Source organism: Gouania willdenowi, chromosome 10 (assembly GCF_900634775.1).
Source record: "Gouania willdenowi chromosome 10, fGouWil2.1, whole genome shotgun sequence".
In the NCBI taxonomy this organism is placed as follows: domain Eukaryota; kingdom Metazoa; phylum Chordata; class Actinopteri; order Blenniiformes; family Gobiesocidae; genus Gouania; species Gouania willdenowi.
In genome coordinates, this window is record NC_041053.1 from 12,481,264 (window position 1) to 12,540,720 (window position 59,457).

At 39.0% G+C, this 59,457-nt stretch overlaps 2 protein-coding genes across 5 annotated transcripts; both read right to left on the reverse strand.

Annotated features, from left to right (window-relative positions):
- Window positions 1-897: 897 nt before the first annotated feature.
- ankrd13d (ankyrin repeat domain 13 family, member D) lies at window positions 898-24,710 on the reverse strand. Its single transcript, XM_028459655.1, has 16 exons — window positions 23,995-24,710; window positions 23,772-23,913; window positions 21,251-21,375; window positions 19,903-19,948; window positions 15,918-16,061; window positions 13,491-13,680; window positions 13,346-13,412; window positions 10,664-10,745; window positions 10,514-10,575; window positions 9,527-9,657; window positions 9,274-9,431; window positions 6,600-6,713; window positions 6,332-6,504; window positions 4,626-4,705; window positions 4,193-4,429; window positions 898-1,354 (listed from the first exon to the last, which is right to left on the reverse strand). Exons 1-16 carry the CDS (start codon window positions 24,076-24,078, stop codon window positions 1,291-1,293), a joined length of 1,899 nt encoding a protein of 632 aa, XP_028315456.1. The 5' UTR covers window positions 24,079-24,710; the 3' UTR covers window positions 898-1,290.
- Window positions 24,711-26,137: 1,427 nt separating this feature from the next.
- On the reverse strand, window positions 26,138-53,052 carry kdm2ab (lysine (K)-specific demethylase 2Ab). 4 transcript variants are annotated; one of them, XM_028459750.1, is made up of 23 exons: window positions 52,820-53,052; window positions 52,403-52,443; window positions 46,934-47,072; window positions 46,738-46,816; window positions 46,552-46,598; window positions 44,023-44,201; window positions 43,460-43,566; window positions 43,231-43,324; window positions 41,926-42,079; window positions 41,709-41,824; window positions 40,857-40,983; window positions 40,492-40,757; window positions 39,054-39,131; window positions 38,636-38,893; window positions 38,423-38,551; window positions 37,658-37,744; window positions 37,313-37,534; window positions 36,793-36,822; window positions 32,103-33,139; window positions 30,079-30,242; window positions 29,042-29,188; window positions 28,456-28,671; window positions 26,138-27,159 (listed from the first exon to the last, which is right to left on the reverse strand). In XM_028459750.1, exons 2-23 carry the CDS (start codon window positions 52,436-52,438, stop codon window positions 26,978-26,980), a joined length of 3,894 nt encoding a protein of 1,297 aa, XP_028315551.1. In that variant the 5' UTR covers window positions 52,439-52,443; window positions 52,820-53,052; the 3' UTR covers window positions 26,138-26,977. The 4 variants fall into 4 exon arrangements, with proteins under 4 accessions (XP_028315551.1, XP_028315552.1, XP_028315554.1 ...); XM_028459751.1 differs by having other exon boundaries at window positions 52,403-52,460; XM_028459753.1 differs by lacking the exon at window positions 52,820-53,052 and adding an exon at window positions 52,548-52,809.
- Window positions 53,053-59,457: the final 6,405 nt, after the last annotated feature.

A 59,457-nucleotide genomic window follows, 5' to 3' on the forward strand; every position in this document is an offset into this window, starting at 1 on the left:
ATCGTTCCTGTTTTCTCTGTTATTTTTACTTTCTCCTGTGTTCCAAATCGGATGTCCCAAAGGGCCGGATTTGGCCCCCGGGCCATGAGTTTAACACATGTGGCTTAAATTGTAAGTACACCTCTAGGTTTTTGCTGACCTGCCACTAAGAGCAAATTAAAAAATGCCTTGATCATGGGCGTCGCTCCCAGAGTAGTCACAGTAGCTCCACCCCCACAGTGCTGCACATTTCTGCATGGAGCTGTCAATCTATGTGAGGGGAGGAAACCTAGTCCCTCCTCCCATCTTTTACAGGAGGGGCGGGGCCAACAGTGACGGTTAGTGATGTCACTGATCTATTCTCAGCTAATAACAAAATTCAGTCGCAATAGTTGCAGCTCAACCCATTGGGGGCCTTTTACAACTAAAATGCTAAATTTAAATACTCAGACTAAAATCTGAGGAGTGGGATTAGAATCAATAAACTACATTACTTCATACCTAATCATTTATGTATTCAGCAGAAAAAAAAGTGGTTTTAGGATGTACTTACACTTTCAAGAAAGCTATGATATCTGGTTTTAACTGCTGTTATTAAAGATAGGTGAGGGGTGGTTGAGTTTGTCATTAGATCAGAGATGTTCAGCGGCCTCAGACACAGAAAATAATACATTTGTTACAGTAGTTAAAATCCCTGGCATTAATACTGATTTAAATTATAGTAACAATGCTTTTCTTGCTCAAGTATTCTTTTTATTTTTTCTACTGTTATCGCCCAGTTTTAATGGTCTAAAGCTGTCCAGTGTAAGTTTGAGCGACTCTGCAAAAATCAGGAACATCAGGAATACCAACAGAGCATCACTGAGGATGACCATAGCTTTTATTTTTTCCACACATAAGTCATAAACATTTCACCTGTTTATTATATCTTTTATATGTTGTTCCATTAACATTGTATTTTGATCATTTCACATATCATTATGAATCATGTGACAGATTTGAAGTTTAAAGATGAGTCATCACTCAGTACAGCAATGCTGTGGAAAATCTTTTCAAAATAAAAGTTTAAAAACAAGAACTCCCGCTCCCTTGGTCTGCTCCTTACATCATTGTGTTTTAAGTACCTTCTTCAATGCGTTCTGCCATTTAAACTCTGCTGTAGCTGCTTTTGTGTAACAAAGACAAATAATATATCTGTAATAACTTAAGGTCTCGGGAATTAAACAAAAAAAAATGCAATAAATTAGGCCCATTTATTTTCCCCCGGATGCAGCGCTGGCCACTCTTCTTCTGCTGATGAAGATGATGATGTTACTTCTCAGTGAGCGACAACTGCAGGATTCTTTCCAACTCCTCCTCTTCCTCTTTCCGTTTCCTACACAAAACACAAAGTGAAGATGATGCTGGAAATTCCTAAACCTTGAACTTACTTTACTGAAGACGAAACCATTAATAAATAGAGAATTAACACCTCCACCAAACATCATCCACACACATTGGGAGCCAACAAATGAACAGAGGTTCTCAAAGTGAGAGCAGTTTCCTGGCCTTTAATCACACAAATTCCTCACAACTGTTAAAATGTACTGATATAAACGTCCTAACAAGTGCCGTCATAATAAAGAGTCAGTGAAAACAACACTAGATTAATGGGTACGAGAGATACAAACGAGAGGTTTGTGGAATGGCCCAGTGCTACAGGCCAGTTATTTATCTAGATAAATTAAGTGTTTGAGATGAAAGGCAGATAGAAGAAGAACAAAGGACTAGTGATACATGATATTAATTCATTATCAGACACGGGCCATTCCACCAATAAAAGAAAACGATATAATAACAGGCTTTGCTTCCTTGACGAATCAATAGACATCGGCTGTGTTGGAAATGGCATCCTGCGTACGACACACTACAAACTCAATGAGTATAGACTGTCTACTATATACTATAAGTATGATCAGGATGATGAGCGTTCCCACTGAAGAATACTTCCTATTTTCCCAAGATGCATTTGGAACCTACGACAATAACCTGAAGCACACTGAGGCTAAATATCTCAGTTCTGAAAACATTTTAAGTGAGAAAGTGACAAAGTATTTGATCCATAAAAACTCACGTATACACATTTCATTCCGAAATTTGAGAGATTTTCGGGGACCCTTCATTATGCTACTGACAAAACTTCCAGGTAACTTCAAAACAAGAGCCCTATTTACAAAATAATGGAAGACAAGAAGAGACGCTTTTGTTTTAAAAAAAGGTAATGTTTGATTTTTAGCTTGAAGCCGGTCCCGGGACCAATTTACAATCCACTCGCTGCTCGCAATGCATCATGGGACGGTTGAGTGTGACTAGTGTGCCCACCGTGCATACTTTATTCAGGTATTTCTCCCTTACTCAATCTTTCCATACTATCTAATGTGAACGCACTATATACTCTTTTTGACGTCACACTTAGTATGAGTAGTACGTTAGTGTGACATTTACAACACACTCATCATTTACATAAACACATCGCCCGTGGAGAAGCCTGTGTCTGGAAATCACTGGAGGTAAAATACAACAATCTCACAGTTGAAATTATTTACTGAATCTACCCATCTTTCTTCTTCATGTTAGATATCTATGACATCATGCTCGGATCTGGTGAAAATGCTGTTTTTAACGACTCAAATACAAAATGTAAGTAGGTTAGTAGGTAGATATAATAGTGTTTTTAGTAGGAAAGGCTGCACGTATCTTTATTGTGTGGTTTAAAGGGATCCTCTCTTTTTACAAATGTGGCCAAAAACCTTTGAAATGTACTTATTAGGAAATCTATGGCTAAAAGAAGCACATTATTTATCACCATATTTGTTTAATTTACTTTGAAAAATGGGACTACATTACAGCTTTAGAGCCTGTGTTCCACCATCTTGAAATCATGTGACTGATGAGGTCACACAGCCAATGCCTGTAAACATCTCATTTGTTCCTTTCAGTTTGTGTGTCTTCAACAGTCTGCGATTACTCACTAACTTCAGCCATCAGAGAGTCGTCCCACGCACTCTTTAAACGGGGCGTGAAGGTCCCCTAGGAGAGCTCTTCTTCTCTGCTTCATTGTCTACTATGAACCACAGAGTTGGAACTGTCGCTCCCTATATTCACAGATTTTTTGTCAGGTCACAATTGTTTTTATCCTCTTTTGGTAAACCAAAGGAAAGTTACAGTATATCAACATCTTACAATTTCCTGTCTTTTTAGGGCGACCACAAGTAGCACAAGTTGGCATTTGACTGAAAAAGCTGCTAAATTATCTACAAATCAGGCTGAATGCTTTACTACAACAGAAAACAATAGGATAATTACAGGTAGTGGGGAGATTAAACTGTAAAGTCCCATTTTTAAAAGTGAATTAAACAAATACGGTGCAAAAACATATGTTTTGTTAAGGCAGAGATAGTCTAATAAGTACATTCAAAGGTTTAGTCTAGGATGTCCCGATACGATACCAAACTGCAGCCTTGAGTACTGGTTGATATCGATATCGATCCGATACAATATCAGCATGAATCATGTATACTTTTATTACTTATTTTGTAGTGTGTAATGTTAGAAAAGGTCTGATCAAGTGATGTCACTCAAACAAAGAACAATAATCAGTAACCAATTGGTTTCATACAGTTTAACCTTCAACATTATATCTACAGTATTCTACAATTGATTAAATATAATATCATATATCGGAGATTTTAGATGCAGTCCGATAAAATCCAATATTCGTTTTCTGGCTGATATCTGACCAATATCAGATATCAATATTGGATCAGGACACAACTATTTTAGGCCCCAATTGTAAAAACAATGGAGGATCCTTTTAAAAACAATGATCATTAGTAAATATGACATGTTTTACAGAACAGAAGTTTAAGTATTTTTCTTATCTGGCACAATAAGTGATTACTGATGTTACATCATTTTTAGCTTTGTTTTATGTCTGCATTTTCCAGCAGGTGGACATGATAAAGAGTCTACAGGAAGTAGATGATCTCTGCAATTAGTGTGTGTGTTTGGGGGGGATATAGGTATTGGCCAAATGAGTAAAATATTGGCATTTCGGATATCAGCCAAGATCCAATATCGTGTATCCCTAATAGACATCTTACTACTGCTGCATTTAAAACCCACTCAGAACCACTAAAGCACATATTTATCCTAGAGATGGCTCTGTGCTCACCTGTCCATCTCCTCCTGCTCCCTACAGGACAGCTCCATGGCCAGACGCAGCTGCTCATCAAAGCTGTTCTCCACTGCTAAGTGTCCCACCCTCCGTGCGTCTGTCCCAGCTGTGCTGTAGGGCTGTGGGGGGGTGACGGGGATGTCCAGAGGGGAGACCGACGTCGGCTGGCCCGGAGCAGCAATGTCCTCTCCCTCTCTGTTGGACAGTGAAATAGAGAGAGACTCCTGGATGGCCATGAAGGAAAAAACCATGTTAAGATTTCACCATGAGTGATTGGAAGAGTTTATAATGAGCCTGGGATTAATTACAGGATTAATCACACTAACGCTCCTCCAGAGAAGGTCAAAAGGCACAAATTAATTACAAATGCCGATTAAAAAGACTTGTCAGTGTGTCCTAGAAAGAGGACGGTCTCTGAAGGCCTTCTCACCTCTCCAGCTGGGAATCCTCCTCGTACAGAGGAGACTGGTTCATGGGGCGACTGTTGGTCAGAGCCTCCCAGATCGTCACCTGAGGACCAGTGCAAAGCAGAACCTCAGAGACCAGAGCTTTTCTCACACTTCTTAAAGATTCTTTAAAAAAAAATAATAAATAACTCCTGTTCATTAACTCCCTCTGCATTATTATTCAATGTTAATGTTTAACCACCAATTAAACACCTGTGTGAGTTTATTACAGGAAAGTCACACTCACACATATTTAAAGGAGCATAGGACAGGATCATGGAATAAAACTCCATAGTGGCACGACGGCCGTAGCGTAACTCTTCATAACATAGCAGATGATATTGTAACACAGTTATTTATTGACTGGCCATTCACGTGACTGGTTTCTGTAAGTAGAGGAAGGACACCTGACCGAAGCCCAATGGGTCGGGTTCGGGACAATATTTAGAACTGGTGGTGGGGTTCGGTCACATAGTGTCCTCGCACGCAGCGTTCTTGGCATTCCTGCAGCAGCAGAAGCTGCTTCAGCGCTGCTCAGAGGAGAACAGCCTTGAAGCCTCCACTGGTGAATTCATTATTTTTCTGCACAATGGATTATGTTGTAAATAGATCCACTGGGTCTCTTGCGTTTAGTGTTTGACGTTCGCTTGTTTCCCTGTGCGCTGATCTGATGTGAACATTAAAAGTTGTGTATTAATAAAAGTGAGTTGACTACTAAAAATAAATACATGAGGTTTTAAGTTCTGTTTCGGGTCGGGCTCGGATACAAAGATCTGCATTAGACCCGCAGTCTAATTGCAAGACCTCCACGCATGCCTCCACGGAACTAAACACTTTTCTTCTTCCAGTCTCCAAGCCGTCTTCGTCTTCTACTACTTTATTTCCAGCAGTGGGACGCCTCTCCAAGCAGTTATTTAACGTCACGTCTGCAGAACTACGCGGGGAAATTTGTGCCTGTAATTGCAGTACAAAATGCATCACACAGTCTATTCAAGGCAAAGGGAGAAATGCGTGTGAACTGATTCTCTTTGGTTTAGAACGCTTCATCACCCATTAGCATTCAAAGACTTAAAACTAATGTCTGTTTTTCTCAAATAATGCCCTATGCTCCTTTAGATGCTTTAATGATGTCAAATATCTGACTTTGTCCAACATTAGCAATCAAGAATAAAGAAGCACAGGCACAAATCAACAGTAACCGTTAGATCACTAGTGTAAAACTCAAGGCCCGGGGGCCAAATCCAGCCCTTTACAGCATCCAATTCGGGCCATGGCAGAAAAAACAGTCACAGAACCATGAATCACTGTGTAAATTGCCAACTAATTAAGTTGTAGATATCTCAAAATTAATACACAATTTCAATGAAAATCCACAATATTAGCGAAGCTCACATTTTTTTAATACTTATATACCACATGATGACAGTCATTTTTAATCTGAAATTATTAAAATAACAAAAATGTTTCAAAATCCTGCAATTTTTTTTTAAATTATTCAACAAAATTTCCCTAAATTACATAAAAATGGGTCACAAAATCAAATAACATTGAAAGTGATTATGACTGAAATCTGTCACTTTATATTACGGCACTGATATTATCATTAGATTGAATTATTTAACCTGAAATTCGGTGGTGAAGGAACACACGGGCGTTAAAATGTGACACAGTAATCCAGCCCCTCTTTCACCTGGTCGCTCTCAGTGCCAGCATCCAACAGGCTCTGTTGGATGGCGAACTGCAGCAGGTTGTCATCCTCGTCTCTCATTGGCTCGCTGCGGTCCGGTCCCAGCGTGGTGTAGTCAGCAGGAGGCTCAAACACTGAGGGGTCCACCTCACAGGTGAAAGGCGGAGAGGCCTGACCTGAGGAGGAGGAGGAGGGTGGGGGGGATGGGATCATGAGGAGGAGGAGCAGATGTTGATGTTCTTCTGTTGGAGCTGCTGCCGTCAGTGCTCACCTGCTTCACCGCAGCTCTCTGGTCCATTAACCGTCACCGAGCTGACAGGCTCATCACAGCCACAGAGGTTACTGAAGGTCACTCTGGCATTTAACACGTGGAACAGAGGAATCTCTGGGGGGGGAGAGCAATCAGACAGGATCTGATTATTGAAACAGTGGCTCATTAGGCCTGGGAAATATATTGAGAATCAAGATACGGATTATTTTAGATCTTATTTTGTATTCATATACTTGTTATAGGAGTTGCTGCTTTTGCTTCTTCTCAGAACAGCATGAAAAGCAGTTAGATGGATTTCTGAGTGCATCCTAACCTAGACCTTCCCCTAAACAAACTACAGAACTCACTCACACATGCTGTCCATTAGAGGAGAAAAAACCAATAGTGGCACATATTGTTAATAAATGAGCCTGTGTGGCATTTTGCATCAGCAAATTTATCCTAGAATTGTCTTTTTGGTCAGAATTTATAGAGTAAAAATAGAGATTTATCTGGTATATCATCATTTTCAGAAAAAATATTGAGTTTTTTTTTGAGATAATAGGGTGTGTGCCAACTATAGAAGGATTACACTCCTCAGACCCCCCCAAGTAAGGTCTATTCAGGGGTACTGGAGAAGAGGGTCCGCCGGATAGTTGAACATTGGATCCAGGAGAAGCAACGTGGTTTCTGTCCTGGTCGTGGAACTGTGGACCAGCTCTACACCCTCAGCAGGGTCCTTGAGTTTGTCCAACCAGTCCACATGTGTTTTGTGGACTTGGAGAAGGCATTCGACCGTGTCCCTCTGGGACTCCTGTGGGGGGTCCTCCGGGAGTATGGGGTATCGGACCCCCTGATTAGGGCTGTCTGTTCCCTGTATGACCGGAGTCAGAGCGTGGTCCGCATTGACAGCAGTAAGTCGAACTAGTTTCCAGTGAGGGTTGGACTCCACCAGGGCTGCCCTTTGTCACCAATTCTGTTCACAACCTTTATGGACAGATTTCTAGGCGCAGCCAGGGCGTTGAGGGGGTCCGGTTTGGGAACCTCAAGATTCTATCACTGCTTTTTGCAGATGATGTGGTCCTGTTGGCTTCTTCATGCCGTGACCTTCAACTCTCACTGGATCAGTTCACAGCCGAGTGTGAAGAGGCCGGGATGAGAATCAGCACCTCTAAATCCGAGTGCAAGGTGGAGTGCCTTTTTGAGGTCCTGCCCCAAGTGGAGGAGTTCAAGTATCTCTGGGTCTTGATCACGAGTGAGGGAAGAATGGAGTGAGAGATACATTGTGGTGAAGAGGGAGCTGAGACGGAAGGCAAACCAGTCGATCTATGTTCCTACCCTCACCTATTGTCATGAGCTTTGACCATAAACAAGATCGGGGGTACAAGCGGATGAAATTAGTTTGCTTCGCATGGTGGTTGGGCTCTCCCTTAAAGATAGGGTGAGCAGCTCAGTCATCCAGGAGGGGCTGAGGTAAGGTGGCTTGTGCACCTAATTGAATACCCCCTGGACACCTCCCTAGGGAGACGGTCAGTGCACATCGCTCCAGAAGGAGACCTCGAGGAAAACCCAGGACACGCTGGAGGGACTATGTCTCTCGGCTGGCCTGGGAACACCGAGGGATCCCCCTAGAAGAGCTGGAAGAAGTGAGCGGGGAAAGGGAGTCAGGGCCTCCCTGCTGCCCCCGTGACCCGGCAGCAGATAGGTGGAAGAAGATGGATGGATGGAATATTGAGATATAAAATGTTGTCCATATTGGCCAACCCTATGGCTCACTGTGATACCCACTCTGCTGGCCCTGGTCTATGTGGTTCTATGTGGAGCTTGCATGTGAGAACCAAGAAGCAGTGTTACCACAGGTCTTTTTTGTTTCTTTGAAAACTTTACTCCAAGTTGTCAAAGAGCAGATTAACATTTCTTTGATGTAAACAAAGCCACAGCTGGACTTCCTAAGTAACAAATTTATGCAAGTTTTGGTTTGTTTTTGCAGAACAAAACCACACATTTTTCCAGTATTCCACTTTTATTTGCCTCCCTGTGTCATTGTCTCGTTCCATAAAATTTGGACCCAAATAATTCGGCCAGCTGTGGAACCAAACACAGGGTTCTAATCTATAGAATCTGAAAAGAATTTTTGGACCGCCCTATTCTAAACTGTTATGTGCATTATTATCAATTACTTTTCCCTGTAAATATTACATGAACTCATATTCACATTTATTGTACTTCATTCATATATTTAATGTTCATTGCTGCATCTAGTATATTATACATTTTTGCTTTCACACTTTGTTATTTGCTGCTGTAATGAGTACATTTCCCAGTTGAGGAATTAATAACAGTACAATCTAGTATAATCTAATCTAATCTAAGCACCAAAGAGATTAAACTCTCACCCCTGACACAGAGGTCTGATGAGTTGGGACATCACAGACTTTATGAAGGAAAAGACATTTTTGGGGAGAGGATCAGTCTCAAACTCAAAGTTGTAGATTTTTATTTTATTTTTTAAATATATTACCTTTTTTAATTGAATTTATCTTCAATACTCTTAGTTACTCTTACTTATTTGTATTTTAGACTGCATTGAAATTTCTTTTAATTTAAGGAATCAAATTGATCAACTTATAATTAAATGAATTACTTTTCATTTTTAGCCATCTACCTCTATGTTGTTATTCGCAAAAATCCACACCTATCTTAACAGGGAAGCCTGGAGGCAACCGCAGAGTGATGAAGTCGCGCAGCTTGGCGAAGTGTGCGTTGGAGATGGCCATGAGGTCGATGATGGGCGTGACCTGCTCAGCCAATGAGAGAGGGTGAGTCTCACTCAACCACAGCGTGGCTTTGAACCTGAATAAGCAACAAACGCATAAAAAAAGGCAACATTCATTGTTTGTTCCTTACCCTTCCAAAGATCTTTGTGATCTCATGTGGTTTTAACACACCTCTGCACTTTACTGGTGAGCTCCGTCGGGCGTCCGATGTCGCGGCCGTTGAGGTTGAACTCTGGGTTGAAATACTCCTCAGCAGTGATGGCGGTGGGGTTGTGAGGACTGGCACACTGGGACACATTACTCTGTCAGGGTAAGAGAGGCAGAAGCTGTGAGTAAGCAGAGGTGTAAAGAGTACTGATATATCCTACTCAAGTAGACGTACTGCAACTTGATTGAAATTGTACTCAAGTACAAGTAAGTCATACATAAAATACTCAGGTACAAGTAAAAAGTAGCTCAATTAAATCATACTCAAAGTAAAAATTAAGAGTTACTTTCACCCACCATGTTTGTTTTTGGTAATAAATCTTGCTACGGTTCCCTTAGATACAGTAAATTATTTTTTTAAATAAAATAACACCAATTAATTCAATAAAAAAAAGGCTCCAAGTATAGCTACATTTATTAAAGCTGCGGTTTGTAAGTTTTTTTTGGCATAATTTGGTCAAGAATCCGTAATCATCATTAAGCATATCCAAAGTGTTCTAAGTGGACAGTGAATCTCCAGGCTCTGTAAATAAACTTTAGAAATCCAGAAGCGTGACGCTGGACTTCAGCCAATCACTTTCTACAAACACACGTGCTGAGCTCCATGAGCTGTTTTGGACGTTACTATTGGCTGCTAGACTGAAGTCAGGCACGTTCACGGAAAGTTGGTAGTAAACGTGTATTTGCAGACGTTCTAACAGAAGACCCCATAACAGCATAAGGCACAACAGTTACATGGCAAATCAAGTAAACAGGAACAAGCGGATCGGAAAATGGATGGATGTTACTTGTTCCCTGTTCAATAAATTTTAAAGTGTGTTATTTCTGGGGGGCAATGGGTGCAGGTGTGGCGTGAAAGTTCATCTTCATTCAAAGTGGGAACTGAAACAACCAAAAAGGTTAGAGAACCACTGGAGTAAGTGATCATGGAGGCCTGCAGGAGCTTCTTACCCCATTGTGAGCTGTGTGCTGTTCAGCGATTCCCAGGAAAGACTGCAGCGGAGTCTTTGAACCTTAGTGGGAATAATGGAGACAGACCATCATCAGCATTGCTGCTCACTTCACTCAACTGGCAGTTCAGTTTCTCTGCACTTTGATCACCTTTGCTTCTTGACTTGTCCTGGTCTGAAAGATGCTCCGTCCTGGATCGAGTCACCAGTTCCACGTTGGTAGCACTGTAAACCTGCAGGAACAGAACAGACTTATGGGGCGCCAATTGTAAAGTTGCGCATGCTGAAATGAACGGCAACATTTGGCAACAAACCACTTTTTTTTAACCTTTGACTAGATTTACAGCAATATTTGTGAAATTTGTGATATTTACTTTTTTCATAAAAATAATGTCAATGTTAAATCTAAATGTTACATTTAAACCTAAATGTTAAATCTAAATGCTAAATATTAAATCTAAATGCCAAATCTAAATCAAAATGCTAACTCTAAATCGAAATGCTAAATCTAAATCTAAATGCTACCTTTCAATATAAATGTTAAATCTAGATGTTAAATCTAAATGCTAAATCTAAATGATAAACCTAAATGTTAAATGTAATCTTAAATCAAAATGTCAAATATAAATCTAAATGCTAAATGTAAAATCAAAATCAAAAAATAAAATCTTAAATGGAAATTGAAATGTTAAATCTAAATGTCATGGGTGAAACTAAATATTTAGCAAATATATAAATTTACCGGAATATAAATTACAATACACTACAGAATAAAAGCGGATTGTGGCCATACCTCAAATTAAGATTTAATATTTAGATTTAATATTTAACATTTAAATTAAACATTTAACATTTAGATTTAACAATGACATTATATTTTTACGAGAAAAAAAAAATCACAATTTTCACAAATATTGATGTAAATCTGGTCAAAAGTAACATACTGTACAGTATATTTTTTTTTAATGTGGTTTGTTGCTAAATGTTGCCAAAAGTTAAGGTTTATTTTAGCATGCTCAACTTTATAATCGGCGCCCCATACAGACTATGTCCAACACACAGCTTTATACTCTTAAGTTCGTTCTACACATTTCAGAAATACATGTTTTCATCTGCTTTTCAGAGTTTTCTCCATGTTATTCCTCCTATAATACAAAAACATGTATGATTGGTTGATTGGAGTTTCTATTTTACTAATAGGAGTGAATGTGAGTGTGTGATGTCTTCCATGTAATGTGAACCTGGAGTAAGCAGCAGAATCCTCATACATGATAAAGTGCTTACAGAAGACACACTTGTCTACCAGTAAATGTAATTGTGAAGAAACTAATTGTGTTTAACTCTTCTCAGATTCACAAACACTGATTGAATTAGTTGAGCTGAATGATCTTTACAAATATCTTATATGATTAAAGAAACTCTACAATCAGTTAAAGGCAGGGTTGGACTGGCACTCTGGCCCACCGGGCATCGACCCAATGGGCCGATCCGCTCGGCTGCATTTTTTTTTTTTTTTTTTTACTTTGTCTGCACATGCTGTCAAAGGTCAACTCTACAAGAAGTGCAATCTTTTTTACGCAGCAATGCATGTTTTGTTATTGCAATGAAATAAATGAATTTACTTTAATGCATAATTGTGACCATCACCAGCACTCCCTAAGGAAGGGTAAGAAACACTTTATTAAAGGGAGAATATAAAACAGAGGGCAGTGTTACACCTAGGTGGGGGGGGGGGGGGGGGGGGGAGGTGAAGGGGGAAGGGAGCAGGGAGGAGAGATTCAAGGTAGAAAATGGATGGGTGGGGAAGAGTTGATTATTGTAAAGTGAGAGTGAGATGTGAAGTTGTAGGCGTGAGGCTTAACTATAATGGTGGTGGCTGTGGGCAGAGGGAAGGAGTGAGTGGTACTACCTAAAACTGGTATTTGGGATGAACGTGTCTAAAGTTAAGCCCACTACGAGTTTTATCCCACAGTCCAAGGCATGCCAGTGCATCGTAGACCAATGTATGTGCAAGAAACCACCACTGCAAACCCAAGCGCTGCCCCGGACCAAAAGATGCAGCCAGGCTAGCAGAAAGAGCGGGGGCCAGGGAGCCCAGGCAACCCCCCCAACGGCCGAGCAGCCCTCCAGAGGCCCCCAAGACACCACACACACACCCGAGAAAGCACCAAGGAGCCGAGGACCCAGCGCTCCCCGCCACCGACCCCAACCCCCAACCGACATCCACCCCACCCCCATCACGCCCAGCAGACGGCCAGAGCCGAGTCGAACAGGCAGCCGGCGGGCACCCGCCAGCGGGCCTAGAGCCAGCAGGGACCGGACCCCAGGCCAGAAGGACCCAGAACTGAAGCAGCACTGGGAACAGCCGGCTCAATGACAAATGGAAGCTTTAATGAGCAATATGTGGCAATAAATAGTGAAAAAGGGCAAAAATGTGGAACAAAAAGAACAAAAAGTAGGAAAAAAACAAACAAGTGGTATTTATTGGGCAAAAGTTAACCTTTTTGGATGAAAAGTTGACAAAGGAAGTTGCAAAATGGCCAAAGGAAATAGATAAAAAGAGGTTAAAAAGTTTCCGCATTTTAAGGTTTTCTGGGGGAAGAATAATTGAAATTAAGACATAAAAAGCCACATGTTGAGGATCACTAACTTAATAACAGCTTCTACATGGTGTCGCTGGTCTGGACACAAAATGCCAGGGCTGAAGTTTCGTCCCAGTCCACCCCCGGTTAAAGGTGAACTAAACTGAACCCCAAAGGGAATACCATGTATCACAGCCTTCTTGTTCTGGTTAAATAAAGCAATAGATCAGGTTTATTTAGTGAGCGTTTACCTTGGCTTCATAGCCGCTGACGACCTCGCTCTTTTCTGAGCGCCAACCCCAGATTCCCGACTTATTCCTGAGCACAGCGTTAAAGTAAGAGCATGAAACATTGAACAGGATCTGTAGTGTAGTGCATCACTGTTTGTGTATCTACCGCTCGAAGGCAATGTTGCGTGTGTTGAGGTGTGTGGAGACGATTGGGGAGGTGAGTCTTTGGGCCGTGTTCTCCTGAGACGGCTGCATGGCTGCCAGGAGGGATGGAGCGTCACGAGGAGACAACACAAGTGGCTCCGTGTACACCACCTGCTTATCATGGTCCACCTCCATCACCACCGCACCATCGTCTGCAAACACAGGGACAAAAAAAGAAGTCTTTGGCTTTGTTCAAAATGTAATACTAACGTACAACTCATATTAGTTCTGACGTCAAAATGAGTACGTAGTGCAGTGGTTCCCAACCTTTTTTGGATCGTGACCCCATTTTGACATCAAGAATTTCTGGTGACCCCAAAGACATTTTTTTTATAATTACATTTTGATCATGTTTTTTATACTATATTGTCAATGAATTGATACCGAAATATTCAGTCCAACTGCATTCATTTTAGTTAAAAAAAGTTGAAATGAATAAAAATATATCAAATATGTAGTAACTTAGTATATATGCGCTTTTTTTTTTTTAAAATGTTACATACTAAATGACTTCTGTAATTTATTCTGTTATTCAAAGTGTCAAAATATCATGTGGTGAGACTGTCTCGCCATGACTGTTTTTTTGAAAAAATCTTTAAAATTACTCAATTAATCTAGTCAAATGTATGTTATGCCCCATTTTAGTTCTATTATAGTCCCGTATAAGTATTTCTATATTTATTTCCAATAAAATATTTATGCAAACCTTGCCCAATGATGACCATTATATGAAATATCATTGACCAAATACAGAGTAGCTAGGATTAGTGACAAGTTGTGCCAGCTCAGACATTTTTTTTTAACGGCATTAGATTTATATTTAATAAAGTCAAAGTATAGAATTCAGTTGTTATAACAGTGCAATATCACTTTTGAATGAAAACTGCTTAATCCTTACAGACCCACACTGAACTGCTTTTATTATTTATTATTCATAGTGTATTTATTCTGAAAAATGATCGATGAATTGCACTTTTCATCCTATTTATATATTGTGTGTGAATGAAATGTGATTTGCATGGAGGGGGACTGTGGTCCAATTTCATTGTATGTTGTACTTTGTATGATTATGCAAAAACAATACAGACTTATCTATCTTTAAGATTGTGTGTTGTTTTAATTTGAAAAAAATAAATCAATCTAAAATGTATTTCTAATCAGTGTTACTTTTTATCATTTACTAGGCATTGCGGGCGACCAAACACTGATGTAGTGTGTTCACATTAGATTGTATGAAAAGATTGAGTACGCGAGAAAATACCTGGATGTATATTATATCGGGACATTTTGTAAGTGCGCACAGTGAAACAGCTTCAAGCTAAAAATCAAACATCCTCTTTTCAAAATAAAAGCATCTCTACTTGTCTTCTATTATTTTGTAAATAGGGCTCTTGTTTTGAAATTAACCAGAAGTTTTGTCAGCAGTACAAAGGCGGGTCTCCGAAAATCTCTGAAACGTCCAAATGAAATGTGTTTCATGGATCAAATGAGCACATGTTGATATTTTATATCAACTTATATCTATATCAAAACTTTACACTGACGTAGTGCGAGTTTGGTTGCACTGTAAAAAACTATTTCCATAGGATTTGCCAATGAATAACATAAAATATCAAATAATTATTATCATATTCCCCCTTAGGAATCAACAATGGTTATATTATCTTCTATCTCAACGACAGTTTAATTCAAATTTACTAGCATCTAATATTCTAATAATAATTTGCAATCTAGTAGTAAAATCAAGCTTTTTAATTAATGAGAAAAATTTCGAGAGATTAAAGGGGCTGGCCGAAAAATACTTTTTGTCCCGATTAGATTATTCATTCATACCAGTCACTCACATCAGTCATACTAGTGGTGGTAAGCTACAATGTAGCCACAGCTGCGGTGGGGCCTTGCCTAACGACAACGGCTTGGAGAGAGCGGGATTCGAACCACCAACCCTTCGGTTATCGGACGATCCAGTCTGAATTGTCTTTCTGGTTAGACTTCATTTGAAATAAAATGATCAAGAATTGTATCGAACATCGCCGTTTTGAGAAAAAATATTGAGATATGAGTTTTGGTCCATATCGCTCAGCCCTAGCTATATGAAAATAGAATAGGACCGTTGTCATATTTGGTGAATTGGTCGTGAGTCAACTGAGATATTTAGCCTCAGTGTGTGTCAGGTTTTTGTCATTGTAGGTTTGAAATGCATCCTGGGAAACTTGGAAGTATACTTCAGTACACAGTATATACTCATTGAGTTTGTAATGTATAGTATGGAGTGTGGAATTTTGAACACAGCCTTTATGAAGCAGAGCACAATCATGAAAGGTTCTACAATCCCATCTGAGCAGCCTCACTAATATAATCCCAGTTTAGTTTTCATAGAAGCACAAACCTCCACCCTTGAAAATGTAGCTGCGCCTCCCTTTCAGCCACGTCATGTGTTCAAAGCCCAGCAGGGTGGTGTCAACACGGAGGCACGAGCCACTCTTCCACACCCGGTACACGTCACTGGGACACACCTTGGACACCAAGGGCACTGTGTGGAGAGTCAGTGGTTGGTCAGCGATGGAGGAACAAGATTAAAGAACAAACAAAAAAAGCCACTTTATAATCACGTCAAACTCAAGTTTGAGCCTCACAGCCATAGACGTATACGACGTAGATGAATACCCATGGAGAAGGGTGACCAAGCGACACCATCTTGTGTGGGTATGAGCCGAGGCAGGAGAGCTTGTAAAGCAACAGAACTAAGAAGTGCGTCACAATCTCTAAGTAGAATTATTAACTACATTTATCAAAGAAACGGCTTGATTTAAAAAAAAAAAAAACTGCCTGTAAACATCCCATTGTTTTCTATTAGAGTGGAGCTTTCAGCCTAGTTTTTTGATAATTTAGCAGCGTTTTCACTTACTTGTACCGCTTTTGGTGTCGCTAACTTCAGCAACAAAAGCATTGACCGTGCACTCATTACAGGGGAGTAATGGCGCGTTCACACCAAACGCGTCAAAAGCGTTGAAAGCGTCAGGTTTACATTCACAATATATGGTGGACCCGCCTCTAGTAGCGCCAGAGGTCCTGCTGCCTGTCCCGCACCTCCTGTGCAGCGGATTTTGAAGCTTTTCGCACGGCGGACACTGTGCGTTTTGAGATTTCAAGCTGTTGACAAGCGTTCGGCGCTTCCAACGTGGCCGACGCTGGAGTTGGGATTGTTGAACTTTTGGGGCATATTGCAGCGTGTCGACCAATCAGGAGCGTTCCCCAACCGTGACGTATTCAGAATAATGAAAAATAAAACAACACTAACCACAGGAGGAGACAGATGGACAGGTACTCTTCTGCTGGCATAGCGCGCTTGTAGTTGGTGTACTGGTAGGAGATGCGAGCACCGATACGGGTCTGTAGGTCGTCAAACTGGTCACGGGAAAGACGGAAGTAGTGCTGAAAGCAACTCTCGTCCGAGGGCAGCTCTGGTGAATCCAGAAACGACACCGAGGCACAAATAAAGCCAGGTCACTCTCTGGATAATGTAGAGCTGATGAACGGGAGTCGGAGGCGGCGTGTTCAGCAAGGAACCCCAAACTTTATTCTCCATTCACCCACACTTCTCTATAGTCCTCTAACATCACAGTGCACACACTGTGTCACACCAAAATACATCCGACTGGAAACACAGCCTTCTCAACACAATAATGTTCCCCACCACTTCACAGTCACTGGGTGAATTATAAACGTAACTGATCTCCACAATATCATCCATTGTATGAACACCCTTCCCAACTCGTGTACCGAGCATCTCCGACACTGTTGACAAGCGTACTGATTCAATGAGCACAAGCGTCCAACCAGGGGCGTGAGGCACATATTTGACGCCCGAAACGCGTTGTGTGAACGCAGCAAAAAGGTACCTTTAGAGCTCTTCTTCTCTGCTTCATTGGCTACTACCAAACTGCAGAGTTGGAACTGTCGCCCCCTGTGGTCACAGATTTTTATTCAGGTTTTTATCCCCTTTTCAGTAAACAAGAGGTTTACATCAACATCTTTACCTTTTCCTGGTTTTTTAGAGCAACCAAAAGCAGCACAAGTTGTCATTTTGACTGAAATCGTTGCTAAATGATCTAAAAATCAGGCTGAATGTTTCACTCTAATAGCAAACAATGGGATGTTTACAGGCAGTGGGGCCTTGTGACGTCATCAATCACGTGATTTCAAGATGGCGGAACACAGGCTTTAAAACTAAAGTGGCCCGGTTTTTTAAAAAAAATAAATGAATATGGTGCTAAATAATGCATTTTGATAGACATAGATCTTCTAAAAATTACATTTCAAAAATTTTAGGCTAAGTTTGTAAAAACTTAGGAGGATCCCTTTAAGACTGTGGTTATGTGGTGTGTGGTTAGCGGGTTAGAGAGGATCTGTGGAGAACCGTGGGTCAAGGAGGGACTCTAGCTGATTAGTCACAGGTGTGGCATGTTGTGGTTAATCATGCCTGGTTTATATCTCACAGGGCAGCGGCAAGAAGAAGAACATTTGGCGGTTTGCAGTAGCAGACTCTTACTCCTGCAAGCTAGGAGTGAACTCAAACAAGTCTGTGCCGGCAAATAAAAAAAGCCATTAAAAAACGTCTGCATTCCGTGTCTTTGAACCCTTGCCTTGAGGCAATTCTGCCACATGTGATTGAAAGCGAGAAGATATGTTCTGTGTATTAGATGTACAGTCTTTAATAAACAACTCTTTATATGAAGAATGACTTACATTTCATTGTAAACAATTATTTACATCTTTGGCAACTTTTCTCACATTTTTTAAAGTTTTCCCAAATTACAATTATAATTTCTAAACTAAATAACTTGTTGGTTAATGGGTTGTGTCAGGAAATACATATTGTTTAGATCATAACTGTATCTGAATATACGATTGTCATTTTTTTGTTCTCGCTAATAATACAAGCTATCATCTAAATAAAGACCTGATTATGCATAAATGTTTCCTTGCTTCTTCTAGTTTTCCTTGTCTGTCTGTCTAACACAGAGGTGGGCAAATGTTATGACAATGGGGGCCAAAAAATGTCACATTCGCTGATGCAAGGGCCACATTATTAACATTCATGTCAGCATTTAGAATGTGGACCGATATGAGCAATAATACAGGGGAAAAACATGTCTTTTTGTTGTTGTTTTGTATGGTAATGTTGTTTTATGTGATTTGGTGTTATTTTGTGCTTCTTTAGTGTAGTGTTTAGTTTTGTTGTTGTCTTGTGTATTTTTGAATTCATTTTGTGTATTTCTTCTGTCAATCTGGGGTTTTTTATGTTATTAGTCATTTTGGTTTTTGGAGTCATTTTTGTGTAATTTCGTTCTCATTCTGTAAGTTGTTTTGTTTTTCTTTGCTGTCATTTCTGTAATTTGGCATGTTTTTTTTTTTATGTCATTTTGTGGACTTTGGGGGCCGCATAACTTTAGAGCGAGGGCCGCATGTGGCCCCCAGGCTGCCAATTGCCTACATCTGGTCTAACATGTCTGACAACTCACGTTAATATATTTCGACAGATCTGTAATTTATGAGCACTTTAAAATCAAAGGTTGCTTCTGTATTTTTCAATGTTTGTCACTGGTAGGCCCTGAAACTCGGTCGCTTTGGTTTGAACACTCACACAAGTGTGCACACGACCTCAAGGTCCACGAGCGAGTGAGCTAAGAGGAGCTAGAGGGCTTAGTCTGCTAAACTTATGACTGTAACAAGAATAAACTTCATTGAAATGATGCTACTCTTGACATCTCTCCTCAGATCTGTTCAATTAAAAGATCCAGTAAGAAGGTAGAGAAAAACCTTACAAATGGTTCATTCCTACATAGAAATAACGCACTATAGCAGGGTGTAGCCCCCAAGCAAGTATATGAGGTCTATGCTCACAGCATCCAATCTGTCCCCCAGCATGAATTTGCAAGAAAAAGCATTATAATGACTTCAAACACCATGAAATTCAGTTCTGGAGTTTGTGAGGAAATGCTTTGCAGATTCTCCAGGAATCACATTATTTTATTTATCTCATAAAGACTAAACTAGGACACAATGTAATCCAAAGAGCAATTATGAGCAGTTATAATCTACTTATTGGAAAAGCTGCCTGAAGATCATAAGTGATGGTTAATTCACGTGAAAGGCTGATAGAGATAGGAAATCTAAACCAACTCCATGCGAGACACGGGAGGATGAAATAATTCCCGACATGATAAATGTGAGCAGCACTCTGAGGAAGTACACACACAGTCTCGTCTTTCAGAGCGGCGTCTGCTGCTGCTGCAAGGACTGTCTGGCTCCTGTGAGACACAAACTGACCTCTCAGAGAGAGAGAGACGACTGTAATGAAACGCACTCACCCCAGCTGGTAAACTCCCACTTCATCTCCACATAAAAGTCCTGGGCCTGAAATATACACACACACAACAAAGACAAAAACATTTTGGCTTTGAAGAGTTTTCATCCAGAGCTTGATAGAATGGAGGACATTATGATCAAACATATGCTGTCTCAGCACTGGTGCTTTTCTATTTCAGTCCTCTCAGAAACAAACACGTGCAACGATTGGTCCATTTAGCCTGAGTCTGCTGCTAATGTCTGTTATAGATTCACATCTGAGCCTGTACTGTATGGCTCTGTATGCCTCAAGCTTTAACAACAACTACTTGTCGTAAGAAAATACCTATCACTGTCATAACTGTGATTAGGGGTGTCCTGATCCGATATTGATATCGGTCCAATATCAGCCAGAAAACAAATATGGAATTTTATCGGACTGCATCTAAAATCTCTGATATATATTATTTATAGATTTTTTTTAAATCCATTTCCCCATTCATTGTTTATTTATTTTATTCAATTGTAGAATACTGTAAATATTATGTTGAAGGTTAAAATGTACGTAATTAATTGGCTAATAATAAATGGGTCAGTTTTTCTTATACCTACTGTTGCCGACTATTGTTCTGTGTTTGAGTGACATCACTTGATCAAACCTTTTCTAACAGTCCACACGACAAAATAAGTCATAAAAGTATATATGATTCATGCTGATATCGTATCGGGTCGATATCGGCCAATACTCAAGGCTGCAATATCGGTATCGTATCGGAAGTGAGAAAGTTGTATTGGGACATTCCTACATGTGATAGTCATTGCTATGGAGATTAATTAAAGAGAGTTACAGTCATACCAATCATAGTCGTTGCTATGGATTATAATTAATGAGAGCAACAGTAATACCGGTCATAGTCGTTGCTATGGAGATGATTTAAAGAAAGCTACAGTCATACCGGTCATAGTCGTTGCTATGGAGATTAATCAAAGAGAGCTACAGTCATACCGTTCGTAGTCGTCGCTATGGAGATGATTTAAAGAAAGCTACAGTCATACCGTTCGTAGTCGTTTTAATGGATTGTATATAATCATCAAGACAAGCTTCATCTTTTCAAAAGCTTTTCACAAACAGCAGATATTAACAATACAAATAACCAACAGAAAATAATTGATAACGATAATCTTAAATAATGATCAGAAATAGTTTTTTAAGGTGTATGCGTGTGCGTGTGTGTGTGTGTGTCTATATGTTTAAGAAAGGGGGTTAGCTAATGTGTAAACAAAAAAAAGCTGTGTTTGTGGCAAATGACAGGAGAATGTCTTAGTTAGTGATTGTGCAGGTTGAGTGTAGGAAGCAGGAGCTCAGGTTACCTGTCTCAGTTTGCTGAGCAGCTCTGGAATACCTGCTAGTCTCTCTGTGGCCCGTTTGAAGTCTCTGTACTGCAACACCAGCTGGACCAGCTCCGGGTCCCCAGTGCTCACTGCCTCCTGCAAAACTGAGAGATTCACAAGGTTCACAGGTGATGACGGAAACACATCCAAATCACCCAGGCCATGGTGGATTGGATGAGGCCAGTAAAGGCTGTCATATTTATAAATAAAAAGAAACTGGTTTATGTCACTAAATAAAATGAATATGTGGCAGTGCAGAGATATAGTGAAAGAGCTGGACACAACATGAAAAGGTAGGTTATTCCCAGCATGAACCAAGACTTTACACTGACAAAGTGCACGCTCCATTAGACAGTAAAAACTAATTTTCATAGGATTTGCTAATAAATAACATAATATTAAATTACTATTATTATTATTATTATTATACCATTAGGAATCAAAGGTTAATGATTTAATGATAGTGAATAACTTAATGAATAAATAAAATAAATATGCTAAATCAATATTTTTGATTAATTAGAAAAATTTCAATAGGTTAAAGGGATACAGTAGGGCTGGGCAAACAGCGCTTTCTGTCCTGATTCGGTTTTATCACAACATTTGGGAGCCAATTCAATTCATACTGAGATTCTTATTTATATAGAATGGCCATTTGATAAAAAAATATCACAATTTTAATCCCAGAGTCCCACACATGGGACTCTCCTCTCCAGAGACCATCAGGGGGCGTGGCCAGCCTGAGAGAACTCTCAAATTGGCCACACCCAAAAAGAACTCAGAGACACGTGAAAGCGATCAGCAGATGCCTCTGAGGAAGACTGACAGTTGGCAGTTGAAACACGTCAGGCGATCAAAGTACATTTATAAGTAATTTTCCTGAAAAGAGTTGTCTGAATAAATAAAACCTTAACATAGCACTTGTGTTTAGTACTGATTATTCATTTTTAATATTTTATCCTTATTCTTGTGTGACTATAATATTGTTTTATGATGCTGCTTCAGTAGGATATTGGCTTGATTAACTGACAATGGACTTCTACGTAGTAAATCAAGAATAAATTCTTTAAATGTCGAGATTAAATTTCAAATTTCAAGAACAACGTTGAAATATAATGTTGAGATTAAAGTCCAAAAATGAGATTAAAGTTGATATTTCAAAATATAAACTTAAAATACAACACCGCCATAAGAGTTGAAGGTTTGCTATTGAAGTAAAATCTACGGAAGCTGACGAGGGCCAATTCACCATATGACAACAAACAGCAGATCGTGGCCATGTATTGGTCGAATGCGTTAAACTATATTTCAAAATTGGGTTTAATAACAAAGATTCTCTTTTAGCTCATAAACACAGAGTTGTAATATATTTAAGGACTTTGAAGAAATATTACCTAAAACTTTAATCTGTTCAGAAGGAAAGTTTGGTAGATGTGGAAACATTCAGTCCATAGGAACAACGGAAACAGATAAGGGCCAGTTTTGATGAAGACTGTTGTAAATGGTGAACTGGCTCTCGTCAGCCTCCGTAGATTAGACTTTAATAGCAAACCTTTGACTTTTATCACGATGTTGTATTTTAAGTTTATTTTTGAGATTTCAACTTTATTCTCAACTTTTTTACTTTAATTTCGACATTATATTTCAACGTCATTCTCAAAAATTCAACTGTAATCTCAACATTTCGACTTTATTGTTGATTTTCCCCAAATTAATTTCTCCATGAAAATAGGCCCTAATCCGCTTCCATAGACTTCAGACAATGTTGCAGCTAGGGGTGTTCCGATCCATTATCGATATCGGATATCGGTCCAATATTAGCCTGAAAACAAATATCAGAAATCAGATTCAAATTTCTGGATTCTCCATTATTTTTTTTTATTCCACCCCCCCCAAATTCATTTTTTGTATTTATTTTATTCAATTGTAGAACACTGTAGATATTATGTTGAAGGTTAAAATGTATGTAACCAATTGGTTAAAACTAAATGGGTAATTTTTTCTCATCCCTACTGTTGTTGACTATTGTTCTCTGTTTGAGTGACATCACTTGATCAAACCTTTTCTAACATTCCACACTACAAAATAAGTCTTTACTATTTTTTCATTAAACAAAAAAAATAAATATGTATGATTCGTGCTGACATCGGATCAATATCGGTGTCGGACGATACACAAGGCTGCAATATCGTATCATATCGAAGATGTAAGAGTAGTATCGGGACATCTCTACTACTAAGGCTCTGACTACACAGAGAATCTGTCTTTATCTGTGTGTTTGAAGCCTGGCGAGTAAATCAGCGTTTAGATGGAGCTCATTGGTGAAGAAGCCACCTCACCTGGTCCATGCGGGCTACCTGGTGCCCACGGGCACCATGTTGATGACCCCTGCTTTGAACTATAAGCAGTAGGTATTGATTGAACTGTTATTTATTAATGAGTTGGTCATAAAGCAGATGCTGACTAATGATGTAGTGTGTGTGTGTGTGTGTGTACTCACTGGTCCAGCCGTGTGCGTTGCAGTGTGTGGGGTCTGCAGAGTGCCTGAGCAGGACCCTGGTGGACTCCAGGTGACCCAGACTTACTGACAGCTCCAGAGGAGTGCGCCCCCTGGGGTCCGGCCGCTCCATGTCCACGTCCTGCTGCAGAACCACACAGACACACCGTGAGGTGCAATGCAGTCCACCACAGGCCAGGAACCACTAACCCTAATCCAGTCTCACCTCTTTCTGCTGCAGCTCTCGCTCCAGCTCTAGGTACTGGTTGTTCCAGACCAGCTGGTGCAGAGGGAAGCCGTCCTGGGCCATGCTGTAGGCGGTTAGCAGAGCCCGGGACCAGGGAGGAGTCCTACGAAGCGGTGCTGTGTTAGTGTGCTGTTAGCCTGCTAACTAACTAACTAACTACTCGTCCAGTGATATGGAGGAGGTGTCTAACAGCTAGCTGTAGCTGGGCTGCTTTTTAAATGCGTTTCTTCCGCCACTTGTTTTCCATTCTGCTCGCTCAGCAAAACACAGGCGGCCGTGAACGCACCACGACGTCCATTCATGTTATTTTCTCCTAATAAATGCGTTTTTCAGCCCTTAATATAGACCCAGCACTGCTGCTCTGACAGGATGCAGCTAAAGAAACACGCCTTGGTTGGGGTTTCACATCCAGGTCAGCCGTGTCGGAGGCGTCCGGTGAAGCGCTGACAGCTGCGGTCGACAGCTCGGTCCCTCCCCGACTGGAAGCAGCTCCTGAGCGGCGAGCATCTGCCGGAGAGCCGCTGGAATCCACAGAACCTCCCCCGGTTGTTTGTCGTGTTCAGAGCCGCTGCACCCAGCGCTGGTTAGGGTTCATTATTTATTTATTTATTCCCGGCGTGGCTTTGTTTCCAGGTTATGGAGAGAGAGATCCTGGGTGGAGCCGGAGAGGAGGAGCGGACTGAGCTGAGCTTAGAGCAGTCACTGCATCACCGACCCGGGTCACTTACAGCCGAGCTCCTGGGAAACCCCCCAACAATTTTTTATTTTTTATTTCTGATATTAAAGCAGTGGTTCCCAACCTTTTTTGACCCCATTTGGATATCAAGAATATCCTGGCGAACCGAAAATACATTTTTTTTTATTATATGTATATTTACATATAATTATAGTACAGTTTAAGATTGTTTCAATTTGAAAAATCTTTATATTTTTAAAGATTAAAAAATGCATTTCCAATCAGTACTTTTTACTTTTTTTTATCAATTACTAGACATTCCAGGCGACCCTACATGGCGCCCTGACCCAAGGTTGAAAAACCCTGTATTAAAGGCATCGTTAAGATCACGGACCCGGTGTTACGTACTGAGTTTGTAACCGTACTGAGATTGTAAGCTAACCCCAACCTTATCAAATAAAACACGTGTCCGTTACTTTGAAAACATAAGATTTTTTTTTTTTTTTTTAGCAAAAATTAATTTCCGGTAGTGCGCATGCGCATATATGCACATATACAATATCAGTACGACGCAATCCTAGGACGCCACACCGGGTCACTTTACACCCGAGGGAAACCTCCAACACTTTTTATCTGATAATAAAGCAGAGAAAATACAAGGGTCAGTATTGGTCCCACACCAGGTGGAAGATGACCGGAAATGATTAAAAAACAAAATAAAAAAAGATAGAAATGAATCTAGTCAGGAGGCACTAATTTTGTTCCACTTAGTGACAAAGTTAAATTCTTTAAAATGTGTGTTAACCCTACTTCAATCCATTATGTCTAGTATTCTGAGCAAAATGTTGTAGCTGGACAAAAAGGGGGTACTTGGTTCCAGATATAAGACAAAGGGGGTACTTGGTTCCAGATATCAGACAAAGGGGGTACTTGGTTCCAGATATCAGACAAAGGGGGTACTTGAGCCAAAGAAGTTTGAGAACCACTGCCCTAATTGATTTTCTTTTTGTCTTCAAGTTCTTCATTTACCTCAGTCAGTGATCGTCTGAGGACACGAATAATAAAAACTTCACAACAATGACCAATTGTTTATTCTTTTTTATTTTTCTTGAAAAATAGCACAAACTGAAAAAGACTCCTGGAAATAATTACAATGCTACCAGATTTTAATAACTCTAAAAGAGCCGAGAAAACGTTTTGCACAAAAGTATATATATATTTTTTTTATAAACTTGTGTTTATTTCGAAGGGAAGGAAATCTGGGAAAAACACCTTTTATTATAGTCACTACATGAGGGGAACAAAGAACCCAGAGAAAATAGCATCTCTACACTGAACGTGGCAATATTGGGTGGAAATGATATCATTTTTTGTCTTTTTCTTTAGTTATTTAATGAAAACAAAGAAGTGTATCAAAGAATGCAGGGAGTAGTTTAATCTAGAGGCTTTTTTTTTTTTTTTTTTTTTTACTCTAAAGGATTCTCTGTACAAAAATGAAAACAAAATGAGACGTTGGGAAATAATAGCACCTGAACAGTTGATTAGAAATGCACCTTTTAGCTGACACTTCCTTTTTGGAGCGAGATCCCGTTGCCATGGTGATTGCCAACTCGCACTCCTTTCTTTGTCCTGCACACTTTTTAGTCGTTCACGTACTTTAAGAACCTGGACGACTTGACTTTCAAAGCTAAAGTGTCCACCTGATAAACACAAGCTGTTCCAGTGGCTAATTTCTCTCATCTTTATATCAAAGTTATTCAACTTTGTCTATTTAAAAAAAATCTTAACACAAAAAAGCTGCTGTGCACAACGCATAAGTTAACATAAACCCCTCCCCCAACATTTTCTCCCTGACAAATCCGATCTGCTTGGAGCAAATAAATGAAGCTGAAGTGAAATGTTCCGTCACGGCCCAAGAGAACAAAGAGGAAAAATGTCAAGTCTTTGCTTTTCTCTTCCTCAGAGGCAGACGTTGAAAGTGGCGTCTGCTCAGAGAAAGAGGAAGTAGAGGACGTGTCTATCCACAGGATGAACCATCAAACACAGCTCATTAGAAGCCTGTGCTCTCTTTCTGTTGGCAAACGTGTGCTTTTTCAACACAATTTCAATTCCCCAAAAATACCCAAAGGAAAACAAAACAAATTGCTCCTGAGTCTCTTTACCGGTTCATGAAGAAATGAGGCATAGAAAATGTAGCTTTAGCTCCTTTCAGTTAAGATGCCACACCCACTTTAAGGTGACACGGGTGCATGTGAGTGCCTTTGAGTCTCCGTGTCATCATTGATCCTAGGATATCCTCTGGATCAGCGTTTCATCTGATAGGCAGTAGAGTGCGTTGACAGACAGCTCCGTGATGAAGGCCTCACACGCCTTACGTGACACGCCCTTACAGCCTCGCAGGTCCAGCACAGAGATGCACGACAAGCGACGCAGATACTTCAGACACGCGTCTGTCAGCTTACTGCAGCCTGGAACACACAGAACACATCCTCACAGTGTCAGCTACACCAGGGGTTCTCAACCTTGGGGTCACCAGAAGCCTTCAAAAAACTTGCCATATTTCTACCTATTTTGATTAAGTTTTCTTGCCATATTTTTGCTCCTTTTAATGCATTTTTGCTACATTACTCCCATTTCTGCCACTTCTCCACCTTTTCTGCACACTTTTTTCCCACTTTCAAGACATTTTCAGCACTTATAAACCCTTTCCCCACCTAATGTTACATATGTTGACCCATTATAGAACTGGGCGATATATATCGAGATTCAAGATATACTGAGTTTTCTATTTTGGCAAGACAGAAAATGACAATATCGCATATATCGATATATATTGTGTCTATTGTTTTGTATTCAAATACACATTTTAGGAGTCACTGCTTTCACTACATCTCAGGACAGCTTTTCCTAACCCAGAATTTCCCTTAAACAAGCCACACTACAGAACTCACTCACATGTGCTGTCCCTTATAGGAGAAAAAGCCAAAAGTGCCAAATATTGTGCAGCTGTAAATGTGCCTGTGTGGCATTTTTCATCAGCAAATTTAACCCAGAATTGTCTTTCTACTAAGATTTTATTGGGTTAAAAATGTTGAGGTTTGGTTCATATTGCCCAGCTTTAACCCATTATTGTCATGTTTAACAGCTTTTCACCATATTTAATGCTTATTTTTTTGCCAATTTAACCACATTCAAGATTTGTCATGCCCATTATTTGCCAGTTGAAACAAATTTTTCCAACTAATTGTTCCAATATTGACACTTTGAACCCTTTTTACCACTTTATCTGCCTGTTTTTGGCTCCTCTAATTTGCAACTTTTAACCAATTTCAGTGGTTTTTAAAATACCATTTCACCACCGTTTCCACCATTTTTGATCGCTTTTAACCCATTTTTATTTCTGTTTAAAACATGTATTTATATCTTTAAGATCACTATATACAATGGAGCAAATAATAATAAACTTCCTGGATAACAGTGGATATTATTCAGATGAATAAATAAATAAATGTGGTTATCACAGATTGATAGAACAATGGACCATCATTTTGCTAACTTTATGAAATGACCCCAAAAATATCTCCCCTTTATTCCTCCTTATAGATGACCCTGTCTCCACAGACATGAACATTGAAGAACAGTCATGTGTTTAACCACCTTCAGCTACAGTGGTGGTCCTTGGGTCTCTGGAACCTTTATTTTGGGGGTCGAGGGGCTTAAAAAGTAGAGAACCACCGAGCTACATGAGCTCCTCACTCTCTCACCTCCCAGGTTGAGCTCTGAAAGCGTGTTCCTGGTGGACGAGCCCACCGCTGTCAGCAGGTTGACGGAGTGGTCGTTAAGGCTGTTGCAGTGGGACAGATCCAGTTTGGTTAAATGTGGCATGTGACGGATCACCAGACGCAAAGTGGCATCGCTGATGTCCAGACCGGCGACTCTCAAACACCTCAAGGCACGCAACTGACTGCGATTGTCGCAACCTGCAATCAGAGAGTTGGAAGAAATGAAGAGATTTATTGAAAAGGCCTGAAACTTAGAACTTATGAGACTAAAATAACTTTGGGTCACTGCACGCATGGACAACAAAAAAGCTTTTGTGTGTCAGTAAGTGGTACCAGGCAGGGTTGGGGTCAATTACATTTTTCAATTACAATTACTGAGCCTGAAACAAATAACCTAATAAAAGTTAAATTTCCTCTTATATTAGCTTTCTGTTAGCATCTCATAAGATAACAGGTCCTAAATCAGCTGTAAAATACACTTTAAAAAAAGTTGTGTTCATTTTTGTTATCAAAATTGAATCAAATCAAATTAAAACAAAGTGATTTAAACACTCAAATGTTTCCTCACCAGGAGGGATGACTAGATCCCTGATCTGAGCGTCTTTGATGCCGTCTGCGTATCTCAGGTCCAGAGAGCGGAGCAGAGGACACCCAGAGGAGCACAGAGCTGATATTGATGACCAAGAACAACCTGCCACCATCAGATCCCTCAAACCTGCAGAACAAATAGATCCAGTGTGTGATACGGTCTAGACAACATGTGTTTCTCAAATGGGGGTACGTGAGAGAGGGAGAGCGAGAGAGCGCGAGAGCGAGAGAGAGAAATAAATAAACAAAGTGTCAGTATTGGTCCCACCCCAGGGGTGAAATGACTGAAAATGATAAATCAGTGTTTTCCAACCTTGGGGACGGAGCCCCATATGGGGTCACCTGGAGTTTAAATGGGGTTGCCTGAAATTTAGGGAAAATTAAAATAGATTTTTGAATTTAAAAAAAAATTAAAACAGACTAACAACTATTTCTATACTTTCACTTTGCAAGTCTAATTAAACTAAAATGCAGTAATATCTATATATATTAATCATGTTTGAGCTCAGATATATATATCTGAGTTCAAACATGATTAAAAACTAATTCTAGAGCAAAAATGTCTTTGGCGTCATCAGAAATCCTTGACATCAAAATGGGGTCATGACCAAAAAAGGTTGCAAACAACTGCACTAAATAGTGTTTCTTTCCACATATTTACAAAATGAGATTCTTTAAAAAGTGTGTTATAATAATAATAATAATACATCACTTTTATATGGCGCATTTTTGGGAACTCAAAGTCGTACAGAATTAAGGGATTATTCTTTCACTCCACACTTAGTGGTGGTAAGCTACTATTGTAGCCACACTGCTCTGGGACAGACTGATTCATTCATTTCATCATTATGCTCTATAGTTGTTTTTTCATAGAATTCTAAGCAAAATGTTGTAGTCTGACAAAGGGGGTACTTTGATTCAGAAATGGGAGTAGGGGTACTGGAGCCCAAAAAGTTAGAGAACCACTGGTCCAGACAACATGTGTGTTTTAAAGTGTGGGGGGGGGGGGGTTTGTACCAGGGAGTCGGCCGATGAGCCACGTCAGCTGTTTTTTGGAGATGTTGGTCCAAGAGAGGTCCAGAGTAACCGGCTGTCTCTTGATGATGCCTGTGAGCGCCTGAGGAGTGACGGTGCGCTTAACGCTCAGGTCGATCTGAGCCCAAAGCCTCTTGTCTAAACACCTGTGGACAAAAAGCCATGTGACTGCATTGGACCCGTAGAACCTTTCCAAATGTGCCCTTATATATACATATATATGCCTGCTTGTAACTCAACACAGGTTTATATACACACGCACACACATGCTCTTGATATGCATTTTATATTTCTGCAATGCTTTTATCCAGGGTTCAGGACATTTATAATTGTAATTGTGTAATAAATGTGATCATTATAGTTATGATTATAATTATACTTGTAATGGAAAAATGTTTCAGTTGTAGTAGTGATTTTAGTGCAACTGAGTTCAGGTAATTGACTTAGCAATTTGAATTGAAAAGAAATTCTATAAAAAAATTGTCATTTACAATCTATAAAAGCAAGGAACGTCTAAGTGTGTGTGTGTGTGTGTGTGCCTGACGCGGTATTTGATCGAGCTGAAACTTTAACAGCATGCGCGAGGCCCGAGTTTGAGCATCCATTATTTTGGACTTATATGGTGTTGAAAAACGTTTATTTTCAATTTATCTTGAACGCAAGTTAGACCGTACATTGGGGGGGGGGGGGTCTGGATATTCTCTGGCTCTGTTCTGTTAACACATGCCTGCAAAAGTCTGTGTAAACATGCACATTTCTCCATGAACACAGCATTATAAACGCTGATATTTTCACTACGTGTTCATAACCTAATGCACACCTTGGATGTACATGACGTGTTTGTGTGTAATTAATTTCTCCCACTGGGTTTTTTGAGTTTTTTTTTTTTTTTAGAGGGAGGGTCTAAGGACAGGGGATGACATTTATTATCCATTTAATTAGGTCCAGCAAACATGGTGCAAACTTTACTTATCAACCAGGGAAATCGTACACGCTATTTTACTTTGCACCCACAAATAAACCCCTTTATAACAGAGTACAGAGTATGTACAACTCTTTGTACATCCAACCTTCAAACACATACTATTTGGCCATAATTAACAACTCTACTTAAGCTCACACTATATGAATACATACTTCCGATGGGCACTGTACTATTTTAATTAAATGCAAAACTGGGGAACTACGTTACAGTTCTATTGCTTACACATACGTAGTTAATTATTAAAATGTGTTTAATACTCAAGTTTTCATACATCCGTCAATCCTTTCGAGGATCATTTTACCATTTTAAAATAATTTATATCGAGGGTTATTCTGACAAAATAAGGCTCAGACACCCACAATAAAAATATCAATAAAATTTTCATGGATGCATAATAGTAATTGAAAAAGTCTGCTATCATCACACTGCCTATTTTGAAAAAAATAAATTGAAATCGAGGGCTATACTGAGAGAAAAAAGGCTCACACGCCCACACCAAGAACATTTTCATTGATTACAAAGTTTAACAAGGTAACCAACAGATGAAAACAAATTCGATGATAAATAGTATTTTGTAGTGTAATTTACAGCTGAATTAAGTCATGGGTCCAAACTGACCCGCTATAAGAGATGCTAACAGAAAGCTAACACAAGTGGAAGGTTACGTTTCCTTGGGTTATTTCTTTTATTTTTTTCTTCTTGAAATCAGGCTCCGTAACTATGATTAATTGAATTTGAACTTTATTAATTGAGAACATAATTGTAATTGACTTTCAGGCGGAAAATAAATAATAATTGTAGTTTTAATTGCGATTGGTCACTGTTATCTTAATCAAATTGTAATTGAACATGAATAATTGAAGACAAAGTTGTAATTAAAAAATGTAATAGTTTGTATACACACATACACGTGCTCTTTGATATGTGTTTTATATTTCTGCATATCTTTCCTCACACTGCCTGTACTAACTGTACTTCCTGTGCATGTGTGTAAGTTTGTGTCGATTCTAAAAACTCTTACCATTTGTACCAGTTTTTGCACACGGCCATGCACACGCAGAGGTCTGCTCGACTCAAGTAGCGGAAGACGGACACCCACACCTCCCTGTCGCAGCCAAGCCCCCCCCCAGCCCCGTCCCTGTCTGCATCAGCCCCTCCCTCCTGCAGAGCAGACAGTGGGACACGCTGATGGGGCAGCTCAGGCGCAGAGGACGAGGACGCGCCGTTGGTGAGTTTTGCCGCCCTACTGAGGCTCAGTTTTTCTGGGTGGGGGGGGTGAGAGTAGGAGCTTCCACTGCGGGTGTGCGGGGGGGTGAACTTGTGCGAGCGCTGATCAGGAATACCGCTGAGGTTTCTGATGGGGGGTCTGGGAAGCACCTTGGCTCGCTGGTGGTTGGTGGCCATTTGAGGAGCAACGGCCTCTAGTTTGGGGACGATGGCTGATTGGTCCTGGGGGGCCCTGGTGGGCCTTTGTAGAGTCACTCTGTCCACTGGGGGAGCGTCGTGCTCCGTGGTGTCATCGGGGTCCTCCTCCACAGCGTTACTGTGAACGTCCATCTTTTCCTCTTTCAGCTGAGCCATGGGTCCTTTCCTCAGCTGTGGTTGGTTCTCCTTGTCTCCACCCCCTACGCCCACCCCCACTCCGTTCTGCCCTCCCTGCTGCTCCTCGTCATCCTTGTCGCTGTCGCTGCTGTTGCTGGTGCTGCTGCTAGAGCTGCTGCTGCTGCTGCTGCTACTGTCATCACTCTCCTCTTCCTTCAAGTCTTTATGGCTTTTTCCTCCAGTGATTCCTCTTCCTGCTCCGCCTCCTCGCAGCCGCACGCCTCGTCCTCGGACTCTGTGAGGTTCTCCTTTGGGTTCATGTAGTGGACCTGAGGACTGCTGCTGCTGCTGGAGGGACCCAGCTGATCCTGATCCTGGACTGCAGCGCAGAGATGAGCCATTGGGCCAGGAGGAGCCCCGCCCCCTACCCTGAGGTGATCGACTTGTTGAAGAGTGAAACCTGGCGAGCATTTTGGAGCTCAGAAGTCTGGAAGCACGATTAAGGGTCGACTGTTTCTGATGAGAAAAAAAATACAAGAAATCGTGTCAAAAGCTCTGTGCTTTAAAACTACCAAAAATTTCGTAAAATGATTAAAAGGTACCTGTAGTGAAAATGTATATAACAAAACATGTGTTTAATGTGTTACTAATAAACAACATACTGTATGTGAACCTTCTTATAAAAAAAAAGGAAATTTAAGGACTTTTTAGGACAATTTTATACCTTGGGGCATAAACTATGGAGAGACACTATTTTGGACAGGATATGAAGCACTTTTGTTGATTCCTGTTAGCTGTTGCTAGGCAACCAGCCAGTTGGTCTACAGTTTCTGAACAATAGAGTGTAAAGCAAATGGTTGCTATAACAAAGAGAGAAAAATCCTGCAGAAACAATTCTTTTGCGTCCCTAAGCTATAGGTGCGTTAGGATGGTGCAATACGATACGATATTATCGCGATATCATGATATATCGCGATATTCTACCCAGTTAATATCAAAATTAAGCGTAGAGATGAAAAATCAAGTTGCTGTATATGTTCATCAGAAGATATTGATCATTCAGAAGACAAGGTGAGTGAAAACTATTTGCTTCAAAACATCCTATTTATTATCTATTATTAGTATTTTTGCATTTTTACTAAAAAAAAGAAAATACAGTGTTACACACTGCCACCATAAAATAAAGTGCAACAAGTTTATTTTCACTGAACCTACTGTGTAGAAGTCTCAAAGTAACCATGACAACATAATGACAACATTGTAACAACTGTAAGTGAGAACATTAAGGATAAAGATTGGCACCCAAAAAAAATCACGATATATCGTAAAATCAATATTTTTTCACACCCCGACTCTAAGCCAAATAACGTCACTAACTGAGAGTTATCCTGACATTGGCTCCATAATATCGGTACAAGATACACACTTAAAACGTTTCAGTTCGGACAAAATTCGGTGATATGCAAAAATTATGGCTCTCCAAAGTTTATGCACAAAGGTGGAAAATCTTTCTAAAAAGTCCTTTTAATTTCTTTTTTAAAGCCACACCGCGGACTTTGTGACCTAAATAGTTGACACATGCGAGTTATTTTAAATGATTCCTCAGGCTAATATACAGCGCTTGCCAGTATCAATGCTCCGAGCAGAACTTCCCTCTTGAAATACCACCCATGTGAGTTTGGAAAAGACGGACGGTCGTTGGCCAGGTCATGTGACCTGGAGAATGTCTGGAGAACATTTCACTTTACGGCAGTCACGTGAAAACAAGCTCTGATATACTGATGGAGCTAGGGCTTTTGCTACTATTTTTCATTTTTTGGTCACTCCATCACTATCGCTCCACTGACGCGACGACCAGGAAACAGTGTTGTGTGTGTGTGTGTGTGTAGAAGCAGTGACAGAGGAGAGAGAGGTCTGATCGCTTCTTTTCCTTCTTCCCCGGCCGTATGTTTACAGCACTTATGATAGACAGCTCCGCTTTTAAGGTTTAAATGATCAACTTACAGAGTTACTAAAGGATGAGTTCACTCAGAATGTAGGCTTATTCAAGAAGCTACAACTTTAATTTTTCCCTGATAAATTGAGGAAGTGTAGAACAGCCCTCTGCTGCAGCCATTTGTATTGTAGCGGGAGGGAACGCAGCCTCGGCTTTACAGACAGTGAAGGACAGGAGAGTTGTTGCTAGTGTTGTGTTCAAGACCACACTATCCGAGACCAAGACTTGCCCGAGACCAGAATGCACCGAGACCAAGACAAGACCAAGACTTTCGGGAGCCGAGACCGAGTCAAGACCAAGACCGAGACAAGCTGAGACCGAGAGCGAGACCGAGACCATAAACATTTTCTTTTTCAATTTAAAAAAATATATTAAAAAATAAAATTATGACAAGGTTCGACAGTTAAATAACATTCTCTCTTTAATTTTAGTTTATTTTAAATAGATTTGACAGACAAAAAAGGTGCCTGCAAAAAATTTACTAAAATATTAAAACTACTACTGCTACTGATAAATTCACAATTATTCTACATATTTGAAAACAAGATTTTTATGTCAGCTGAATGTACAGTAAGTGTTTAAAAGCATTTCTGCCAAGAAATAATGATTCTCGATTCTGATTCTTTGAGTTGTGCAGGTCAACAGGTCACTATTATTATTATTATTCTAGATACAGTGGAAACAGAAACTATAAAAAATAATTATATTGTGAACCTGTTTACATTGTGGGGAACAAATTATATACATAAATGTAATTGGAGTCTAAAGACAAAAAAACACCACTTTAAAAATAAAATAGACTAATATAAGACCTCTTTACAGTTATTTGAGTCATTCTGCGCATGTGCAACTTGCGGCGATGACGCGCTGGTGACTACATAATCCAAGATGGCGGCGGCCCGGATTACAGCCGACACTTTGTAATAAAAGCCTTAAAAGACATGGATATAATGAAAAGAGTGGATGGACAGAGGCATAAACATGCAGACTTTCACACGGACACACGGACTTATTAAACACACACGGACCTCGGTAAACATGGTAAATGGAACATGCTTCACCGGCCGGCTGGCACTAGGACCCAGAGTTGGAGTAAATGCGTCCCCTGTACTGCATTCACAGGCTGTAATTTCATCAGTTTATCATTTTACCAGTTGTTAGAGCTACTGTCTTTACCAGGGAGATAATATTTATTACTGGTGATTAGTTCATATCTCCCTTGCGCTCCGTGGTCCAAACTGACACCGTAGCCAGACAGACACAGACAGACACACACACACACACACACACACACACACACACAGGTCACTCAGTCACATAAAGGAAGGTTGCGGTCATTATACGGGGTGGATTAAAGAATGAATAAAAGATCGTTTCATCCTGTTCTTCTCCGTGTTATCACATTATAAAAAAAAGTTTAAAAATAGCAGGAATTAGTGCTGGTCTCGAACGGTCTTGACGGAAAATCCCGAGTCCGGGCAGCCCGAGTCCGAGACAAGACCGAGTCAAAATGCTTCGGAGTCCGAGACGAGACCTTTAAAATTTGGTCTCCAGTCCGGTTCTCGACTACCACAACACTAGTTGTTGCTTGAAGTCGCTTAAAAAGTTCCAATTTTTCAACTTTGAACGACAAGGTTGCGCTTCACCTAGTCGCTCAAATCACTTAAGTCACGTCGCTTGAGGGGGGATAACTAGAGGTGTCGTCATTTACATTGAATGTAATCGAATCGCTTCAGTCACTTCAGTCACGTTCGGTGTGAACGCACCTCAGGCATTTCGCACAAGTGACAAATTCCTACTTACATAAAACTAACTTTACTTTTCTTTAATGAATGAATCGATGATCTCTCTTCAAACAACAGGTCAACTACTGTCTGCATACACAATCAAAAGACAAGGGAGGATGGCCCGACTGACTGACTGTTGATTTTTGAGACAGTGCTGCGGCGCTTGTGGCCACTAGGGGCGCTTGACGTGAAAGTTACAGGTCTAGCGCCCCTAGTGGCCAAAAGTTACAGTGTTGCTTTAATAAAAAGATTCACATATTTTGTATGTTAGTAATACATTAAACACATTTTTACTACAGGTACCATTTAATGGCAAATATTTTACTAACATTCACATCTGACCATAACATCTCAATGTTTGCATTCAGAAGAAATTCAAAGCTTACTGTTAGAAGTTTGCTCCGCTCCAGTCTAATCTGCATGTTACCATGAAAAAGAACAAGACCATTAAAAACCAAATACGCTCTACTTCAGCTACATTTGCACACATTCTGCATTAACTATAATGAGCTTTGCACAGTTTAAACTTGGGATGTTTCTATCATCGTTGTCGGTACCATGATATGGATCTCATTTTAAAGTTTGAGAATTTGCTGATCCTGCTTCTGCCTGAACTTATTAAATCATGAGTTAGTAGATATGTAAAAAGTTTTTTGGATTTTACAGAGAAAAAAGTAAACAATGGCACCACAGGATGTTAAAAAAGAAGCTGAAAGCTCCATTTTATTATTCCTTAAGGCTAAAGAGTTTTTGAATCCTTTTGAATGTTTTTTTTTTTTTTTAAACAAATTTCCCAATCGCAGATACTTGAAATTGTGTGAATATCAGCCCTGGTCTCATACAGCTGCTGTGATCAGGACATCCCAAATTAAAACTATGATATCCAAAAAGCACATTAAGCCCTACCTTCTTTTTAAGCCGGAGCTCCAGCTCACTCGCTCGTTTGCGGCTCTGTTGATGCTGCAGCAGCAGATTCTGAGATGGCGGCGGCGCTGTGGATCGACCCGGGGGCCTTGCGTGTCTCCTCTGTTGGCTGCCGTTGCTCATGCCTGGAGGATATGAGAGTTTGGAAGATGGTTGTGTGGTGGATGAAGGCTCGGAATCGCCACTTTCCTCGTCACTGGAAGACTGATGTGATGAAACAAAAATATTCATGTAAAAAAAAAAAAGAAAAGAAAAAAAGCTTGTAAAAAAGATGAGATGATTTTAAAACCTAGGCCTTTGTAAAACTAATAAATGTCATTTTAATACCTCTGAGTCGGAACTCTTTGCTTGGTAACATTTGGGACATTCCCAGCAGCTGGGCAATTCTTTGTTCATCTTTCCCTGACCAGGTTCCTGTGATAAAACAAAACAAAAAGCAAAGAGTTAAAGACGATACAAACCAACAATCACAAAAGACTAGTCTGCTACGTTGTTGCCATTTATACAAAAGACAAAGGCTGTGCTCGAAATGACACACTTTGAACTATACACTACAAACTCAATAATTATATACTGTCATACTGTCTACTATATACTATTAGTAAGGATTAGGATAATGACCATTCATACTGAAGTATACTTCCAGGTTTCCAAAAATGCATTTGGAACCTACAATGACAAAAACCAGAATCTCACTGAGGCCAAATATCTCCGTTGATTCTCAAACCTTTGAAAGTTCTGAAAGCATATATATAAGCGAGAAAGTGACCAAGTAGAATATTGACATGTGGTCATTTGATCCATAAAACTCCCGGAAACAAAGATTTTCAGAGAACCTCCACTGTGCTACTGACAAAGCATCCAGTTAACTTCAAAACAAGAGCCCTATTTACGAAAGCGTTAAAAAAAAACTAATGAAGACAAGAAGAAATGGGGCATGCCAACTAAAAATGGCCTCATATAGTATACATCCGGGTATTTCTCGCATACTCAATCTTTCCATACTATCTAATGTAAAAATGAGAATGTGGCGCGTTTACGTCACACTTAGTGTAAGTTAGTATGACATTTCGAACACGGCCAAACACTTGCCTTAATGCATTGACGATGTGCAATTTCTGAACAGATTACACACTCCATGAGGGCAAGTCTGCGCTTATTTGATCCATGCGACTCTCCCACTAAACATATGGCACAACGCGCCGTGTTCGGCAAGGCAGGCTAAAAAAAAAACAGGGGAAAGAAGAGAGAAAACCATAATTAATTTTTTTTTTTAAAAAACATTGAGATGGTTGATGATCTTACCAGCAGACACTGTCGCAGCATGCATCCTTTCTTCATTCGTCCAGTTCCACCAAACTTCCTCATGTCTTGGCAGGCGTGACACGTGCCACACTCCTTCCTGCGGCAGCCAGCGCAGCGCTTACACCGCACCCGCTTACGCCTCAGGGCAGAGATGGAACGTTTGCTCGGCATCTGACTGAGCGTTTTGGGAAGAGTCGGTGCCAAGCGAGGGCGATAAAGAGCCGGTGAAGGAGGAGAAGGAGGGCGATACCATGACGGCTGCGTCAGGAATGTCGGAAGGAAAAACAAGGTAGACATTTACTCACAGCTATGTTTTTTTTACTCCCAAACTCTTCCACAACCAGCTAAAAATTCACAATGTTAGAATGAGTGCTCTGTTAAAAAAAAAAAAAAAAGATCAAAATGATTCAGCTCTCACCCTTTTGGGCCAACTGACAATTGGTTCACCAGTGTATGAAAGTTTGAGGTCATCTTTGACACGCTCGCTCAAAGCAGCCTTGAAGAAAAAATAATGACAGAAAAGCAAAGTTAAGTGTTTTTAATGCCAGTGATAACCTTTGATAGCATATACAGACAAGGTAAAGAAAAAAACTAGTTAAACACTCATTGGCCTTCATTTATCAATCGTTCGTAGATTCACATCTGAGCGTATGACGGGCGTACAACCAAATTCACGCAACCATCGGTATTTATCAAATTTGATGTGAGCGTACGCTCCAATCAGATCTCACATCAGGTCTGAGCTCGTGTACGTACATTTTAGTGAGTGGATTTGTGGTGCAGCATAGCAAAATATGATGAAGTATTAAACAAACCTCAGCTGTCATGACACACATTCAGAACAGATTTAAACGGATAATTAAAACAAATTAAACAAAATGAAATGTTATCCCTTTATTTGTTTTCCTTTCACATTATACTGTATAACCCCGCTAACAAACTCTGCTACCATCCAAGCAGGAGCACATAGGTTCACCCGGTGCGCACACACACACACACAGGACGCAGCGCTGCTATGCGCCGTCTTTGAGAATGATGTCCTATTTCGTCAGTACAGCACATCTCTGTGGGCTGCACAGAATAAATAGGACCGCATTCATGCTTTTAAATGTAACATGTACCTTAAACACAGACAAGAAACAGTATTTCTCATTTTTAAGGCTTTTTAAAGGGTTTGGATCATTCATTTAATTTAATGTGATATTATATATATTTCCGTGTGTCTCTCCAGGATCTCTGTTGTGAAGTTGCTCTCAGCGCACACAGGGGGGCAGACATCACCTGCTCTGTAGCTGATCCTCTTTCATAGCGTTTAAATGAGCTCCTTTAAATCCAGTTTTCACACTTTAAAAAGCACATCTTTGTTTTGCTCCACCTCAGATGTGAGGATGCCAATATTGAAAATGTTCTCGTGTTTGACCTCAGTGGGCGGGCCTCAGAAACAGGAGGGCGTCACATGTTAATGACGATCGAATGTAGCCGTCGAATTTATCAACACCCGATCATTTGTACACTGGAATTGTTCAAATACTAATGTTTCATGAATCCTGTCGTTTGACCAAACGTGCACTCAGTTTGCACCTGTTTTCACGCAAGGTTGGGAAATGAGAGCCATTGAGTGTAAACCAGTCGCATCCAAACTTTCCTAAACAAACATAATTAGAGGTCTCTAGATAACTTAATGTTCTCGTCGATTCAGTTTGCAGTGAGTGAGCTTTCATTTCACATTCATTCAACATTGCAAATGATCAAATTCAGCATCACAAAGTGCCGACAGGGCACAATACTTGGTGAATAAAACACAGATCAATGCGAATATGTCAACAATGAGTTATAGACTATAATTAAATACCCACCTTCATGTCCAAAAGCAGGGTTGCTGCATCACCGATCCCCTCAGGGACACACTTCTTGTTGGCGGGCAGCTCCTCAAGTTTTCCTAGAAGGTTCCACAGGCCCTCCAGCTCGAAGGGGGTCAGGACATGTCGAGACAAGAGGACCTGGCCTGGCTCTTCTTCTTTTACAACATCATCTTCCTTGACTTCAACGTCTTTGATTTCAGGATCACTGTCTACTCCATTAGAGGACCCATCAGTTGTTTTGAGGACAGGCGGGGACAGACCTTTGACGAGTAAACAGACAGGAAATAATAAACTATTGCATTTATAATAAAACACAGAGCATCAGGTGAGACTCCACTCCTGAATTAACTAATACTTACCGAGGCCCAGAGAGTATTTTTGGAACTCAGGGGTGAGGTGGGAGATGTTGGTCAGACAATAAAGGTATCGCTCCAGGACATACCAACACATCTCATAATAAAACGGGTAGCGAAACTTTAGTGGAACCTACACAAGAAAACAAACAAAACATGTCAGAACTACAGAGTATTTATTGATCATATCAACCAAAAGCCGGTCAAGAATGATCTCAGCTGGAGAACAGCACAATCAATTGAAAATGAGAAAATTAAGGACTATGAAGTATTAAGTATTTACGTGTGTGCATAGGTGAAATATAAATAAAGCAGATCATATTCAAACCGTAAAATGTACATTTGTAAACTGAAATAGACATTACAGTCACTTCAGAAATTTGCAATGTTGCAAAAGCAACTAAGAGCAAATTCAACCAAATGATAAAGTATTTTAGTATATCAGTCCTTGCAGAATCCTCACTTAAATTTTCCTGATTTCAGGAATTTGGGGAATAATTTGAGGAAAATTTGCCAGATTTTCAAAAAATTGAGAGTTCTTACAACAATTTGAGATTAAAAATGACTGCAATCATCTGATATAAAAACTGGAAAACTGAGCTCTGCAAATATTGTGGATTTTGTATTTGGAGGGGCTGAGATACCTACAACTGAACTAGTTGGTAATTTACAAATGTTTAATGTTTTTTCTATCATTTTTACTTTCTCGAGTGGGCCAAATTGAATGCTCTAAAGGGCCAGATTTGGCCCCCGGGCTTTGAGTTTGACACATGTAGTCCAAAGACTGTATTTTAGAAAGATGTTTTCTTTAACCCCAACTCTTTAAAGTATATTACTGTGAAAAATACTCATACTCACCCGTGTGCGATCCTCGATTGTGTAGATATTGAGCTGCATGGGAATGTTAAAACTGTGGAGAAAATTGCCCCCAAACACCAAAGTGTCCTCTGGTGTGTACACAGCATGAATCCACCCTACAACAACAACACCACCACCACCACACAGGACACATGTCTTAAGTTAGATTTAAGAGCGTAAATGAGAAATGCACGGCTCTAGTATTTAAGTGTAACACCTGACGGGATGATGAAGGTGTTGCCTTTCTTGAGCTCTATCCTCTGACAGTCGTGACATTTGTCTCCAAGGAAGATGTCTCCCTGCTTCCCTGATAAAACCCAGTTCTCGTACATCTCCAGGTTCTGTGGCGTGGGAGGAATCAACCAGAAGACCTGCAGGAGAAAGGAAACGCATCATCTCAATACAAATCATTGAGAACACAAACACCGACCGAAATGGGATTTTTTAGGGCCGAATTAGATATAGATATTGGGGGGGGGGGGGTTTAAAAAGCCGATATCCGACATATCAGTCGACTCGAAAGTTGAAATATCGGCAGTTTATGAAACAAGAATATAAATATATAAAGAATATTTACTCTACATGAACACAAAATATTATATTACCAAAATATGATTCAAGACAAAGAAGCATAACACTACTATAACTCCAGCAAGTTCATTTTGTCTTCTTTTTTGAAATACTATGTTATGGTTTCATTTATTCAGGAATAATAATAATAAAGATGCTTCGACTACCGACTGTCAGTCTTCCTGCTGATGCTGATGTCAAAACATGTCAGAAGATCAAAGCAAATTTCCTGAAAAAATAGCTACTAAATAAAATAAGGAACTTTAATTAGTAACACTTAACATAAGGAGTGTAAAGTTTGTAAAAGCAAATTTTCCAGGACTGTATTTCCAGAATACAATGAAAAAAAAAAAAATCAAAATCAAAAAATAAAGTTCCTCAAATCTCAAACTGTAAACATGTATAAACCAAAAAAGGCTAAATTTAACTGTAAACAATGAACTAGTGCACTCCCCACAGTGCTGTCATTTTGTAATCATACTGCCCATTCAAAAGTGGCAGCAAAGAGCCACAGAATCTTGCAAAAAGTTGATATATTAATTACATATTGGAACCCAACCAATTAATCGACCAGGCTATTGACCAATGTTGATAGCCTGGTCGAGAGCCAATTAATCAGTCCGGCTCTAGAACACAGAGTTGCCCTTCTTGGGTTTAATTCAAAGCAATCAATTTAGAAAAACCTTATTGATGTGATCAAATGTTATTTCAAAGTGGAAAAAACTGCCAGTTTTAAGAGGTTAGTTACATCTAAGCTCATGATGACTCTGCCAATGGACCAAAAGATATCTAAAATAGTGTGACGCACAGATGAACTGATCAGATGAATCAGGTTTGTATTTATATAATGTGAACATCACACAAAGAAATGTTTAAAAGGCTTTGTTTATCAGTGAAACAGGCCAAAACTTCCAAACGTACAGTTGTAAAGTGGAGCGATCTTGACACTGACCTTTCCTCCCCACAGCACATGATACCACACTGATGTACCCCCAAAGTCAATGTGGAAATCTGTGAAGCAGCCCTGAACACTCATGAGACAGTATCTAAGAAAGAGGTAAGAGCACAGAGTTTACACCACTCAAAGGGAAATCAAAGAAACTGATATAAAGAGATACAACGCAAGTAAAAGAATATGTTGTTTTGAATGGATAAAAATCTAAAGCTGTCGATTCACTCACTTTTGTACTTTTGGATAATGCATATCTACAATTGCATTAGTGGAGTCTCTCTGTCTCTCCTTGAGATGGCGAGGCCACATGTTGTCCACCCAGTCAATGAGATCCACCTACACAATGTAAATGACAAACATTAGGACAGAATTACAATAAAACTATTAAAAACATTTAAAAAAAAAAGAACACTATATAAAGAATTCATTAAAAAAATAGAACTATAAAAACTGAAAATAAATATAAAAATAAACTCATTAACATGATCAGAGTGTAAAAAAATATTCTATAAATAAACTAGAGTAACATAAGAGGTACATGGAAAATATTAAATGGTGTAACTAGAAATAAAAATAATGAAAACCAATACCCCCCATAATTTATGGAAAACAACAGTATGATTAAGAATAGGGAGGAGATAGTAAATAGATTCAATCATTATTTTATAAATATTGGACCAAAGCTTGCAGTAGAAATAAAGGTAGAAAAGATGAAAATAGATGCAGCAGATTACCTTAACTTAAATTCAAATAATCAGTGCTGCAAGCGTGACATTAGGGGCTTTTTCTCACCGAGGCCGGCCTCTTCACCAGATTCTCCAGCCTGGTGTGACTGAACTCCAGACTGATTACATTGTAGAGTTTTTCTCTCTCCGATGGCGGCGTCTCATAGTAACGTCCCCACTGAGCCATTGACATCTCAATGCCTCTCTGAGTTTTCACATCCATGACGTCTACAATACGACGACTCCCTGATGGTGAAACCACAAAATTAAACAAAATCACCACCATATAAACTACCTAGATATACGTAGCAATCTCTCCTCAATAACCTGCTGGACTATTTACTGAAACTACTACAGTGTTTTAATAGAAGATTAAAGGGATCCTCCAGTGTTTGGCCTAAAATCTTTAAAATGTACTTATTAGAAGATCTCTGCCTCACAAAACACATTATTTTGTACCATATTTGTTTAATTTACTTTTAAAAATAGGACTACTTTACAGTTCTAGAGCCTGTAATCCACCATCTTGAATCACGTGATTGGTGATGTTGCACGTCCCCACTGCCTGTAAACATCCCATTGTTTCCTATTAGAGTGAAACTTACAGCCTCCTTTTCAGATCATTTTTCACCTTCAAAATACCAATTTGTGCTGCTTTTGGTTGCTCTAAATAACCAGGTAAAGTTAAAGATGTCAATGTAAACCTCTTTTGTTTACAGAAAGAATAAAAACAGCTGACCCCCAAAAAAGAATCTGACTGCAGGGGCCAACAGTTCCAACTCTGTGGTTAGGTAGTAGACAATGTAGACCTTTATGTCCCCTTAAACAGTGCACAACCAACGCTCTGATGGCTGAAGTTAGTGAGTAATCACGGACTGTGAAGAGACACAAACCCTGAGGATAGAAGTCTTTTTTGGTGGGAGTCCTTCAACTGTCTGTCATTTACTGCTTCATTGTCCACTACTAAACCAGAGTTGGAACTGTCGCCCCCTACGGTCAGATTTTTTTCCGGATCAACTGTTTATATTCTTTTGGTAAAGTAAGTAATTTATTTATAAAACGCTTTTCGCAGATAAAATCACAAAGTGCTGTACAGAGCTGTGGAGAATTTAATAAAAGTGCAACATCATAATAGCATAATAAAACATGGAAACATGGGTGCATATACATAATAGGAGAAGCATCATAAAAGGATAATAAAAATGTTAAATCCAGTAACAGTTAACTAAAAACTTTCCTGAAGAGCAAAGTCTTCAATAGTTTTTTAAAAGTGTCCACACAGTTGAGCTTCTGGAAAGACTGGTGCAAATTATTCCAGAGTCTGGGGGCCATTAATTGATTTTACTGATGATTTTAATTGATTTTACTGATGATTTTAAATGTTCTTATTGATTTTAAACAATTGAATGTTTTATCATGTAAAGCACATTGAGTTGCCTTGAGTATGAAATGCGCTATACAAATAAATTTGCCTTGCCTTGCCTTGCCATTGCTTGGAACGCCAAATCTCCTCGGGTTTTAAATTTAGTTTTTGGGATCTTTAGAAGACCCTGTCCTGAAGTGTGGGGGCACAACAAGTCCGAGATATATTGAGGGGCCTGGCCATGTAACGCTCGGAAAGTAAGAACTAAGATTTTATAGTCTATTCAAAACTTGACTGCAAGCCAGTGCAGAGTAGAAAGAATGGGGGTGATGTGGGATGTTCTGGAAGCACCAGTTAAACAAGAGGTTTACAATGGCATCTTTAACATTTCCTGATTATTTAGAGCAAACAAAAGCAGCACAGGTTGGCATTTTGACTGAAAAAATCTACTAAATAATCTAAAAACCAGGTTGAATGCTTCACTCCAATAGAAAGCAATGGGATGTTTACAGACAGTGGGGACGTGTGACATCATCAGTCACATGATTTCAAAATGGTGGAACACAGGCTCTAAATCTGTAAAGCAATTAAATGAATATGGTGCATAATAATGCATTTTTTTTTAATAGATCTACTATTCTGCTTTGAAATCCAGTACCCAAAATACAACAGATATTTAAAAATGATTGAAAACCTCGTCTGATAAAAGGCGGTCCATCAGCCTTTTACAATCTCATAAGGAAAACCAATGCCTCTAACCTCCATGGCCTTAAAATTGCCTGGGAGAGGGATATGGGAGAAGATATTGAACTGGAGCAATGGCAAAAAAAAATGATCTCTATTTCTAAGTGTCACGTCACCTTTAAGAAGATGTTGTTTTATGTATCTGTCTACACTTATAATGTCACTGTTGTTGTGCCATATTTATTTAGTTAGTTAGATTTAAGTGTTTTGTCTGGGTTTGGAGAAGTGTGGCATGGGGTGGGGGGTGGGCAGAACGTAGAGAACTTGGGTATAAAAAAATATATATGTGTGTTGTAGACCATGTGACATGTATTGTGAATATTTCTGCTTGACATGAGCACAAAAAGCAATAAAAAAAGAATAGATCTTCTAATAAGTACATTTCAAAGGTTTAGGTTAAACTTGTAGACCCATTGAAGGATCCCTTTAAAGTTTAGCCATTGAACACTTGATAAAGTGCATATGAGAAGAAATAAAAGAGGAACTTACCAACAAACAATTTGACATCACTCACACTGAAATCAGAGTCTGGCATTCTGAAAGAAAATACATTTACATTTGTTTTTAAAACTGATCGTAAACAATAACTCCTCAAGGTTTGCAGCAGTATCCTCTGGGTCTTACAAAAGAGAGCAGAATAATACATTCTGTGTGGGTATATAAAATATAACCTACTGTAGTCCAAGGCCTTCAGCTTTGTCAAAAATAATGGGGTCTCTGAGCCCTCCTCTTTGGATGTACTCAAAAGTAAAATCTGAATGAAAAATAATAATTAAAAAAATGTATTAAAAAGAGATTGATACCATTAAAAAGTACAGTACATGGATAGCTTTGGCGTGTTTTTTCTGCGGACAGGTTTTAAACGTCTCACCCTTGCCTTCCATGTGTGTGACCAGGTCGGAGCCGAACCTCGCGCTGACCAACTTTTCATCCAGGTTAAACGTTCGCTTTCCCTCAATTTCGTCGTCCGAGATGCCGTCGTCTTGGTAGCGACGCCGCGTACCTGTACGCTGAAAAGATAAATAAAGGCATGTTTAATGGAAAACACTAAAAGATGCCTTGTAGATTAAATAACTGAATAACTGGCAGCAAACTCAGAAAAAGAGCACTGAGCCGACAATAATACTGCAACAGAAAACAGGTGACCATCTTTTCATAACACATTTTTGCATTTCTACATTCTATTTACTAATGTTGATACTATAGCTGTCAAAGTTATCACGTTGAGGCACCAATAAAAAAATCTAATGCGCATTAATCCCATTGTTTTTAAGGCATCCGTGGTTCATCAGAGGTTAATTTGCACCTTTGTCGAGCTTGGTGCCACCTTAAACGATGACGCATTATTAGAAGTTGAGGGCCGAACATGTCTTTAAAACTTGTTGAAGGCTAAAAGCTAACGTCATCACGTTGAACAAAACATTAGCATAAAACTAATGTTACTGTATTAATTCGTCCCGACTTGTGAAACGACATATTTTAAATTATATTTGACGTGTTCATAGACAAAGTTGGTCCCATTAGACAGTAATGTAACTATTGTGATTGTGTATAATGAGGTGATACACCAAAATATTCAGTTAGTGCTGCTCCCAGTACAAGCCTGATCTGGTTTAATTATAGGAATTTAGAGTGATACTTAGCAACCATGACTTTATGTAGATATAAAATAAACAAGATTTAGCAGCAGTGGTTTATATTGTAAATGGTAAAAACTCTATTGTGGTTGTTTTTGGTTTTCATGTGCTGGTTTTTTTTATTTTAACAATGTGATTATAAATGAGGGGAAAAAACACTTATTTTATTCTCTATACATCTTATTTAAATTTCTTTAGAAACTGCAGGTTAATTAAGCTTCTATTATACTTTTGTTTGCAATGCTGTTTAAGGTTTTGTTATGTGTAATATTTAGAGGCTGTTAAGAACTAAAGAATCCATGTATTTGTCTTCTTTCTGTAATAACTACCGTAACACTTACAAACTTCTGTTAAAAAGAAAGGCTGTGCTTCTCATTTATATGCGTTTTTAGAAGCTACTGTGCATTTCAATCTGTAACTACATTTTTCTCCATGACCCCTAATGATTTTTAAAATGTCCTCATTTTTTAGGCTACGGGGGCCAAAATTGCCCCCCAACATTTTTTTAATTTCCTACCCTGAGCCTGACCTATGATCTCAGTCATTAGCAGCAGAGCTTTTTACTGCTGTATGATCCTTATATAATATAGTAAGCACACTTGCCACAGACAGTACAGAAATATGAAGCAGTAAAGAGGCTTCTACCTTTTCACCTCGTTCCCTGCACTGCTCTCAGTCTGTCCCCATGTTTCTGCAGAACAGCATGTTTGACACCGCCTTAGCTAAATGAATGCTCTGCTGTTAGCTGGTTGATAACAGTAAGTAGTGTTGCTCACTCCTAGGGGAAATCTAGTTTAGCACTGACCTACCAAATAAAAGATATCTGCTTCCTTGTAAAGGAAATATTCAATCAAATGAACCACTTAGAACAAATACTGAACCTATGATGTTGTTTAGCACTATACATTTGCTGGAACAGAGTTGCTCAATGCTTATACTGTACATTCATTGTATAATGCAAATTAGGGCTAGGCAAAAAATCGATTTAATCGATTAATTGAATTTGTAGATAAAAATTATTTTTATTTTGTAAATTTGAGTTTAAAAAAAATTGTTTTCATTTTTCTTTTTTAATGTATTTTTTTCCTGTCTTTTTTGCATTTCGTCCTTGTGGGTTACCGTAGCGCGATGTGAGCCCGCCCCCTCTTTGTTTACATTTGTTTACCCATTGAGTAGGCTATATGTGTGTCACAGGCATGTTTAATGTTTTATTCACTCTATGCTGAGATGCTATGGGAAGAGTTTATTTTTTTTTTATTATTGTAATGTTATTAGGGCTAGAGCTGGGCGATATATCGAATATACTCGATATATCGCAGCTTGTAGTCTGTGCGGTGTTGAAAATGACCATACCGTTAAACTCGCGGACTTTTTTTTTTTATGAAATGTCATCTTAATGACAACATGCACAAAAGGGCACTATTTGTTTTAAAATATTGTAGTGGCATTATGTACAAAAAGTGCACTTTAATTTTGTGTTTTGAAATGCCATGTGAGTTGCATCCTGCACTAATGTCTTGTTTTGAAATGTCTCTGTGACAATTTTGCACAGAACGTGCACTTTCTGTTGACAATTTTATGTTTGAGCCACTCACTGTTTAATAAATACAGTTATGTCAACTTTGACTTAGTTGTGATATCCCCTTTTTTGCATGAAAGTTTAAAATTGGCATATATTAATGCAGTATGATCAAGAATGTTTTAATGTAGACATATAGAATCATCATACTGGTGTGATTTTGTGCATCAAAGTGTTAATTCAAGGGTAATGCAAAATATCGAGATATATATCGTGTATCGTGACATGGCCTAAAAATATCACGGTATTTATAAAAGGCCATATCGCCCAGCCCTAAATGTTATGTTATAAAAATATGTAGTTATCTGATTTCTTAATCTTTATGCTACTGTGAAGTTACTGTTACATTTTTGCTAAAACCTGGGATAAAGCTTGAAATTGTTGAATGACAGAACCTCATTTACTGTTTATTTTGGGATTGTTCTATGCATTTTAACTCTTGAGGAACATCACAGCAATAAAGTTGCACTTTTGTCAATATATATGATGCCTGCAGTTCTTTTTAAGTGCATTAAAAAAAAAATCAAATCGTAACTCAAATTTTTCTTTAAAAAAAAAAAAAAAATGGAGATTTTTTTTTTTATATAGGCCAAATCGCCCAGCCCAACTTTCATGTGATAATGCATTAACAATTAACAGCTAAAGAGTTAACACATCAACAGTCTGCAGTTGTCTACCTGCATTCCTTTTTTCCTGCTTTTGCTACAGCGTTACATTAGGCCTGAATTATGGATTTTAATTCTGCATATTTGTGAAAAAATGTTTCTTAATTGTGATGTAAGTTGCTGTGCATGGGTTCTCCATGTTAGCGATTCATCAGATGAAGCAAACTTCACCATTTTTATGTGAGCGAGCACGCATCCAGCTTAGAAACACCTGGTTTAAGTTCACGTGTTGATAACCAGCTTCAGAGTTCAGATGCTCTGGAGAATGTTTGGATACATATATACTAGGGGTGTTGAAAAAAAATCGATTCAGTGATATATCGCGATATGTCGTGCAATTCTCGATCGATTCAAATCGCATGGATATCTTTTTTTTAACCTTTATTTAACCAGGAAAGTCTTTTCCACTGCAGGAGACATTGTAACTGCACAAATAAGTGCTCTGCAACCTGGGCATGTTGACCAGCTTGTGTTTTTTCAATAAAATCTAAAAAGAAAGTATTAACTTTCTGCATTTATTTGTTGTTCTAGGCATATACCTCAGTTAAGTTGCACTAAAGTCAAAGTTGGGTAAAAAGCCACAGGCAGATTATATGTTATGTTTATGTGTGTAAAATATGTCAATAAAATATGTCACACAACGTTCTCATAAAAATGTACACATTTAAAGATTAGTTGTTTCTGAAGTCATATATTAAAAAAATAAAATAAAAAAATCGCAATAATCGCCTTATACTTCAATATCGTATCGTGAGCTATGTATCAGGATACAAATTGTATCGCCAGATGTCAGGCAATACACACCCCTAATATATACTATTATAAAGATCAATAATTTACATAAATATATTTGTATTATTCATTATCTGACACTTCACTGGCCTTGCTATGTATCATTATAATGTACTTTATGGCTGTATACTTTTTTTTTTTTTTTTTTTTTTTACCCAATTCATTTTCTTATGATTTTTTTCTTACTTAAGAACAAATAGTCTTTCCATTTTCAACAATTGTGATCACAATATGGATTTCAAGTTGAAAAAGCAATGACGTAAAATTTTAACATGAACGTAGGAATCTAAAAACCATCAACTACATTTTAAAAATGTGTTTCAAACACTACAGGGTTTAACTACCAACGTTGAATTATCGGGAAAACAGACTATAAACACATCTCTCAAAAAACAAGATATGATTTTAAAAAATAACTAAACAAGGAGTGTCTTTGTGCAGATTAGTCTGCCTTCAACCAAATCAGCTTACCAATGGAAAACAAACAATTGGGGTTAATCCTGTGCACAGTGCTGCACACTGCCCCCCGCCCCCCAATTCGTCTCCCCCTCCTGCCTTTAACCTTATGCAGCCAGCATTGCTCGGCCAGACAGATGGATCCTAGCTTCCCCACCCCCATCCATTCACTAAAAATGTAGCATTACATAAACCAATATTCCTTAGTCTAGCAACAATAAAGTGGCAGTGTTCACAATAACATGTAGACAAGCTGAATTATTAGTATCGTGACATAATACTTGTGACCATGTGTGGGCGTCAAATGAAGAGGAAAAATACATTTCTTTCAATCAATATTTTTTTTTATTGTTTTTAGCCAGTTACTTGTTATTTATCATTTATTATTAAATCTTTAGATGACAAAAAAGGTCAAATCTCTTTTATCAAGATAACAATAAACTTAGGTTATTTTATTAATAATGATACACACAATATTACATATTCATACATGATATTTATTCTCAGCATTTGACCCAAACCTCAAGGAAAGCGGGCAGCCACAATACACTTCCTGCTGCTAACGTACATATAAAAATGAAGCATCTGCATCAGTCATGGGCCAATATTTTTGGGGTGGGTGTCTGAGGATATACCCCTCGATTTAATTGTTTTTGTTAATGGTAAACTGCGGGAAAGCTTGATATGACACATATTTGAATAATTGTTAACTACATACAGTATGTGTAGAACTGTACCATGGTCCCCCAGTTTTGCGTTAAATTATAACTGACAACATTTTGTAGAATTTCCATGGCAATTACAATTACAAAGTCAATTATCTCTACTCAATTGCAATTTCATTATGATTTCGAAAGCAACAGATTTTTAAAATTACATTTACAATTATAGTTATGCTATGTTTGTAATGAATGATCAATTACACAAATACAATTATAATTGACCCAAACCCTGCAGACAGTGGACTTGACCCTTTGTTGAACCCAGAGCCTTCAGACTGCTTCATTGTTTGTAAAAGAGTCGTAAAGTGGACAGAAACAGAGCAAAGCGGGCCTTAGCCAACCATCACTACCACTCACACAGGATAATCTCACATTTACATTACTGAAGTCTGCTTAAAACCCACATGGTGGGCACTGTGTCATGTTAGCCGCTTTGTAAACACAGAACAGGTGACCCGGGTAGGGTACACAGCTGGAGCAGTAACTTACCAGGCGTTTGCTGTACCGAGTGTGAGGATCCTCCATGATCTCTGAAACACACACAAGTCTGTAAGATACACAAAACAAACAGTTTATCAGACGACACATTAAACGTGCGGGGGCAATTGTGCATTCAAAACGAAGAAATACACACTTTAAATGGAAGTAATGTAGGTAGAATTGTTAGCCTGTGAAGCTAACGTTAGCTGGAGGGCTAACGTTAGCATCACAAAGACATTTACGCTAATTTGCGGAGCTTCAGCAAAAAGACAAGCGACCACAAGCACAGACACGTCTCACTGTGAGTGTGTTTTCCTGACTGTGTTTTTCAGCAGCTTCTTCACCGAGCCTGAAGTCGTTCTATTTCCAGTCCGAGTGTCACTGGGAGCTAACATTAGCCTGTGAGCAGAGCTGGTTTATCGTTACCTGTGCGTTAAACTCCACGGACACGTCACGGTGACTGCTGCGACTACACCGTCCTCCGCCGCGCTGTCAGCGGCTCGCTCATGGTGTATACGGTGCTGGCTGTGACCCAAGCAGTGCTTGTGATGTTGCGATAAAGTTACAGCTATTCGACGGACCGAGCCGCCATTTTCAGCTGGTCGGAAAACACACACAGCCTACAAACACACACAAAGCCTCAGGACCCGCCCCCTTCATTCACTCCTCTGCTCTGATTGGACGCTCTGTGTGCTATTTAAATACTTTAGCATACAAGTGCACTCGGTCTGTGGTCCCTACGATGGGATAGAGGGACTGTGTCAAACATAGGGTCTGCGGGCCTAAATTGACCCGCCAGAGGACCTAGTTGGGCCCATTATGGTAGTATAATGGGCCCAACTATTGGCCCAGGTAGTATAATTTGTGCAGGGGGAGCAATGCAATTCATGAAATCTGGAATTGTTTGCGGTGATAGTTTTAGTCCCAGAAAAGAAATAAATAGGCAGCTGTTCACAGCTACCTATTTATTTTCCCCTCACTACCTTTAAACAGTGGGATTCAATGTTCATTAAATTGATCTGGAAACATAAACCAGCAAGAATCTCACTAAATTATCTAAAATTAACAAAACAAATGGGAAGTTTGGGACTTTCAAATCTTATTACCAAGCAGCAAATACCAGAAACATTGTTGAGTGGATGACAGGATGAATGAAAACAAAATAGAGAGAAATAGTGGCATATGATAAACATATTCCACTCAACATTTTGCCTTTTGTTGAATGTAAAAAGGTAGTGATGGAAAAAATAGAAAATAGATAGATAAAAGAAACATTTAAGTGTGGGGACAAACATGTTGTGAACAAAATGTTTTAAGTGATTTAGTTTTTTTTTTTAAAGACAAGTTAGGTTAAATCCAGATTTCAAGCCAAATAAAATAGACCAGACATTCCATCAATGGGATAACAAAGAATTGCTTATATTTGGACAGTTACTTGGGGATATAGAAATACATGCAAAATCATAGCTATATCCAGATAGCTCTAAAAAATAGAAAAGTTGAAGACATTAATCTGTTTGTCAGATACATGATCAGAACACATGACATTGGTATGAAAAGAAAATTCTTAACAAAGATGGCCAAACTTATTAGAAAAACAAAACCAGATATTGTTTATAAAGTAAAAAGTAAATGGGAAAAGAAAATTTCAATATGCGTCCCTCCAACAGATTGGGAACAAATTTATAAAAACATTCACAAATAACACACTCTGACTACTGGTGGGAATTTTCCTAGAAGATTGTAAATCGATACTTTAAAACACCTGATATGCAAAAGAAAATAAGGATGCACCATCTGATTGTTGATGAAACTGTGGAGAACAACAGGAAGAACATAGTCATGTATTTTGGTCATGTAGAATGATATAAAAAATATTGGGAAAAATTCCGGATAATATGATGGAAAAAGATTCTCACCTGTTTTTAATTGTAAGTCTAGCAAATATGAAACAAATTACGTAAAAGTGGGGAAAAAAACATGCAGTTTAATAAATGCAAATTGGATGGAAATAATGTTTAAAATATTAGAAATAGAACAGATAACTATGAGACTCAGAAATAAAAATGAAGTCTTTGAAAACAGATGGGAAATCTGGAAATGGCGTCTTTCAAAAATGTATTAAATATTTAACTCAAATGTAGGGGTAAAGAAACTAGTAAGCCTGTTATTAATAAAATATGTAGTATGGTAATAAAATGTATACACTATATAAATGATAAAGTAACAAAGTGGTTCTCAAACTGAGTTTGAAAGCTATGTACATTTAACATCCCCACCATTATCATTTTTATTAGTGTGTGTGTGTGTGTGTGTGTGTGTGTGTGTGTGTGTGTGTGTGTGTGTGTGTGTGTGTGTGTGTGTGTGTGTGTGTGTGTGTGTGTGTGTGTGTGTGTGTGTGTGTGTGTGTGTGTGTGTAAGTAGGCCAGGTGATATGGCGTTTGACCATGTCACTCTCCCCCCTATATTTGAACATTATTTGTAAAAATGAATAGGTTAATGTTGACTGGTTGACCAGATTTATTATATGAAACAAATACGTACAACTGTTGATTAAAGCCATACCAACTATGAAAAGAACTGCTTGAATAAATCAAATAAATCTTGAATTGATCCTACCTCTACAGTAATGATGTCATCAGTTCTACCTCTACAGTAATGATGTCATCAGTTCTACCTCTACAGTAATGATGTCATCAGTTCTACCTCTTCAGTGATGACGTCCCACTTTTAAACACAACCTCAATATGTACTTCCTACAGGCACTGTATAGAATATTATAACATAATAATATAATATAATATAATATAATATAATATAATATAATATAATATAATATAATATAATGTAATATAATATAATATATTGTAACGTAAGGTAACATAACATAACATAACATAACATAACTTCTCAAATGCATCATAATATGGTTGATTTCAGCCTTGTGTGGGGCCTGTTCTAGTTATATCTTTACAGTTAGTCATATATTTATATTTTTATATGTGGTTCCTGGCTCATGTTTTTTAAAGTATTCTGCTCAATTTCTATAGACAGTATTTGCTTTTTTTCATTCTGCCTTTATCGACATTTAGTCTAGTTTTAGTCTAGTTTATTTGCACTTTATTGATGAAGAGCTTTATTACTGTTATAAAATTGAATATTTTTTTGTGAGATTTCAAATAGAATAGTCAAAATTTTATTTTATTTTAAAAAAGGTTTACACTTTTTATTCGCACACACACTTTACTTTTTTTGTTTTGTAATTACAGAGAAAACACAGCATTGTCACCAAACATTACTTTTACCGGATACATGTAAATAAAGTAAAATAACTTAAAATAGATGGACAGCTACACATCCTCACTATAATTATTAGCATTGTTTGGTTTTCTGTGAGTTGCTGCATGTTTGAAAGCATTAGCGGGGTGATGTTCCATGATGACATCAGTATTGGAACACTGTAAAAGCATTCGACCAATATCAAAGTAAGTACAGCTTCAGCTAAAGAGCAGAGATGGAAAACCCAAACCCCTGCTGTTTGCTTTCACCAGACTTAGAAAAAATCAGTGTTTTTGAAGAGGATCCAGGAGAACATGCATTTCCTGAAGATACAGACTGTGATGTTTCAGTTGAGAACCCAACTCCCAAACCAGGGGTTTCACAAGACAATTGTGATAGATGCTCGGACAGTTCACAGGGAGCACCAGCTTGGAGAAGGTCTGCTTTCCAAAAACTATTTGGGCACACATTGAAAGAAAAGAAATCATCTAGATCAAAAACAGAAGTTAGTCAGGACATAGTGTCAGATACTTCTGCTGCTACAAGTCAGGACATCAAATCTCCACCAACAGCACAACACGATTCAGATTCAACTGAGGAGATTGACATTAAATCAGATGTTCCAAACTTCTCCATTGCAGTCTTCGAATTGTCTAGAGGATACCAATTTATCATTTTACTTGAAAAAAGGCTGAAGAACTGGAAGGTGGTTAAAGACTTCCAATCTAAAGTCATCAAGACTGAAGATGTTACTCCAAGCTGTAATGTCTCACCCTTTGCTTCATCATCAAGGTGTCAACTTGTGGATTTCGTCGAACATCTGCACCTCTTGATAAACGATCAGGAAGAAGGAGAAAGCTCGAGCTCCAAACGCCAACGTTCTCCTACTATGTCTGCTAAAAAAAGCCCAGACATTAAAGTTTCACTGAAATCGATAGTCAAAAAGGTATTTGCTAGACTAACAGCGCAGGAGCAAAGTGAAATGAAGCGTGAGATTTACAACATTGGAGTCCAGAAGAATTTGGGTATCATGTTTGTGAAGGTCCTGGAAGTTGTCATTGTTTTAGTGCAAAACGCTAGTGTAACTGGGTCCTTTGAATATCCATTGAAGAACCTGTTCACCATGAACGGGCATTTCCACAAGAATTTAAGCAAAATTTTGTCTGAGACATTAGCCAAGGAAGACAAAAGAACTGTGATTTCTCCACGGTTCAGAAAGGCCCTTGTGTCAACTGTTGTTGAGGGTGTCTGCATTACTCTGAGCAAAACGAGCATTAAAAAGGCAGCCCTGCTTCTAAAGACCAGAACCATCCCCACAAAAATGTCACTGTCCCATCGATTGTTAATGTTTTTTATTTGTTGCTGCATGATCCTCCCAGATGAAATCGACTAAAGCTTCATTTTAAATGTTTTGCCATGTCACTTAATGAAAAGACTGTCAAAACATTGAACCTCTGTCAAATATATGATTTGTATGATGTGGATGACCACATCATACATTATTATATGGTACAGTATTTTATCAAAATGTTCCTAGTAGAGCCAGGCCTACGGTTTAAACCTGGTTTACCCAAGCTGTCCGTGACCATAATGGTTTTTCCCATTCCATCAAACCCTTCTCAGCTTGGAGCTCCCCAGCTGAGCCAAGCCAGCTGACAGTGTTTAGCTTAAGTGCACACCTTGATAAGACCCACAAGAGCTATCACAGATTTAATGATTAATGACATGAGGGCGCATGCGCTGCAGCTTTTACGATGAATAAACAGCCAACAGAAACCGATGCTGAGACCAACATAAATACCCCACTGATGTTTAGTTGTTGGTGTTGTTGTTACTGTTCTTTGCATGCTGTTTGTACAATACTGTTGCATCTAAATAAAGAAAAAAACAAACTATGGACTTGTGCTTTTTTCCCATATGGGTTTGGGAACAGCAGCTTTACTAACAAAGCATCCTGTCTGTACTGATGATGTTGTTGGTTCATGTGTAAAAACCTATGAAAAGAACAAAAAAAATAAAACGTGAACATTAATTCACTGATTTATAGTCTTTGAAACGTTTTTTTTTTTTTTTGTGTGTGTGTGTGTGTGTGATGTGTATTTTGACAATGCTTGGATAAAAAGAGAACTATGGAATTGATTATAAATGCAAACAAGCATAGAAGAAAAAATCAAATCTATTGTCCCAAATTGACAGGGCTACCACAGTGACTTTCAGATACATTTACCACTAATATGTTGTCACTATGTTAAACCTGTGTCAGGGGTGTCACACCTGCGGAACACTTTGATCTCAAGTGCGCCTCAAATTTTCGGAGGAGCTGAGTGTAGAGGAGCTGCAGCTGGACCCCTCTCCAAATTTTAGGCTGGAAAACCAGCAACTTCAACATTATTCTGCCCTATAAGTATATGTAGAAAAATGGAAATTACAGACAATATCCAGTCTTTGAATTTCCTTGAGTTTGTGACCAATTTTGATTCAATTTGGCAAAAATTTGTGGAATCATTTTGTCACGGCAAATTTGCGGTTGACCTCATTTGGAGACATGATTTATTGCTCTGGTTGAATGATGGAGTCCAGGCGAGGCATTGATGATTTTATAAAAAAGATTTATTATGAAATAAAATAAAAAGGAGTAAAAACGAAACTTCCATCCTGAAAGAATGAAAGGCAAAAGGCTCGTGGCAAAGCAAAAAGGCAAGACCCGCTCTAACTAACAGTTTCACAGCTTAAGCTTTTATACAGTGTCAGGGCCAAAATTGTTAGTTATGTTTATTCACATATTTACTCATAGACCTTATTCTTTTTAAGGCTTTAAGTTGAGACTTTTCATTTCTGCTGTCTCATGTTTTCTGCTCTCTTCTCGAGGTCAGCTTCCCAAAACACATCTTATCCCTCAGACACGGGGGCATCACACAGTCACATGCCTACACACACTCACATAGTCACACACACCCAATACACATCCATTCATACACACAAACACCATACACGCACACACCTCCAACACTCACGACAATCAGGAGATACCAGAGAACTGGTTGTTTTGAAGAAACTGTCTCTTTTCACCCTCTTCTATCACCTCCACCCTGTCCTCTTTATCTCCCAGGGGGAGGAGGGAGGGGGACTGAGGGGGAATATACGTGATGAGTTAGAACTGTGTGCCACTCGATCATCGGACGTCCGTCCGGGCGGTCACTAATTTTGTCCATCTTTGTACTCTTTTTTACTTAGTTTTATAATAAACCTTTTTTATAAAATCATCAATGCCTCGCCTGGACTCCATCACTCAACCAGAGCAATAAATCATGTCTCCAAATGAGGTCAACCGCAAATTTGCCGTGACAACAGATAACAGAAAAGTTCCACCCTGAGGTAAGGAGAAGGGGGGAGTCAGATGCCCAACAGTGGAAACATTTGAGGATGATGAAGACGTGTATATTATGAGGAAGATTGGGCGCCACTCTTATCTATCCTTGATAGTGTGTGCGTTCGTGTATATCTGCATGTGAGTTTGAGTTTTGGCCTTCAGCAGAGACTGAGTACAATACGATCTGTACTGTTTAATCTAACATGATTCAGCTGTTCAAAAGTGCAAAGAGTAATGGAGTCATCATGTATTAAAACATGACAAATTGTACACATGAACATACATTTGGCGATATGATGATGAATATAAAAATTGCCATAACATTCCCCACTTTTGGTCGCCATCAACGACCAAATCAAGAAACAAAATTATTATATTCCACCTTTTCTGTCTGTCAGGGTTAACCATTAGCATC

Bases quoted from the DNA above. Each gene is read 5' to 3' on its own strand.
- ankrd13d (XM_028459655.1), bottom strand. From the start codon at position 24,078: ATGGCCCAGGACGGCTTCCCTCTGCACCAGCTGGTCTGGAACAACCAG. The intron at 16,062-19,902 runs GTGAGTGCGTTT...CTCTCCACACAG, and splicing joins GTGGGAGTTTACCAGCTGGG to TGCCCTTGGTGTCCAAGGTG. The intron at 1,355-4,192 runs GTGAGCACAGAG...TGTTTTGTGTAG, and splicing joins GAGCAGGAGGAGATGGACAG to GAAACGGAAAGAGGAAGAGG.
- kdm2ab (XM_028459750.1), bottom strand. From the start codon at position 52,438: ATGGAGGATCCTCACACTCGGTACAGCAAACGCCTG. The intron at 43,325-43,459 runs GTGAGTGAATCG...CCTCTTTCTTAG, and splicing joins CATTATCCAAAAGTACAAAA to ATACTGTCTCATGAGTGTTC. The intron at 38,894-39,053 runs GTGAGAGCTGAA...TTCCTGACGCAG, and splicing joins TTGTCAGTTGGCCCAAAAGG to CCGTCATGGTATCGCCCTCC.